This window comes from Poeciliopsis prolifica, unplaced genomic scaffold, assembly GCF_027474105.1.
Source record: "Poeciliopsis prolifica strain line A6 unplaced genomic scaffold, Auburn_PproV2 SCAFFOLD008, whole genome shotgun sequence".
In the NCBI taxonomy this organism is placed as follows: Eukaryota; Metazoa; Chordata; class Actinopteri; order Cyprinodontiformes; family Poeciliidae; genus Poeciliopsis; species Poeciliopsis prolifica.
In genome coordinates, this window is record NW_026562383.1 from 10674642 (window position 1) to 10746352 (window position 71711).

Consider the following 71711-nt stretch of genomic DNA (forward strand, 5'->3'; position numbering starts at 1 on the left):
AGACTTTTTTCTTTAAAATAAGATGTGTTTTTATATAAATCTTATCTAATTAAATAAGGCTCCTGTCATTTCACCTCTGTGCTTTTTGACCTGTTTAATTTTACTATTTTTCTTTTCAAGTGCTCAGTTGTTCACTCTTTCACTGTTTGGCAGCTTTGATAACGTATTACACAACTTTTTTTTAGGTACAAAATGGAGCTCTCTTTTGAAGAATGTCCAGTTCCTGATATAACTTAAGTTACACCCAACAGTGCAACTTTTTGGGCTGCCTCGTCAATGACGTTTTACACAAACTATGTTAAATCGTTGGAATAAAATGTCACAGTTTTCAGCAAGAGAGTACAGTAAGAACTCAGTCAAATAAAATACTTTGTGGAGTGTTGGACCTTTGAAGACTTTTTTTTTATCTCAAAAGTTTATGAAATACATAACTACAATAAAAAAACTAAGTGGATACCTCTTGGGTACAACAAACAATACAAGTAGAATGAAACTGCACTGCGTAGGTATGTAAAGATACCAGAGCCAAATAATTCCATTTGCCATCGGTAGTATCAGTTCTTCTGACATGAACGTCGCCTTGGACAGGAACTGCCGTCTGCACACGAGAATGCAAAGAGAGATTGAAATTTGTAACTTTTCTTAGCAAACGTTTCTCAGTAGACTCAAAGGAAACTGTGATCACCATTGTTTATTTCAGTCTCGATTTGACCTTTCTGTTTAGTACATAGCCTATGCAAATTTTTTTACATGTAGTAAAAATTGGCTATGTGGCGCTCCTCACCACAGTGAAGGAAAATCAAACAAATGAGCAATTCTCGACACAATTAGTCCATTTTCATAAAGCACACAGTCATTTATTGACAATCTCAAAATTCACCAAGAAGGCGCGACAAGCCCTTGAATTTCACGCCTTTAAATATCCCATTTCAAAAGTCCACTTCAAACTCCGAGGATCACATTACGTTAGAGGTGAGGGAACTGAGGGCGCTCGCTTCTGTTTCTGCTCCATACTTCAGCATGCACATCAACCAAGTCAATATAATAGAGATCAGAGCCAGGACGCTGGCGACGAACAGACAAACGGGGCCGACCGGCGACGCTACGTGGTTGAAATTGTGCACGAAAATGAGGCCCAGAAATAAAAGCAGCACCATGGAGAGGAAGGAGAAGATGGCGCACACGCAGCTCGTGGTAAAGGCGACGTCCTTGCAGGTCTCACAGCGTTCCTCTGCGGCTGAAGACCCGGACGGACCTGTCTGTTGCTCTTCCGCGTTTGAGGAGCTCTGACGCTGATGCTCTCCAAGCGGAAGAGCCTCGCACAGCGCCCTGTTGTTCGGGAGGTTTTCAACCTGATACTCCCGAACCGGAGTCCGATGGCGACACACGGGACAGCCGACCCTCCATCCTCGACCCTCCCGCGAGTGCAGAGTTTCGAGGCACTCCAGGCAGAAGGTGTGGGAGCAGCTCAACTCTTTGGGAACGCGACGGTCCAAGTCGTAGTGGTTGTAGCAGATTTTGCACTCGTATTCTTCTTGTTCGTTAGACTGAGCAAAAGCAGAGCCGCTTTGTCCGTGGACGTCGTCCGCCATGTTCTCCCATGTTGCACAGCTTCACTTGACCACACAGGTTAATAACAGGGAGGCTTAAATCTAACCGTGAAACAACTACCGGAATAGACAAAAATAAAAAGAGAGAGAGAGAGAACAAAGAGCTAAACAACAGAGGTGTTCAGATTGATTTTCTGATCCGTTGTCATCTGGTTGGTGTCACAACGAGCGTCATGTGATCTTCGCGCCCTATTAAACCGTGTAATTAAAATTGGGCACCTGCTCCAACAGTCAGAACCACTGTCAGATGTGACGCTTTGGGTTTCAGCACCACAGTCGTCGGACAGCGCCCAGCGGCGGTGACATCTTCACCAGCGACCACAACGACTTTCAACAGCATTCACGCTTCTCGTGTTTTAACAACAAAAGTTGAAAGAATGTGTGTTCCAGATCAAAGTAGCACGTTATTGTGAAGAGAAAGTGAAACGTTACACGTTTCCATTTCTTATTAGATAATCCTGATGACCCTTGGTAAACTCGAGCAAAACCAACTGCCTGAAGAACTGTAGCAGATGCAATCCACTTGTGTGTAATTTCATGTCTACATAAATGTAGTTTTTTTTTTTGAAAAGCCCTTCTTTGAGAGCATAATTGAACAAACTGCATCATGAAATGGAGTAAAAACGAAAGGAGTATGGTGTAAATGCAAACCGAGGCATGCCCATACACTGACAGGACAGACAAGGAGAGTCTTGATAGACTCCACTTATCTACCTGTATAATTGCTTGTTGTGTACTGTAAAAAAGAAAAAAAACATAAATAAATGAAAAACATTCAATATGCTGGTCATGTGAGACCAAAACCTGAAGTTGAAGGAGAACCACATTGATGACGGGATCATGAGATGGAAATTATTTACTAAGACAGAAACAGTTATTCACCTTCCAGCAGGACTTTGACTCTTAAGCATAAAGCCAGCTACTAGCTCACAGCAAAGGCTGTTTATCATGCTCTGACATTATCATGTCAGTCTGTTATCATGCTCTGACATGATAACAGACATTATCATGTCAGAGCATGATAATCCTTTAAAATCCCACTTCAAACAAACTTTCTGTGTAATGTTTGTAAAAGCTTTTAACTAAGATATTATGGTTTCTACTTTTTCCCTGTTTCCTTACACCCTGTTCCAAATTATTATGCAAATTGGATCTAAGTGTCATAAAGATTAAAGCTTTTGTTGTGCTATTAAATTTATAGATGGTATTGTGTGTCATGGCCCTTTGAATCACTATAATTAATTTCAGAGAGCTGGTTGATTAGTTGGTCTGGTGGCTCAATTAAAGGAAATCTACTTCAGAAGGATGTTCCACATTATTAAGCAGGCCACAGGTTTCAAGCAATATGGGAAAGAGAGGATCACTGCTGATGAAAATCATCAGATAGTGTAGTGCTGTATGACAAGGTATGAAAACATCAAATATTTAACGAAAACTGAAACGTTATCGTACTCTGAAGAGATTTGTGGCTGATTCAGAACAAAGATGGGTTTGTGCAGATAAAGGCATAATGAGGAAGGTTTCTGTTCGACAAATTCATGGGATTAAGAGAGAAGCTGTTAAAATGCCCTTACAAAGCAGCAAACAGTTATTTAAAGCTGCTGGTGCCTCAAACCTCCAGGTGGAGGATCCTCCAGAGGCTTGCAGTGCATGAACTGACTATTGGGCCCCTAACCAGAGCTCACAAGCAGAAATGGTCACACTGGGTCCAGCCGTACATGAAGATTCATTTTCAAACTTGTTCACTGATGACTGCTGTGCAACCCTGGATGGTCCAGATGGATGGCTGTGATGTCAGCAAGGAGGTGGTGGAGTCATTTTCTGGCCTGAAATCATGGGGAGAGAATCATTGGTCGGCCCCTTCAGAGTCCATGAAGGACTCAGCAAAGTAAATGGACTTTCTGACTGATCACTTCTTTCATGGTTCAAAAAGAAGAGCTGTACCTTCAGGAGCAAAATCATCTTCATGCATGACAATGCACCATCTCATGCTGCAAGGAATACCACTGGATCACTGGCTGCTTTGGGCATAAAAGTGGAGAAACTCATGGTGAGGTCACCATCCTTCTCTGACCTCAACCCCACTGAGAAACTGTGGAGTTTCCTCAAGCAAAAGATCTGAGGATGGAACACAGTTCATATCAAGACAGCAGCTCTGAGAAGGTATTCTGACTTCCTGCAAAGAAATTCAAGCAGAAACTATCTACAAACTCATAAGTTCAATGGATGCAAGAATTATGCAGGTGATGTCAAAGAAAGGGTCCTAGGTTAACATGTAACTGGGTCTGCAAAAAATGTTTTGGATTTAAATAGCTTTTGATTTTAGGACATGTGACCACTTCATGCTGCACATTCAAAGAATGACCGTTTGCAGTTCTTTATAATCTATAACATGTTTAGAAAATCTGTTGTGCATAATAATTTGGATCAGAGTATTTTGAGTTTTTCATTTTTGAAAAATAAAAACTGTTCTCATGGGAAGCTTTGTTCAGTAAAATTTGATTTATACTGTAACAGTTCATTACTTGAAAATTATACTGACCATTATTTGAACTGACCATTTAAGAAAATATGAGAAAATATCACTTGCATAATTTGGAACACAGTGTAGTCTTCATTATGTTCTTTATTTCTTGATGTTCTCTTACAAACCTTTGAGACCTTCACAGAACAATTGTATTTATACCAAATTTAAATTATGCACATGTGTGTATGCATACCATACACACATAATAATTAAAAACATTATTTTAAACTTCATGGGTTTGTGTTGGGCTGCAACATAACATGCCAACAAAATGAAGGAGATAAAGTTCAGGAGTGCATTTTTCTGCATAGCATTTCACAAGCCCCCTCCTTCCTACACAGAGTATGTAATGGAAAAATATCTACAAGCTTTAAAAATAAAAGACAACCATGAGAAAGAGAATCTTGCAATGCAGAGAGTTTGAAATATAATTCTAGAAATAAATTCCCAGCGCAGATTCCATTTCAACCAAATTACACCGCTTACATTCAAGTAATTTACTGAATTACTTCCAGGTAAGATTTTTTCTTTCTTTCTAGGTTTAGGGTAGATTACTTTTTAATAATGTTATATTGAATTAGTCGATGTGTGCTGTGAGTATTTGTTCCACTTTTCATCTTTACAAATTCAGATTGATTGTATAAAAAAGTAATTAGTACAACATTTGAAATAAATGAAAATAAGATGATATAAAAGCTGCAATAAAAGTTAAGAAGTATGACAGATTTTTTTTTTAGATCGGAATAAAGGAAAAAGTTCTGAACAAAACACATCATTATGCATGAAACCTTCTAACGATAGATAGATAGATAGATAGATAGATAGATAGATAGATAGATAGATAGATAGATAGATAGATAGATAGATAGATAGATAGATAGATAGATAGATAGATAGATAGATAGATAGATAGATAGATAGATAGATAGATAGATAGATAGATAGAAAGTGCCCTCTTCTGGCCGAATTTAAATGTGCATGTAAAGTGAAGAATTCTGTATTTCCATTGTGAGGGATTGGGGGATTTTATGCTTTATCTAAAACTGACCAGAAATTAGGAGCTGTTGATTTTTTTTCATGGAAAGGAATTAATGATGTTTGAACAAAATTGGTACGACACAAGATGTGGCAGTCATAAGGACATGTTTAAAGTCAATTGTGTACTTAGTTTATTAAATTTATTAAATTTATCTATTAAAACGTAAATAAGTTTTGCATGGCCATGTCAGCTCTCTATGGTCAGATCTTTTGCCCTTAATGTTATCCTCATGAGAGCAGCTTTACAGGAACAGGTGAAAATATAAGGTTCTTCTGAGCTCTGCGACACAGATATCCAACAGTTAATGTAACTTTTTAATTTATACATGCTACATTATTTTCTGTGAAATGAAATGCTGTATATAATTTAAAGTTGTTATGTCAGATAAAATTGGAAATATGTGTAAAAATGAATAAATTCAGATTTTAACACTATAAATGTTCCAAGATTTTTAAGCATCTGTAAACTTCACACAAATACTGTAAATAGTTCATTTCACTCAGATTTCCCTTTATGGAAAGTTCATAGTGTCTAAAATAGCACTTTTTTATATTTGCAATTTGTAAAGATTTATGGGATTTTGTTATTTCTATTTTAAGTCCAAATTGATACAGCATTCTCCAGTTTTCTGTAGATCTTTTTGATAGTTCCGCATGTATCTGATAAGCACGGTGTTCTGTTGCTACACACTTTATCACTAGGCAAAATAATAAGCCTCATAAGTCACTAAATTTGTCTTGGGTCATTAATACAAATGCACCAAGTTTGCTTTTTTTTGTGTGAAGAGGCAGAAAACCCACTTCTCTGCTATCACAACATCCAGTAATGTGACTGAAATAGACAGAAGACAAAGGCGTGGAGTAATTCCAGTTAGATAAGAATCTCACAGGAGGTGTGACTGCATGTTCGTCATGAGACCATGAACTATTAGCTCGACGGTTTTCAGTCGGCGTTTGCTGGACTGTTAATTTAAGCCTGCATGCCCTTTGGCTGTTGCTTCAACAAATGCTCTGATTATCTGTTTTGGCTCACCTGGGTTCACCTTCTCAAGCCTTTGTCATGATAACTCCATTAAGTCTGAACTCCCACTGATAGGTTTTGGCACCAGTTATATTTGATAAGATCAAACACATAAAAAAAAAAAAACAGCAATTCTTTTGATAGTGCCTTGTAAGTGGAACCTTAGTATGAGAACGGATTTCCCTATTTCAAACCTGTGACCTTCCTGAGATGTTTATCTTCATTGATGACTTGATCCTTCAGCTAATGTATATTTTTCTGCCATTATACTCTCTTACAAAGTGGAGTACAATTAGGCTGTTTCTGAGCAGCTGTACTTTAAAACATGTATGTGGACAAAATTAAATTAGCTGCCCTTTTTTAAATTTATGTCATTCCTGAACTCCATTTTAATCATCACTACTCAGTCATTTAAATACAATCTTCAGCAAAATTTATTTATTTTTAGAAATAGAAATGAATTACAAACCTTTTATTTTCCGTGCTGTAAAATCTTAGGCTAAATTAGCATAACCTTTAAATTTAAAATGTGTGGTTCATAATTCTTGCATATCATACTGCAATTTGTTTCTTGATTGACAAATATTTAAATCTTACAAAAAATGATCAGTTCTGTCCTATTTAAGAAAAGAATATAGGTATTATAGAAACTGGATTCCACGAACTTTTCATAATTTGATACAGCAGATTAAGCAGTTTTTTCCAACGTTTCTGCTTTAGTTTTAATGACACGTGAGATTTGACACATCGTCAGACATATAAAGAATAATAATCTAATCAAAGAAAAAAAAGACAAAAAATACAAAAGCTTGCAGTACTTGTCTATTACCCAAATCCTGAACCAATATTTAATATTTCAGAATAGAAACTTCAGTAATGATGTACTATCACTCCTTACACAGCAGTGGCTTTTTCATTTTCAGGGCCAATAAAGGTTAAGTGCATACTGTTTTACAACCAGCTGCCATTTTCACAAACTGAGAGCTACCTCAAACAAAAGTTGCTGCTTTCAGAAGTAAATGTATTTTAGCAGCAGCTTGATCAGGACCCACACTTGTCTCGCAACCAGTCAGCAGAATGATAGCGAGGTAAAAACAACTCTAAAGCCTAATGTAAGGGGAGATCAACAAATAGTGACAACTTGGCGTCATCAACTCTCCACATTAGCCATAAGATGCTACCTACATACCAAATAGTTATTTGAGAAATACCCGATATAAGCTTTGTCTATCCTATCACAAATGTAAACATGTGGACTTGGTTAAACTATTATGAGACCTTTACTGCAATGTTTTTGCTTTGACCAGATGAGGATAATGTTGTGGGCTGGATCTCTTTACAAAGCATAATTAAATATCAGGCAACATCTTCATAAAATGTTGGTGTACACCCCTAAAAAAATTTAATTGGTCATAATCCAGCGATTCGATGCGTTAATGATCAGAAACACGTGGCCATAACAACAAAGAAACTGTTCACCAGACACAATATCAACCCAATAAATCAACGATCAATTTTAAAAGTATGGTGAGCTGAAGAGAAGAGAGCATAAAACAGGACCTTGTTAGAGTGCTTGCAATTTAGTTCTGCAGTATTCAAAACATATGGCCAAATCAACATGGTAATGGTTCAAATGACACAAAATCAATTTTTCCATGACCATCTCAGTTCCCAGATCCCAAACCTATGGGATGACCTCAGATAACAGATCATAAGAGGCAACACAGAACTGGACGATCTTTCCTCTTTGCACAATGTCTCCTGAAACATACAGAGCAGGAGAAGACCAGCTATCCTTCTGCCAAAATATAGCAATGCAAAACTAATGACAGCCTGGGTACCAGTAATTGTGTCACAGATGTTAATAAAAGATTTATCTCAAAGTCTGTATTAAATAAATACATTCAAATAAAAATTGGCTTTTTCAAAAATGTTTTTTTTTTATTTTTAGTTTCTGATGTTATCCCGTCTTGAATGAAAATCTGATGAGAAAATGCAAAGTTAGGAGTACAGCCAACAGAAAACGTTTTTTCCAATGACTGAGAGAAAATAGACTAACATTTCATTTAATGGAGACATGGAGAAATACTGTGCGTTATGGATTTGACTGATTTAGAAATATAGCCTCAGGACCCTTGAGTTGCTACTTGTACACACTGCAACATGCTATTTCTCTTCAGAAGCTTTTTTTTTTTGGGCTTGTTTCTGACGTAGCTTGTCCACCAGCCCTGCACATTTCTGACCCAGCTCCCCCCTCTAATTGATTTGGCACGGTAGATCCAATATCCTTTTCATGATAGTCAAACTTTACTATGATAACTCTCTATGGCCCCCATTCTTGCTTTTATAGAGGTATAATGTTTCTACGTCTTTTTTTTTGTGTCCACGCCATCAGTTTTTACTGCCCAGTGTCTTGGGAGTTAAAGTGCATTGAGAGAGAATATGGATTAAAATACCATTTTAAAACCTATGTGCCACAAAAGGAGTGATGTTTACTTATTTTACATTACATCTCCATAAAATCACTCCCTTGAAGTGTTTGTTGGTCTGTTTGAAGGAAAAGTTCTGATTGCAACAAACGTGTTTGGTTGAATATTGTAAGGTATACAAGTTGTGCTTGTTTATTCATAATGATCAAACCACTCATGGGATGCAGAGTAAGGGAATGCAAAAATGAGACAAAGCTTTTCCTTGAGGGACAAAACAACGAAACAAACAACAACAAAAAAAAGCGTCGGTCTATTAAACACGCCTAATTATTGCAATTATCACATCTCTACGAGTTTCAGGAAAGTCAAGTGATCCCTCATGTGGTTCGGCGTGTCAGCAGTGCGACATTTTGCACGGATGTGCTCCACGGCCGTGAGGGCCAACCGCGGCACTGCTGCAGCGCCCTTTGTGAAATCAGCGCGACCGCTGCGAGAGACCACGCGGAGCTTTTCTGACGTGGACTGAGGTGGAACTCGTGGAAGGAGAGCGGATCCTCTTCTCCACGCTTCAGCTCAGCGGTGTCCGCACCTCGTAGTTCTGCAGTCACCTCCATGTGTGGAAGTTTTAGTTTGCGCTCATCAGGTGGTTTCCCTTTGGACGACGGGAACAGAGGATTTGTCGTTGTTTTCGGAGCTCAATTTTACTTTTCAGTGTCGTGTTGGACATGCTCATATTGTAGATGTTTGATTAAAAAAAATAAAAAATAATAAATAAATAAATAAATAAATAAAACGTCACGGCGAACAATGGTTTTCCTGTGCAAACAGGTGAATCCACTGCAATTAAATAGCTATACACAAGTTGATTTAAATGAAAGAGAGATATCTATCTATCTATCTATCTATCTATCTATCTATCTATCTATCTATCTATCTATCTATCTATCTATCTATCTATCTATCTATCTATCTATCTATCTATCTATCTATCTATCTATCTATCTATCTATCTATCTATCTATCTATCTATCTATCTATCTATCTTCTCAACTTAAATTATACAGATATTGCAGCACGCTGTATATTACAATGGTATTGATGTCTATTATCTTGTTTTGTGGATTCAGCAATTTTTCACAAAAATGTGTTAATAAACAAATACATACGTACATAAGTTCATCAATTAAGTTACAAAGTTTTGTAAATTTCTGCTTAAACGTACGACAAGTTAGACCGATGGCTATTTTCTGTGTAGTATTCTGGAAGATTGTCATTTTAATGTCTTTTTCCTGCATATGGAAAATGAAACACATAATATGTAGATGTAAGTGTACATGCAGTTCTATTAATAATCAGCATGGATGAGATGTTTTTGAAAACTTTGTTTTTTTGTTTAAAACTCGTAAATATCATATTGCATGTTTTGTGGTCAGCTATATATATATATATATATATATATATATATATATATATATATATATATATATATATATATATATATATATATATAAATTTATATATATATATATATATATATATATTTATATATATATATAATATATATATATATATATATATATATATATATATATATATATATATATATATATATATATATATATATATATATATATATATATATATATATATATATATATATATATATATATATATATATATTTCCTCACTAATACTGGTGGGATTACATTTTTCTTGTTCCTTAACAAGTATGTGACTAATGAGGATTGGTAACCGGTTAACATATGTAGCAAGACACTAATGTGCATATGTTTGCATATCAGAGTTCAGAACTAATGATGTCTCTGCTTTGGAATGGAGTGTCCCATTTGTCAGCTGAATGTTTCACTCACCACCTGAGTTAAGTGTCAAGGCATGGTGTTGGAGGCATGGGGAGAGGGGGGGGGGGGGGATACTCCACCTAAATTTATCGTCAGTGGCTGGAAGCTCACACATATAAACACGTTCGCTTCATTGAAAACATTTACTGTTTGTGAAAAGTTTAAAGCAAAGACTCCCGTGACAAGTTGACCTCATGAGGTCAATTCAACCACAACTTCAGCCTCTCCTGTCCAATCACAGAGCTCCTCCTACTTCCTAATGTCCGGGTCCCGAGCCAATCATTGCGCCCAGCTGAGAGCCAGAGGGGATAGCGTCCACAGATAAAAATCTTTGACCATCATCCGTCCTCTCAGAGCATCTTTCTTATCCTCCGAGGAACCCGCCCGAAACCCGGAGTGTGGATCCCAAACCCTCCCCGTTAGGATAACATTAGGCAACATCTTTGCGGCCCGGGTTCACTTTTCTTCCCCAACTGTGGCAACCTGTTACTCAGGAATCCAGACGACGGCGAAGGGTAAATGAAGCACAGCTGACAAAAGGTAATTGCTGGATTAAAAGAATAAAAGAAAAGAAAAAAGGCGCATCGCAGAAAGGCTCATCCAGGTGACAGAGATCGGAGGGAACATGACGGCGCTGGCAGGAGGTTTACCGAGGATGATGAGACCGACTCCTCACCAGAACTACCCGCGTGGAGGATACTCTTTGGAAGGTAAGGAGCCACTAGTTGCTGGTGGACATGACGAAAAAAGACAAAAAAGACAAAAAACAAATAAACAAACAAACAAACAAACAAAAAACAACAACAAACAAATAAAAAACTCGGAGCAGAAACTTTTGCAAACTTTGTCAAACTCTATTTGTTGAAATATTTACTCTTGAAAACTTACTATGTTAGATTAAAAAAAAATAATAATAATCCTAAACCAAAAAATAAAAAATAAAAATAAATAAATAAAAAATGAACAGTGACACATTTTTGAGAAAATGTAAGTATTTCAAAATATAACTGACATTTGTTACGCAATTTACAACTAATTTAATTTTGGGTGTCTCTGTTTCCAGAGGGATGTGATGCGAGTAGACTTTTCTTAGTAAGGCAGAAATTAAGAACAATTTTTCTAAGTAGAAATTGTGATTTTTTTTTCTTTTTTCTTTACATTTTAAGCATGCAGTCTTGCGATTTTTAAAATATTACCATAGATCATTTTGAAATGACCGTCAGCATTGTTGGATGATAAATTATGCGTCATTTGGAAACGGACAGTACCCGGCTCAATAAAAGCGCTCCCTGTCCAGTTTCCACTCCGTTAGGACAGGGTCGGGTCAACCAGCTCGGAGGAGTCTTCATAAACGGCAGACCTCTCCCCAACCACATCCGCCACAAAATCGTAGAGATGGCCCACCACGGAGTCCGGCCGTGCGTCATCTCCCGGCAGCTGAGGGTGTCCCACGGCTGCGTCTCCAAAATCCTGTGCCGGTACCAGGAGACGGGCTCGATCAGGCCGGGAGCGATCGGAGGCAGCAAACCAAAGGTATGGCGCAGATGATCGCACAGCTGTGTTTTCTATCCAATGGAAAGAGCGGGTTCATAAGAATTTAGTTTCCATGCTCCTGAGCTCTCTCAACTTTCTGAGATGTTCAGAAACTACCAGCAGGAGTTAAGCGCAGTCGCTGCAGCTTTTTCACGAAGGTAAAAAAAAAAGAAGTTTAGCAATTCGTTTTTTATCATGTCCTCTTTGTGATATATATTTATATTTTTTATATATTTTCCCCAAACAGATTGATATTTGGTGTTGTCAAAATATGGACCAACAAAGTCTGTTTAAAATGTTTTTTTTTTTCTCTCAAAGCAAAAGAGCGAAAAAGTTTATATTTATATCTTATATCAGCATTATGTAATTTGCTTAAGCGTGATCTGCCGTCCTTTCATATTTGTAACAATCATACACATATCAATGGTGTGTCAACTTCTGTGGGTATAAACTAGAAACTTGTTGCTGTAAATTTCTTGCATTTTGTGACTTTTGCGTTTTCTCCCGAGCCGCGGCTCAACGCTTTATTTCATTAACACGACTTGTCCTGGTTGCCTCCACAAAGCAAAGCGCCTCCCCAGAAGTGGACAAGAAGATCGAGGAGTACAAGAGAGAAAATCCCGGCATGTTCAGCTGGGAAATCAGAGACAAACTACTGAAAGATGGAATCTGCGACAGGAACAACGTCCCCTCAGGTACAGAACTAACAACAAACAAACAATAATAATAATAATAATAATAATAATAATAATAATAATAATAATAATAATAATAATAATAATAATAATAAACGCTGACATTTTGTTTGAACTTATTGTGGGTATTTTGGGCAGTATTCATTTGGTCTCTGTTTGTCAGTGAGCGCCATCAGCCGCATCATGCGTTCTAAATTTGGCGGCGTTGGCGAGGACGAGGAGGAGGACGACGAGATGGTGAAGAGGACGCTGGAGGAGAGCGAGCCCCGGACAAAACACAGCATCGATGGCATCCTGGGAGACAGATGTAAGTCCGACATTTTACAATCATCCAAACCACTGAGAGCAAAACAGAATACTGTGAAAATCTGGTTTCAATAATAATAATAATAATAATAATAATAATAATAATAATAATAATAATAATATATTGTTTTCTTATTCATAGTTTTTACGCTTCTATTTGAAAGTGTAACGTTTAAAGTTTGAAGCAGTTTACGCATACACTGCCCTAAAAAAGTAATAATAATAATAATGAAAAAGAAACTATACAGACCAGCTTAAAAAAAAATCAAACATTTGTTTAGCTGCCAAGCCTGAGAACGTTTTTTTTCTCTTAATCGGACATTTAAGGATGAACTTCACTGAACAAAGCGCGGAGAGTCCATTGAATCTCACACCTCAGTTTGACGCGCACAAAAGCCAAACTCCGGCAAGCAGCGCAGTGTCGTACAAAAAAAAAAAAAAAGCATTTTTTTTAAATAATGAGGAGAGAAAAGAGAGAGGGAGAAAGAAGATACGCTGATAAATAGGGGGTGAGAGGAGACATTATGAACTTGCAATGAGCGATGAATTATTCAGGGAGCCAGTGCGCCATGATTGCACAAAGAACTGCCCCACTTTGGAGCCTTCTCTCACTGTTAACAGTTGTTTTTTTTGTTTTCTTTTTAAGAAGCCAGGCCTTTAGACAAACACCTGTTGATTCATAACCTGTTGGAGACTCAGCAGGTTTGTTAAAAAGGAAACCAGGCACAAAACATGCAATAGTTAATTATTAATTAACTTGCGCTTGAGACGACGTTGCACATATTTCCACTTTAATATGTGCAAGTAATCAAAGAAGATTTACTTTGATCATAACTATGCAGGGAGAACTAGCGGAATGGACCACAAGCATATTGACTGACAATCGTTTTTTACGTAGCTTACAATTTTTTTAAATATCTCTTTATTTTATCACTCTTATTGTTTTGTGTGTGTGTTTTGTTTTGCGCAGTACCATTGAGGCCTCCAACAAGTGAGCACAGGGAAACTGTTCTCCTCACTAGATTAAGTCCAAACCCTTTTATTTCTCTGCACTTTCATCTCAGACTGAAGTCCGCCCCTTTTTCCTTTTGGCCCTGGGCGCCCACATTTAGTACGGGGGACACTTCCCACCCCTTCTATAGCCCGTAGCCGTGGCCGGACAAATCCACTGACTTGGTAAAAACTCGAGTTGATTATTTTGAATAAAATAATAGAGTAATCAAAGTTAGAGTGTCTAGTTTTAGTCGATGAGCATTGAGCTTTATGTCAGAAAAAAAAGTTTAGTTGTGTATTTTTTTGTGTGTATTTAATCTTTTTTATTATACTTTTTAAAAGAAAAACTATACTCAGTAACATCCTGAATACAACCTCTACTTTAATCCAGATCAGCCCTATTTTATTGTTGTGTCTCTCTATGGAAAGCAGTAGTTGTTTTTTCTTTTTTATAGCACTTCATTAGAATGTGAAAAGGGTGATTGGGGACCAAGAGAGGGTCTTCTGGCCAAATATTGATTAAGTAGGTGTTTGCAGAGGCCATTGTTGTGGTGGGGAGAGGCCTGTTGCTCTCTGCCCCTTTCTCCTCTACTACTATTGTTGGCCTTCCATTAAGTGCTAAGATCAAAGCTGACTCATTTAGATTTATTTGTCTGGGAAAAAGAGAGCTAAGGTTTGTGGGATAAAGTACACTGTGGCATCAGAAAGTTTAGCAAACTGCATTGTTGTTGCAGTAATGTGGACAATTATTTTGGTTTTAGTGTTTGCATTAAAATGTTTGCACAATGAATGAACAGCTATTCCTTCTCAGAATTTAAGGACTTATTTTCTGTTTATCTGTTCACTGAAGAATGTTTTCATTTTCTTTTTATTCTCTAATTATGAATCAGTGTCAAAATCACTGTTCCTCCTGCTAGTGTTCTTGATTTAATTGATTGTATCCTCCATTTATTAGTGTTAGCACATTAGCCTTTAGCCTCATTTAGCTAATTAAAGTAACCAAAGTCATGAAAGACAGCCACTCTTGCAAGATCTTTTATGACAGGACGGATGGGAGGGAGGGTGAAAGACAGAAAGAAGAAGGAGGGTGAAAAAAAAAGAAAGCTCAGAAATACAAACAGTCAAAGGGATAACTTTTCTTTAAAAGGGAGTCCTGCAGAGCCAGAGTGAATGAGCCCAGTTCTTTCAAATGTGCCATGGTGAACGCAGTCAACATGTAATAATTGGTCTCATTGAGGTGCATTCCAACAATCTGCTGCCATTCTCCTGCCTCCATTGTGCCGGGGCAGGCAAATAGCCAGAGGGACAGGAGGAATCAAGTGCTGACAAAACATGAAAGATTTAGCTGCTTTTGTCACAGGAGCTGAGTGGGACTTTGTTTGTGTAAATAAACTGGGTCTATATAGGCTCCCTGGGATCTTGGCATGGGTTTAGGATGAGGGATATTATTTGAAAGTGAGAAGGACTGGAGAGTTAATATCCGCGCTGTAGCGTATGTCTCGTTTTGGAGCTATTGTATGTGTAAGTTTTTAGTTCAAAAACCAGGAGAGAAGAAGTATGAAAAGATTTCCACTTCTATACCATCTTCAAAGGTTTGTGGCTTAAACATTGTAAAAAAAACTCCCCAGATGATACGCCTTCTAAAAGCTCAAAGTTGTTTTTAAAGTAGTGTGACAATATCCTTAAGCTGTAATCATCGAGGTATATTCAGATTTTTTTTTTTTTTAGTTTATGTGACTGAGGGCCCAAACTCAGCCAGAGGAATGTCTGCTGCAGCCACATTTCCGTTTTCCTCTGAGGGCTGGATAGTGCAGAAATTTATATGAGGGCTTTATTGTCCTTTTTCCTGTATTAATAGTGTTTATATTGCTTGTTTATTGTGCTGGACTTCTGGGGAAAACAAAGTGTAGTTCAGAAAGCCAGACAGATGGGTATTAGCACAAAAATGGAGAAAATTCTGCTCACTTACATTATCGATTTGTAAAATCACTTGTTTCTGTAATCATAGCTTATTATGACATGTTTTAGGGCATTTTCATATCATCTAGACATTTGTTTTGGCAAATTTTTTTTGCAAAATACCCCAAATATATGTAAAAATAAATTCTTTAAAATTCTGGTTGCAGGTTAAGTGTTATCATGCTTGAAGGCAAACATCTTTTGCGTTCTTTATCAGACTATTGAAGAGTTTTCTGAAGGACTTTTGTGCATTTAGCTTCATCAGTCTTCTTATCATCTCTGATCAGCTTCCCTGCCCCTGTTGATGAAGAGCAATCCACAGAATAATGCTGCCACTACCATGTGTGTCACCATGAGGATGGTATATTTTCTGTCATGTGCACTGTTAGTTTTCCTCAACTCTTACTATGTCCGCTCTGGAAACAAAAATGTTAATTTTACTCTTCTAATTTTTCACATGTCTTCTGGTAGACTGCAATCTTCCACAAAGGCCAGATTTGTGGAGTGTGTAAATTATAGTTAGTTGTCTTGTCAACAAATTTTTCCCTTCCTAGCTTTGGATCTCTGCAGCTCCTCCTGAAATTTTCTGGTTTGGTGTTTGACCTTTATGGTAATGTTTCTTTCTTTTACAACACAAGTGGACTATATATGCTAAATAGTTCAAATGATTAAATTGGATTTTCAACAAAACTTTCAGAGTAAAGAAGCTGAATGCAAACACATTCTCTACTTTTTTATTTTTTTTGTTGAAAACTGAAAAACCATGACTTTCTTCCACTTCATAATTATATGCTACATTATGTCTAAGGTTATGTGAGGTTACAAAATGTGAAAGGGAACAAATACTAAAAGCACTGACGGCGACGAGACGGCCTTCTTAAATATAAGCAGTCAGAACTTTCTTCTTCTGCGTTGGCATGATTCTCAAGACTCTCTTTCTTCAGAAAGAAAGAAAAAATCCACACTGGCTGATCTGCAACTGAATACAGACTCTATGCTTCATTAAAGCCTCTTTCTCTGTTAGCGCCCACATTGTGATCCCTCCAATATTAATTCAAAGGACAATTAATGAATGCGGGCCAACTTTGAAGTAATGGGCTGGGGTCCTGCCCCAAACCGGCCCCTTGGTGCTGATGTACTCCTCGCATTCTCCCCAAATAACCCCAGAGACACTGCAAAGTGACTGAAAGGAGAAGTAGCAAGCAATAGAAGGTCAAGAAGAGGAGCCCCAACAGAAAAAAGAACTCTCTATTTCCTCCAAGTATTAGCCAAGCAAAACTCTGTGATGGGGAGGATAAAGGGGTGTGAGGAGAAAAGGGTCGAGGGCATGGGGACTTTGCAAAGAGGGGCACAATGGGATGGTTAATTGAGTAAAACCAGACAGTGTTGTCAATCACTTAACTTTGTTTAGGCTCAGGTTTTGTGGACCTCTTTCGTCTTGGACATTGCACATTATGGACATGCCAGCAGAACCCTGTTTCTGATTGATTGATGGCATTTTCCCCTAAGTTTGGTGTGTTAGAGCTCTGCGTTTGCACCATTTGAAAATAGTAATAATAATACTAAAAAAAAAGAACAAGAAAAAAAACATACTCTGAGTTTATGGTGAAAGTATGTTTGTTTTTTCTCTGAATGCTCTTGAAGTTAGTCTGAAGAGCCAGCGCGAGGCTGCTTTCGCTGCAGTGCTGTGTAGTTGTGTGAAAAGGTCAGGGGCCAACTTAGGGTCACTTGACTGTTACAACTATCAGGCCCCAGGAACTGGAGGTTAGGATAATATTTAGAAAAGATCTGAGCTCAAAAAACTGTGTAAGGATTTCAAAGCAATGGTCTTGTGCTGCCCTTTTAAATGCCTTAAAACACCTAGATTTTTTTTTAAACAAAAGCTTATTTTCTTGAAAGAAGCTGCTTGGTTTGATTGTTGTCTTTGCTCGTTAGTCTCCGTTGAGCTGGAACGTGCAGTGGACGAGCCTTTTTAGCTTGTGGCCCAGTGTGGGCTTCGCAAGTCGCTTTGTCTCCACATGGAGGGTGGAAATGCCACCGTGAAAATGTCACCAAACTGCACCGCAGTGGAACGGAATAATAACCATCACACACTGGGTGCAAATAATAGCCACTCAGTGCCATTCGTGGCTTCTTGTCACTGCTGTGGTGTTAGACAGAGATACATCCTTCAGCTTCATATCGCCAACTCCTTCTTTGTCCGTTAAGTGCCAACCTCCTGCGCGCTTTCGCTTAATTTTGTTTTGTGTCCATCACATCATCATCTCACTCTCCTTTTATTTCTGTAACACCCCCCCACACCCTCTTTCCCAGGCAGCTGCAGGTTCCTAGGGGCTCTTTAGCAAGTCAAGTGAGCAGCCCACTCACTCCCATTTTTTCTCTTAAACTGTTAACCCCAGCTGAGTCCATAAGCTGTCAGTTTACCATTCTTTCCCCCTCCTCACCCCCCACACCTCACTCAGTGCATCTGCTCACTTTGGCTCTACGCGGCACGCAGCTATTTTATTCAGTGGCCCACTCACACCACACTCCCTGTCCTGAAAGAGCCAGATCTACTTCCCTGGGCAAATAGCGAGTTCATTTGTCTCTTATGCCCTTTGTTTTGCATTGCGAACACATGTCACCAGCTCAATTACCTTCTCTATTAAAAGCCCCAGGAGGATGGGCCAGCCAGCCCCTACTAAGACAAGGCCATAAACTGCCCCATATGTTTTGGTTTCTCTTTCCATATGTGATTTCTCATTTCTTATGCTTTGTCACACTTTCCATTTCTTTTATTTACATTCTTGAACCACGGATGGGAATTTCTCTGCACACATGAGCAAAGATGTTGCTGTGCATAGCTCAGCATGTCTACTTATATTAGTGTATCCTAAAGCGTAAGAGAGGGTGGGAGAAGGGTGGATATCTGCCAAGATGAGACTGAACAGTAAACAAGGTCAGCCTTTATTCTGACGGCAGGAATCCTTTCTGTTTTTTCTTTTTTTTTGGGGGGGGGAGATTTTTTTATTTGCATCTTAGAAGCACTCCTCCTACCACTGAAGCTAATGAAACCTGGAAGTTCACCAGATTGACATCATTTTTATCTGTTTTTGGAACATTTTTTAAGTTAAGAAATCTTTTTGATTTGATTCACAGTGAATGGGACATTTTTCAGTCACCTGTTAAACTCAGTTCTACTTCCTAAATATATTTCATTTTTTACTGGTTAATTGACATTACTCAGTGTTCATGTCTTATAGAATTTCTTTGCAGGTCTACACTTAGAGGAACTGACTTTTTTTTATAACTCGTTCCAGTCAAACTTTGTCTTTCTTACTTTATTTATTATGAGAAGGATACACATTGAATTGCTCACTCAAACTTTATTTATAGTACTTTTCAGACAGACAGGTATAACCCACTACAAATGAGTTACACCTGTCTAAATAAACAAACAAAATACAAAAAAATTGAGAAATTTAATTTGCTATATTGATTGAATATTATCATGTAGTGAAGACACATCAGAACTGTCAGGGGAACAGCCAGTACTGCTCCCTAAATGTCAGACTTTCTCTGGCTGGGCTCTATCAGACATTCAGCTTTAAAAAAAATAAATAAAATAAAAAACCCTCGCCTTACGATACAATTGAACAGATAATGATTTACTTTGGTAAAAATAAATGCAGTAACAAAACGATCAGAAAAGTATCAATAATTGTAAATGCAATATAGTCCAAAAAGATTGGATAAAATGTGGTGCAAATGTAAAATTAGAAAAATCCAGATAAAATAATAAAATATCAATGCATTCTAAATGACTAAATGTCAACTATAAATTTCTCTAAGTAGGTTGACTTTTAGTTTGCAGTTGAAATAATTAACACTCTCCTCTACTATTATATTTTCAGTAAAGTTTTCCTATATAGAAGTGTCATATATGGAAAAGAACTCCTCACTGACACTAACAGAGGAGCTTTTCCACAAGACCCGAACATGAGTGCATGAGTGATAAAAGCAACAATTTTTTTCCCCTGATATGAAGCGGTCTTTGCCCAAACTTGAAGTTGCTCTAAAACTTTCTGCCTTTGAAAGAACTGTCCGAAATCTTCAGCTTTGCACTGACCGAGCTGATGAAAGCTATGCGGCATTAATGAATACCTAAAATACAGTCAAAAATGTATCAACTGGTCTCGGGTAAAAATGTAATATAAAATAAATAACTATGTGTTATCTGGGTTGCTATGGAAATGAATGTGACTTCTTTTACATTAATAAGTGGCAACATGTAAAGATAAAAATAGTGCAGCTTAACAAATAATGTTCTAAATGAGATACGAGTTAAACTATGTATGAAGATTAATTACCAACCAATGTAAAATGAAATATTCCCATTCTTTGGGTTACTGTATTCCAAGTATTAGCTGCTGTGTCAGAGAAAGCTAAGTGTCCGCTTATGCTGTGCGGGATCTAAAGCATTTCCTCTGGGTACAGACAGGGACAGGCCCCTTGTTGCTTTATCTGTTGCATAGAATTTGATTTAGGAATTTAAGTAACAACGCCGATACTTTCCCATTATATGCCCAGTATTATCTCCTGTCATTGTTGTGTGGAATGTGTGGGACCAAGTCTGATTCAGCATCAGCTTGGCTTAAATCATTCCAAGACAGACGTAGAACAGTGTTTGACAGTGCCTTAGATGTGGATGTATAGCAATGGGTGAATCCAGGAAGAGACGAGTGATGTGAATGGCTGAGGTGAAAAAGACAGGTCCTATTTTTTTTTAAACAATCACTGCCTCCCCCTCATTTGCCATAGCTGTGCACCCTCCTCCCTCAACCCCAGCATCTTCTTCAGGTGCTTTCAGCTTTCCTTCTCCTCTCCATGTCAACCCCTTTGACTTCCCATCCCCCAGCTTTGTGCCCCTCAGGCCGTGGAAGGAGGGAATATAGGGGTGCTCCCCTGCTGTGCCCCTCCACAGCTCCAATGGCCCTTCTCTGGACCCTTTTGTGCCCCCTTTTTTCTCCTCCTACTCCTCATTCCCCTACTCCAGCCCCCAATTTACCCTTCAGCCCCCCAGGTCCCCTGCTGTGCAGGTGACAGGCCCCTGAATGAGGGCCCGGGCGTCCCTGATGGCTCCTACAGATGGAGCGTGGTAATCGGTCCAATAGAGCCCTGCCACAGGCTTTTCCCCACTGGGATACAAAGGCCTGGCCACATCACTCCCCAAAAATAAAGGAAAAAAGTGGGTGAAGAAGAAGACAGAAAAAGACAAAAGAGCAAGCATAGGATGACAAAAGCATCACTGTCATTTGGCATTACGGAAGAGTCAAAGATGGAGTGTTGTCTCTAGAGTTACAAATAAAAACAGGAAGGGAAAAAGAGGAAATGGTAAAAAATAAAAAGGGCTGTGGGGGTAACCCTATAGTAAATAGAGAGAGCCAATGGATAACTGTTACCTTCAAAGTTCTCTAAGCTTTCCTTCACTAAACAGCATGGAAATATATTTTCTAAATGACAAAAATTGGCTAAATAAAGCAGCTTGCTTGAGTCTCTGTTAGCTTGGCACCTCAATTTGTTTTAGATCTAATAATGAGCTTGTCTCAGAGTTAGGATTGTGTTTTTTTTTTTTTTTTTTTGCCATCAGGCCTTTGCGTAACGGCATTCCCAGAGGCCAAATCTGTGTGTAATGCCTGGTCAGACACACACTGGCAACCAGTGCAAAGACTTCCTGCCTTCCTTGCAGAGGCTCCAGAGCCAAGGGGAGATCACTGTCCCTCGCTCTCAGCCCCCCCTTTAGTGTCTGACTTGGCACTTTTATAATTAAAGCCTATGAATCTAGAGGAATAAGAAAGAGGCTGAGACAGACCAGCCTTTCCCTTGCATGCACCTGTCTTTTTACTTTTGAGCATTTTATGTCTTCACAGTTTATTGCATCAAAAATGTGGAGGGATCCCTCATGATGATTTTCTCACTGGGGTTGATTTAGGAGTGCATTACAACTCAAGATCTACTGAGTGACAATTAGCAATCCAGAGTCAGCAGATGTGTGTTTTTAATGGAAAAAATGATTGGAATGGAAAAATGACGGATAAGATTGTTGGTGATTGTCAACTAAAAGGCTATTATGCAAATTTTAAGGGATTTATAGTTTTTTTTTTTTAAATAAATGAGAACCTCCACACAAATTTAGATATTTAAATTTCTGATATTGTTTGTAAAGTTCACTGTTCTTCTTCTTCTGCCCTTCCCCTGTCAGCTGAGTCAGTTTCTCTTGAACTGAACAAGCAGATTAAGAAGCACCTGCAACGGGCTGCCTTTCCTGTGCTGCTGAATATCAGCCTAACGCACAGCATGGCTAAGACTAGAAGAGACACAGTGTCCCAGGCGACTGATGCCCCAGAGGGATCTTGTCCGCTTTAATCCATGTTCAAGCAGGCTTTTGCTTTTGATCCCCCGGGAACTACTGAGGAGTTTAAGAAATCAGGAGAACACAATCTAGAGTGGCTCTGTGCGATGTGCTGTGAAGCAGCTGCTATGCTGTGTGAAACTATTAAATTTACATCAGAAGAAGTAGACACAGTCAAACTCGAAAACCAAAATCTATGAAACATCAGTTGTGAAGGATGAATTATTTTATATCAAGGGAGCAATCTGTATCACAAATTGAAAGAAAGAGATTTTGTATATTTCTCATTATTACGATTTTTTAACCAGTTTATCAGGTTTGAAATGATTTCATTTTATATATGAATACATCATTTATTTATATCACAATAAGATCTACTCCCAAATGTATTATTTAATCAAATCAAACAAAAAAAATGTTAACATTTAAGCAACATTACTTCTGTAAATTAATTTAACAAAAAAAATAATATTTTCCAAATGTGAAATAGTATTATTTCAACTGATAAATGCTTTTAAACTCAGAAACAAACTCAAACTCATAAAGTTAGTCATAATTCTGTGTTGCTAAATCGGCAATATATGGTTATTCATTGCAAACTGACAGATATACTTCATTAGACAATATGTCTTTTGAGTTGAGCCGTTCCGGATCACAAAAACTTCAAGGGCCATGATATCAGCAGCATGGAAATAAGTATTTTATTAAACTGCAATGGCTTTGCCTTTGTGTGCATGTTGTTGATATTATAAATTAATTGAAAACGTTTTTTTTTTTTTTTATTCCAGCGAGCCACTCGGACGAGGCTTCAGACGTGGACTCTGAGCCGGGCCTGCCGTTAAAGAGGAAGCAGCGCCGCAGTCGGACGACCTTCACAGCAGAGCAGCTGGAGGAACTGGAGAGGGCCTTTGAACGTACGCACTACCCAGACATCTACACGCGGGAGGAGCTGGCTCAGAGGGCCAAACTGACAGAAGCTCGAGTTCAGGTTAGAAACACGAGCATGCATGCAAGTCTCAATCTTGACAGCACAGTGATCTGTCACTCCCTCCGAGACACATGGGTGTTAAGTTGTTTTGGGAAGTTGCTACACATTCTTTACAACCATTAGCCATGTGTTCCATCCCCAAAACAACCCCAGACCTCCCTTATTGCTCCACATGGAGACACTCACAGCCGACTATATACAAAGACATCTTTCTATTTTTGTCAATATTTTGCCAAAAGGGGGCTATGTAAAACTCTGCAAATAGATTCTCAATATAGATAGCTTCTCAATATAGCTCTTAATAGCCATAACAGCCCTCTGGCAATGTATGAACTCTGTGACGTTAAGTAGCTTACAAAGATGTGGTTTCACTGCGCTCTACAGATGTTAAGATCACTATCAGCATAGGTCCCTGCAAAGGAACAGAGAGTCCTTGCACAGAAACATTTTCAGTGACCCGAAATAATTCTAACTGTTCCTACTACAAAAACATTTAAAATAAAATAAATAAATAATAGCCTGACATACAGTAGTGCAATATTGTGAACTGGAAGGAAATATATTTTTTATGTAACATTGTTTTATTAATAAAAATCGGTAAAGTGTGTATTCAACCTTTTGAGTAAATACTTTTGCTGCAAGGGGCTTCTACCATTCTGGGGCTTCTAGAAACATATTTTTGCTGTTCTTCTAAAGCTCAGAAAGTCTGGATTAAGAATGTCTATGTAATGGCAGATTTTAAGTTTCTTACCTAATTTAGGACAGAACTTTGAGTGGCCCAGTCTAACAATTGTTTCATGCTTTGATCTTAATCGCTCTGTTGTAGTTCTGGTTGTGTAATCAGGGTAATGAAACTCCACTGCAGCCTTAAGCTTTTTCTAGCCTCAAACTGGTTTCTATTATTTTTATGCATTTAACTTTATGCATAATCCAATAAACTTTCACCAGCGTTCCTGTTTCTACTTAACGGAAGTCTTCCCACACCCTGATGTTGCCACCAACATGTTTCATAGTGGGGATGGTGTGTGACGGGTGATGCGCGTGATAGTTTTGGGCTAAAATGTTTAACTTTTGCACCATTCGACTAGAGTACCTTCTTCCACATTGGTGTTGTGTCCCATATATGCATTATGGCAAACCAGGCCTGCTCACAGATTTTTTTCTTGGCCCTCTTCCACAAACGCCAGATTTGTAGACGGCATGACAAATATAGTTCCCCTGTCAACAGATCCTTTCATCTGTCAAATGGAGCTCTCACAGAGTTACTATGGGGGTGTTGCTTCTCTGATTAAGGATTTCCTTACCCGTCACTACAATTTTAGATGGTTGGTGAAACAATGCTTCATGTCATGATCAGTGCTTAGAATATTATTTTTTTACCTAACCCTGGTTTAAACTTTTCCATAATTTAATTCACGTTGGTGACGATTTTCTAACAAAAAAAATTCTTTCACGTTCAATTGTACTTTTCTTTCAGGTGTGGTTCAGCAACAGAAGAGCTCGGTGGAGGAAACAAGCAGGAGCTAATCAGCTAATGGCTTTTAATCACCTCATACCAGGTGGTTTCCCTCCGTCAGCCATGCCAGGCCTGCAGCCTTATCAGCTGTCAGACAGTCCCTACCCTCCAACCTCCATAGCCCAAGGTGGGCCTAGTTAAACACACATTTGTCTTAATGCTTAAACTGTTGCAAGACTATGAATAAATAAAATGTCAGCAGCATAACAACTCCCTGTTTTATTCTCATCAGTCTCTGAACAGCCGAGTACAGTCCACCGGCCTCAGCCTCTGCCGCCCACCTCTGTTCACCAGAGCTCGCTCAGCTCATCCGCTTCCCAAGAAGGAGGCTCAGGATACTGCCTTTCCTCTGGAAGACACAACTTCTCAGGATACTCGGACAGCTTTGTACCCCCGACAGGACATGGCAACACTGTAAATCCCAGCATCAGCAATGCCATCTCTCCACAGGTCAGTGACGTCAAATATAATTGAATTAAAATAATAATTTGTCTCATCATTATTTGGCAAAACACAATATAGTTACTTGGATGTTTTGGTGTGAACTTAAAGAAATTATCATTGAATATTTTTAAAAAACATAAAGAGCTTACTAGAACATACTGGACATTATTAACACCAGTTGAGCGTTTTAACAATTTGTGGCGTGTCTGATGGTTTGCCTGATGGCAGCATTTAAATGCTTTGTACCTGTAGAGACTTTGAATCCTAGATTCTGATCAAAGGGTTGGGACATTCGAATATCCTTCTTAGCTCCTCTCACGATCCTCTCCAGAGGCCTCTGGTCTGCCATGTTCCAGCTGGAGACTAATGCTGAGCTGGAGTCTGTGAACATGCCTTCAACCACAACTCTGTCAACTCTTAAGCCCCTTCTGAATCATTCTTTAGTTACAAGATCTACGGCAATCTTTATGGCGTGCAATAAAGGGAAAATCCAACATAGAGTGGGAGGTTGATGACATCAAGTGGTTAAACACCTGTGACTGTTATCAATGACAAGGGATAACACAAGATTACGTAACAACCATGCAAAGTAAAAGTTTTAAAGGATACACTGAATCTGGTGCATATTGTTCAAGATGGTGCACAACAATGTTTCTTGTATTTTACCATTTGCAAGAGGACTCTGACACAGTGCTCAACTTGAATATGTATTTTACTCATGCCTGTTTGGTTTCGAAATCCTAGCTGCATATTTTGAAAACACACAAATTCAGCCGACCGAGTTGTGTGATGTGGGGATCTGTGGCTTTCTGTTTATTGCAGAGCTCTTACCTGGAAGATATAATAGTCCATGGGTCCTCCTCTAATATGTATATATAAGTGTGCTCACATACATATGTTTCTGTGGAGCAAGCTCTCAACAATCTGGTGATTCTCAAACATCACAGCATATTTAGCACATCAGTAAACGGAAGGCTTCATGAAGTGTACCTTATGGCAAAAATAATAAAGCACACAGACACATGCTTCTCTGCGTGACCTATGCAGCAGGTGTCACTGTCGCAACAATGATAAATCCTTGTCAGGATGAGGAACTCTGTAGCTGTTCATTTTTTTTGTTTATCTCGACAAATAGTTTGATGAATTTAAAATGTGGCAAATGTCCATCACCGGAGAGGCGGAAAGGCAGCAGACACGGGGAAGGATGTATGGATGTCAGACGATGACACAAATCAAAACTGAAAAGACAATTATGGTTGATTACACAGTCATCAGTGTCTATCAGTGGCACCCTATGAGTCCAAGAGATGGACTAACAGGCGGAAAACGAGCTTTTAGCTGGCACAAAGGGTGGTCAGCCCTTGTGCTTTGCATGTTGGGTACCAATTCCCATGAGAGAGGATCTCCATATCCTGTTATTCACAGATAAAAAAACAAATAGAGGAAAAAATGGGAGGCAGGTTTGTTGCTTTTTGTTATTGATGCCTCTGAAAGCCTCTTTTGAAACTGAAAGTATAATTAACTACTTTCATGTGCAAGTTCCAGTTATATTTTTTCCCTTTAATGTCTTACCACATGAACTGATAAAATGTTACCTGTTTTTAATGAAAACCGAGTTAGAGTGACACAAAGCAAAATGCAAGTGCAAATTTGTGTAAACTGGTAGTCTTAATAAACTTTAAACTGTACTTCAGATAATGATTTTAGCCAAGCAAAGCTGGTCTGCAAGGTGGATGCTTTCTCCCGTCAGTGGACGTGGTAGGAGTTCAAATACTTGCAGGGTCAAAGAGTGATATGAGCTCCAACAAAAAGACCAAAGGTGCCCAGTCTCTGTGCATGGTTTCAGCATTAACCTTTCCAAGCAGCTTACGTAGAATGGAAATCTCATCTGTCAAATTGCACCACTTTCCTTTAAGGTTTTTCTCAGTCTGGGAATGCAATCACGTAGCGTTCCAGTGTCCTAATTGATTGGAATGAAGTAATCTAGCTATTCATAACAAAGTGTGTAATTTATGCAAATGAATCACTTTGTTGGCTAATTTGTTTTAATTTGTGTATTCATTGCAGCTGTTTGAGTGTATATTGCAAATCAGTTTTCTCTATTTCGTATGATGATTTAATTAATTTTCAGATTTTAACTTAATAAGAGAGAGGAAAGGAGAAATACATTCATTGACATTGACAGTAAAGGACCTCTTTGCACTTGGAAAAAGTTTACAACTTTAGTTTTTCTACGATTGCCTCAGCTTTAAGGATTTATATGCCCAATCCTTGTAGAAATTACATCTCCTGTGTTATCTGAACTCCAGATTTGTCTCTAAAAGCTACCTATTATTCTGTATACATGAGCGAATTCCACTAACTCCAGATATGGTCACAGTACTGCATAGTCCTGCTGTAGAGAAGGTTTGCTTTAGATCAGAGATATTCTCATCTGAGCAGTTAGCTCTGCAAACTGAGCAAACAAACAGAGTGATGGCTTTCTCCATCTCTGGCGTCGCAGCTCTGATCTGGTGCATACCTTAGCAATCCTTTCTCACCAAGGAAGCAAGCAACCAGGATTTGCACCCCCTGGGACCTAATCCCCGGAACAACCTCAAAACAGACAGACCATCGGGGAACTGCTGCTGTTTCATTTGCTCAAACTCTGGACACAACAGGGCACTATTAGTACCTTAAATCATCTTAGATATCAATTGGCATTGCCTTGTCCAAAAATAAAAGTATCAAAGTTTGGAAAATGATGAGTTTGAAACCTTGTTATTCATTGATTATTAACCTGCAGGCCAAAAAATGGATGTCTAATAGTTATTTAGATAAATTGTGTTCTATGGGATATATTTTATTTTTACTTGTATAGTTCATATATTGAAGCCAAACAAGTTAACCTTTGTCTGTGGACATGTACATTTTCTGATAAACTGGAAGTGATCTGGAAAAGTTCACGTTTTCTCATTGTTTGCTATCATCTGCCAAACAAAGGCTACTTGGATTTTAGTTCTGGCTTTTGCTGTGTTTTGTCCAAAATGGACTTCTACACAACTTTGCTTCTCACGCAAAGCCTTATGCAGCTGTGCACGATGGATCAGTGATACCCCAGCAGACCTGACATCAGACAAAAAAAAAATAAATCCCACATGAACATACACAGGCTCGCTGCTGAGGCATGACTCCACATAAAGGTAGCTCTGACATAAAAACACACCTTATTTCTGCTTCTCGTGTAACCTTTGGTCTCCTTTATGAGAACATGGTCATTTTGAAGATAGAGGCAAAAAGGTAATGTGATACAAGCATTTTTTCATGTATGCATACAAAGGAGATTTGCTTTCTGTAAGTTCAGGCTACAAGATATTGCCTCATGCAGTTTATTAAATTCTTATGGCAGCTTTGGGACAAATTTAGAGTGAATCTCTTTTATTTTGTTTAAATTTTAAGATATACAGCGACATAAGTATTCATTCTCTTTTTATCAGGCCAAAACAACAAATTTTAGTGCATTTTATTGAGGAAAATGACAGATGGTTTGAAGGCGTTTCAGAGAGAAACAATTGCAACGTGTCTCAGGCATTTCTATTCAACCCCACTGTCGATATAATTTCATTATTTTCAAAATAGCTGAAGCTCATTCAAAATGAACAGCACTTCTCTAGTCTTGCCACAGATTCTCAGTTAGATTTAGGTTTGGACCAACTAGCCTATTTGAATATTTGTATATGCTTTAATCTAAGACTTTTCATTATAACTCAGGTTGTAAATTTAATGCTATTGTCTAGCTGGAAGGTGAACCTTTACCCCAAGTTTGCACTTGGGGTAAAGTTGGAGCTGCTAAAGTCCAGCTTTATCAATTCAGTTGAAAGATAGTATTCCCACAGCATGATGCTAAATGTTTAATTTTTGTGAACTCTAACTTAGAACAGATATTAGTGAAGTATAGCAGTGTTTAAGCTTGACTTTTTATGGATTTATGGGTTTATATAAATGAAGTGGTCCTTTTTGCTACTTTTTATGAAAGGAAGAATGACAGAGTGCATAACAAATAGTTGCCCTGGGAGCTCTGCATAGTCTAATTAGTACTCTGCTTTTCGAAATCTGCCAGTTCAGGTGGATGGTTATGTCTGACTAGTTTTGAGTGATACCCTTTTTTTTTTTTGTCTTAAATTGATTTTCAATGCTTATGATGTTTTATAAACCCTAACTTCTGAACAATCTAACACCTGACCCGTCTCCTTGGTTTCTTGGTCTTCATGGCACACAACATTTCTGAGTGCTTTGTAGAAAACCAGGACTTATACTGAAAACAAACAATTTGTGCTAATATGTCACATAAAATACAGCAAAGTTTGGGGTTGTAATGTGACAAAATGATGAAAAGTTCAATGGGGGGTGAATATTTGTGCAAGGCACTGCATGCTGTTCTTTCATATACTTCATGACAAAACATTGGTGAGGAAAAAGATGCAACTGGTGTTAGTTTTAGAATCAATTAATCAAATGTATTTGTATAGCACATTTCAGCAACAAAGCTTTATCTCATAGAAAAAACAGTGAAGAAAAATGTCTACCAAGTTTTGAAATATAGCTGTCAATAGCAGCATAGAGTTTTCATGAGTGAAAACTGAACAAAAATGATCAGCATTGTCCGTATGTAATGCTGAATACTAGAAAACCTCAACGATGTCGCTTTCAGTTGAATTGACATGCGTTCTAATGATTCGGTCTCTCTGTATCTCCTTGTAGGTGATGGGCTTGCTGAACCCGAGTGGAGTGCCGCATCAGTCCCAGAGTGACTTTGCCCTCTCCCCTCTCACAGGAGGCCTTGAGCCTAACGGAGCCATTTCTGCGAGCTGTCATGGCTCTCAGCGCTTGGAGGCCCTTCCAAGCCTGAGCAGCATGCCCACCCTACCAAGTACACAGTCTTACTGCCCACCTTCTTACGCCTCCCCAGCCTATGCTGTCGACCACCACCCAAGCTACCAGTATGGACAGTATGGACAGAGCAAGGTAGTGCACCTTTGTTTTTATTGTAGAAACAGTTTCATTCATACTGGTTGTTATTGTGAGGACACATCATTCTGCAATGCCATCTGTTGGCTGTTGATTTAGCCAGAATTTTCAAACTCGTAGTTAATTACAAAGACCCCTCTGATTAGGGAGCGTCTCAAATCTCCATGTGCTGCACTGGAATTAGATTGGGGTTTGGGGATCGCTAGTGGCCGGGTTACTTCAGTTTATATTATCATCATTATGGTGGCCCAGTCGCTGTCTCAGTACACTCGTTTTTACTAACTGTTCTTTCATGACCCTGTGTGATGAGCTTGCCCATCAAATCCACAGAGCAGCTCACCAAGCCATGTAATGACCTCTGTGTAACAAGGATAGCTGCCCAAATAAAAGAAGCCACATTCCCAAAGTATGTTTGACAGGAGGGAGGGGGGATTGTGTGTGTTAGAGGCCTGATGTGAGGTACACCACCACATGTTGACCGGCCCGTCAGTGCCAACATCTTGATGTCATTAATTTAGTCAGGGACCTGGGAGAAAACCACATGTTTTAGGCGGGGGTGGGGGGTTGTTCTCGTGAAATGTGTACGGGTCTGTACGTGAGCACAGGTATGTATGTATGAAGGCATGGTGAGAGGGCTCTTTAGCAGTGGGGGCGATTACAGCCCCTGGCAGCCGAGGATTAGAACCATGTGTCCCTATGGAGGTCAGATTTGGAATTGTTATTGATCAGTAAAGCAGTGCCAGAGATCCAGGCTAAAACTTGGTCAACCCCACTGTCTTCTGGATTGCTTTCTGGTCTTTTAACCAGAGAAAAACTATAATTCTCGCCTGCTGCAAAATACATTTAAACTTTTTGATTACATGGAAATTTTGTTGTTGAAATGCTTTTTTTCTTATTTTTTCTCACTTTAATAGGTGCCTTTTATTATATGAAGCCCCAACATGGCCTATACAGGAAGTTCATATGGATTCGCTGGCATTCCTACCCGGAGAGAGACGCCATCCTCTGCATTTGCCAACTTCTCCAGCCCTAGGGACAGCAAGACCGGCAGTGTGGGAGGTGGAGGGGTTTATTTGGTTTGACTTCAGCAAGAAGCAGAGATACTTTAGATGGTTGTGTAGTGATGGAAACAAAGAAATTTCACTGTAATAATTAAAGACTGTAGGCAATACCCCACCCCACAACCTCATGCCCATCATGGCAAGCTGAAAGGACCAAGAACAGGGTTTTTTTTCTATTTTTTTCTGAAAAAAATAGGAAGCTTTGTGTATGAACAGAACGTTCAAGACTTCGTATTTGGATCCTACAGTGAGGTGGGGATATAATGTGGACTTTTCCAGCCCCTGGTGCCTCTGTGGTCGTTTTGTGGTTGAAGGTTAGACAGGTTGGTGATAGTGTGCTCAGCTGTAATACTTATCTCAGAATGTCTTCATGACAAAGTCTTACTGTATATTGACGAGACTCATGCATATGTAGTTCGACATAAACATGTGGCTGCATTTGGAAATCCAGCAAGAAAGCATGAACTGAAGCTAAGTGGTGTCAGTGCAACCCAAAGAAAGTGCAATACATTCATACCTCATGTGCTGTAACAGAACACAGATTGAGGATCTCCAGTTATATTCTTGATTAGCTATCTCCTTTTTGGTGGTATTAAATTTTGGGTGAGTGCATTTATCAGTCAGGGGAACTTATCAAGCAATGGATAAAAGTCAATGTAGTCATACAGTCTTTTGCCAAAAAATATATTAAAAGATTCTACCGGTGAGTACAATATTCATCTTGACTGTTAATTTTTGTTGTCGCTTTGCATGTGTTAGTTTTTTTCAGGATCTTATCAATTTGTAGGTGCCCTCCTTATTTATTAAATGTTGCTCAATTGTGTTTTTTGTTTTTACTGTAATTCTTCTACAACTGCTCCACTGTGCTAAAGTCTTCCAAACAGTTCATTATTCCCTTTCTTTTGTATGATTTTTTAAAAAAAAATTACAGTTGTGTGATTTTTTTTTGTTGTTGTTGTTGCAAGACGTTTTGTGTAAAGCATAGCACTATTTCTATTTATAATAAACAACGTGCAAAATACAGATGCTTTACATTTGGAATATTTTCATTTGTTTGTGGGATTTAAACAAAAAAATGTATAGTTAATTTCTAAAATTAGAAACCAGCAATTCTGTAAAATTTATTTTTGTAGTGCTGTCTAATTTACAATTCTTCATCTCTTAAAAAAAGCTATATTATAAAAGCTTTATTACAAGCTTTATTATACAAAGGAACTGAAAAGTTTATGTTCCTGATAAAACACCAGGATTTCACAAAGTACAAGAAGTAAAAGTTAGACCATACATTACATGATCACATTTTAAATGAATATGGTTTGAATAAATTACCTTTGAGTTCTTTTTTATCAGAAATAACGTGACATGTGTCTTCATATTCACTTAGAAAACAAACACATCCTTAAAAGTGATAACAAAGAAACAAAACTGTAATTTTGTTTGTGCTCTTCTAACTTTTGTACAAAGACAATTTGATGGCTTTACCCCAACAATTGCAAATAGACAAATGAAAGGTTCTACTGCAACACCTGAACCATATTTTAGGCAATTTATAATCCCAATAATTTAATTCAGTTGTACACCAGAGAGGACTGAATGAAAAAATGGAAATGTAAGGCTTTTAAGCAGAGTGTTGCTTTAAAGGTTTGAACGTTTGTGCAGTTTGGGTAAGTGCAGCATTTTTATTTTTACTTTTATTTTTATTTCACTTATAATTTCTCAGTTAAATTGTGCAAGCTGTGTGTCATATCAGAACTGAAAAAGACTTGAAAGTTTTTTTTATGCTACTCTGTTAAGCCACTATACCAGTCTTTTTATAAGAAAAAAAAAATGAAATGATGTGAAACGTAGATGAACCAAAAATATTATATTTTACCAATAATGTGAGATTTTTCTTTGTAAAAACATATTTCAGGTTTCATGTGTTGTCTGTTTTACTTCCTTCAGTTCAGACATGTTTTGTATTTGTCATTAATGGGTTTAGATGGATTACAGAATTGACTGGAATTGACCAATTAATAGCACATTTAATACCCCAAGGAAAGATATTTTGCAATATAAGTTTATTTACATTCTCAATCAAGTATTTTATATTTTCAAACTGAAAGATTACATTTTTATCAAATGTGCACCTACTTATGTATTTTACTCAAACATGCAAGAGACTTTATAACAAGTACTTAGAATATTTAATATAGCTTGTATTGTATTTTTTAGAAATATTGACAGTTCTTCTGCCTATTAAAAATTTTACTCTGAAAATATTAAAATATGCATAAAAAAATTAATTGTTGTCATTACAGCAGATAAAAAATGCCCAAAAATAATTTAACATCTTTAAGACATGTTTACACCTATAGTTTTCATGGTAAAATGTCTAGAATTTGTTTTATTTGAGCCCGAATTTGCCTCAGGTTAGCCACATGCAATTTTAAGAATTATCATCTGTTGCATTTTAATTAAATTAGACAAGACAAGCTAATTAAAACAAAACAAAACAAACAAAAAAAAAAAACAGCTCGACACAGAGGGACCCCTGTTGGATTTCCCGTCGTATTTTGTAAGAATGGTTCTGTGTCTTGGAGGTACTTTGGTCTCGTGATTTTCTGTTTCACTCACACTCTCCAGCACTAAATCATAAATATATCCTCTTTCATAAACACTCCTTTCGAACAAATTCCTGCTCCCCGGTGGCTCCTTCACACCCCGTAATGACTAAAGCAGAGCGGCTGTAAATTATATAAGGTCGACAGCCCTCAGACACACTGGGACATCAGTCACTGACATGGCTGCACAGAGCTCAGACGGCTTTGGGCTCCAACCGCCAAACAGAGATGAAAAACACTGCTCACCCAGTGGGTAGAGTCCCCAGAAGGTTAAACAAATCGCAAGCGCATTTTTATCATTCCCCGCTGTTTTTTCTCTCGCTTTCCTTCCGAGTTTCAGGAATTAGGTGTGCAGCTGTTGGTGTCATTTATGAGACAGCCCTAAAACAAGCATAAATATGTGTTTAAATGTGTGTGTGTGTTTGTTATGTTTCTTGTTTGTTTGTTTGTTTGTTTTGTTTGTTTTTTTGCATTTCAGCTTCTTTGCCTGCATTTATTTAAAACCAGTTTGCCGGTTGACCAAGATGAGATCAAAGTGATATTAAACTTCACTATATTTTTTATAACTCTGAGAAAGGTTTTATTTCTTTCTTTTACAACTGCTCTGAACTTGTAAGAGTAAAAAAAAAAAAAAAAAAAAAAAGAAAGCCAAAGGGGTTGCTTTGGAACAAAGTGTCAGTCAAGCAGCTACACACTGGAGACAACTTAACCTCTGACCCCAACACTCTTTGAAATGAGTAGACTACTTGACCGGAGCTGACAACAATCCAAGCGTCTCTGCAGCTTCCAACCCCCAAATTAAAAGTGAAAGGAAGAAGGACAAAGACAATGGGCTGAAAAAATATTAAGATTTCAGTTAAAAATATCAAAGCAAAGATATTTACACTCAGTTTCCTGTCATCAAATATCCTGACTAGTTTTAGTTTTTGCCTTACCAAACAAAATAGTTTTCTGTGTGCGCTTCAGCCATGTTGTGCATGCAACAGGGCAGGAAAAAGGGGAGCTTTATCTGAGAAATGCCACCTTATCAAGCCACTTAAAGAGTGGGTGGCTCACAACATGCCTTTCCTAAAGTGGTGTGTGCCTCCCTCCTGTGCACCAGTGCCATTTGCTGCCCATTTTCAGTTGTCCATGTTTATTTCCCCACACATTTTTCAGTTTTATTTGACTTCTAGTTAATTTTTTTTTTTTTAATTTAAGCATGAAGAGCATGAACCGGACCCACTTTCTTGCTCTCTTTAGCCGATGCAAGCAAATGCTGGAGGACACAAGCCTCGCCGTCCATGATGTGGAAATGAACAGAACTTTTTCCAACACCACCGTGAGTCCTCTTTCTCACACTAATCCAGCGTTCTCCACTTCCAGGGAGACTTACGACAATGCTTACTTCTACATACTTTTTGTAATGATCTTTTACTCCTTCCTCGCCATGACACTTTTCAAGTGCTTCATAGGTAGTGATGAAGAGAAAACAGATCCCTATGAAGAGTTTATAGGAACTAGGCGCCCGTCAACACAAACATTCAACGCAGGCCACATGGCTGAGAAGTTTTACTTTGAAGAGGAGAGCAGCCTGTGAGCCACAGGCTTTCTGAAGAAAAGCGGAGGAGGGGTACGGGTGCATATGGGGAATGTTTTGACAGTCACCAAGCCAGAAAAACGTCAGACAAGACCTGCTAGTGATTTTACGAAACTCTCAGTAACTTCATTTTCCCCTTTCCTCCCGGTACCCCTCCTTTCGCCAACTGACAATCAGAAAACTCACGCAAGTACGGCTAGTCGGCGGACATGAGGGGAGACTTACGCGCCTCTGATCATCTGAGAGAAGGATGGAAACATGCAAAAGTGTGGGTCAATGGCGGGCCGGAATCTCCTCCTGTGAGGCCCAATCAGGATCAATAACACCGGGGCCCACAACGTACACACACTGCAGGGAACAAGGAATTACGAACTCTCTCCATGAATGTGTGCATGTGTGTGTGCGTGTGTATGTGTGTTTTATAGAATTAGAAAATGTAAAAAGTGTAAATGTTAATCTGCTTTATAACTTTTTTCCTGAATATGTACAGTACATTCCTAAAGTGTCGAACCCTCTTAAACTTTAACATTTTATTGCATGACAACCTAAAATTTCTATTTATTTTATTGGCAATTTACATAATAGACCAAACAAATCAGCAAATAACAGTAAAGAGGAACGTAAATGACGTATAGCTCTTCATTTTATTTTACATAAAGATCTTAAAACTGTAGCGGCTATAAATGTTCAGCCATCGATTCAATACAGTACTTTGCAGAACCACCAGTACCCAAACAATTACAACTGCAAGTCTATTGTGTGCAGAGTGAAATGTTATTTTTCTTATTCACATCTCTGGCAGTATGTGTAAACCTGTCCTGCTGAAACCTAAACTGCTGTGATAATCTCAAGTCTTTTGCAGCCTCTTCAAAGATTTTTCAGCATTCACCACCATCAAGAACTCCATTCATCCTGACCAGTTTTCTGTTCTGTTCAGGCTAATGCACCCACTTAAGTTTCCACCACATATGATATTTTGTATGTTAGCCAAAAGTTATGTTTTTATTTTTTCCTGAATTTCTGTTTAGTTTAAATTACAGGTAGAATCTTTTTCCTAAGACGCTGACCTTTGAAGCCAAATGTCTAATTGTATGTAAGGGTATTAGAATAAAAGGGATTCGATATGTGTGCATACTGCATTTTCATATATGAAAAAAAAACTAAGCGCTTTTTTTTTACACTTCAAAATTATGCAGTACTTTTTGTATGTGTATCAGATAAATTACATTGACATAATACCCGTTGTTTATTAGTATAGTGTCACTAGATGAGAAGGAGCTGCTTGGGTCTGTACTCTTTCGCAATGCACTGTAAGATAAAGACGCATTATTCATTCAAGAAAAAAATAAATGGTCCAAATTAGGCTTTAAAAATTATTTCATATCATTCTGACAATAAACATTGATCTTATAGCATTTTGTGCTACTTCTAACCAAAGTGCAGTTGATTATTCCAAGACACGTTGACATCTCAGGCCTACATTGGCTCTGCAGTAGTCACAATTGAGGGACATTCCTTTGTCATTATATTGTAATTGATCTGCAGTTTATGCACAGTTACAGATCGTTTCAACCTCAAAGTGACCCCTTCAGAGCCAACTTTACAAAGCTTTGGTGAAATGCGAACCCAGGACTCCCTCTGCAGAATTAACTTCAGTTGACTGGTGGGTTGCTGTGGGGAGAATTTCTTGAGAGAACACGCGCTTCTTATTTGTGGCATAAATTTCAAAAGTTACCAGAAGAAGAGAAAAGGAGGATACTTCAGATGAGCAGTCAGCTGGACACGCAGGTATTGCTATAAATCTCTCAGATGCACAAAACTTTGGTGCGATTTGTACAATTAAATCTCCTGGTGGGGTCAAAGGTGGACCTGGGCGGACAATGCCGCTCTAATTTGAACTATCCGCTCCTGCCGATCCCTAAGGCTGAGTGGGCCTGTTTTCACTTCACCCTTCATAATTAAATTTTTGCCTCGTCCTCCTCCTGTGAGGAGCAGGGGTCAGCATGTGTTTGTACAGGCTCACGCCCCTGGAAAACTAGCTCTCTTTTTGGACAAATATTTCCTAGTACTCCAAATGCTAACACTTTTCATTCTCTTTTCACAAATGGTTCATGTAGAACTGGATTTAAAGCATTTAATGTTAATGTTGTATCAGCCAGCTGAAGAGAATTTAGCATAATAAGGCAAACGTGAAAATTGCAATAGATGTTGAATTCTTTTCAATGTTTTCAATTGTTCACGTACAATAAATGAAATATTAAATATCAGTGCTTTATTAAATATAGGTTATCTTTCAACATAACTATGCTAATTGTTATTTTGGATGTCTCAATAAAACTGCGTTTTATATCACAAATTAACAGGTTTGTTTATTCTTCCTGTGCTTATAGTAATGCTGTCTAAACCAAAGATATGCTGCCATCTGCTGGTCAAAATATAACACTGCTGACGTTTGAATGGGCGGGTTTTGGAGACTGTTAATGCAATACTATTGGTCAGTAACTTTCTTGTCCTAAAGCTAAATACACCAACAAAAAGTTATCCTGCAGCAGGTGATACTGTACTCCCAGTGAACTTTGACATCACTGCATACGAACTAAAGAGCTCATGATATACTTGGTGTTCTAATTCTGGTCATTAAATTGAAAATTAAATTTACATTGCAGGAAGATAGATCCAAATCAGCAACATGATCCACACATTCTCAAAAGCATGAGTGATGATGCACAGATATATTTATAGATGTTGCACAGATATATTTACAAAAGGAGAGAAATGAAGTAAAAACAAATGTAACTTAGCTTTGTTTTATAATTAACTTATTTTTGTTGATAGCAACTTTTTTTTAAAATTTGTAGTACAAACGACATTTATAATACAATGTCTAAAGATTATTGCCAGTTAACGTTACCTGGAGCAGCTCCCTCTATTTCAGTGTATCCCAGTCATACACACTGCCTCACATATCTACAACATATATAGATTCATCACAAGAAGACTGAAAAAAATCACCTGCATAGAAAAAGATAAACACACCAATTTCTGACAAAGTGGAAATTTCCATTCTTTTTCAATATATACTTGCTGTCATGAAGAAACCACCCAATGCCTCCCATTGTTTTAGAGACTTAAAAAAAAAAGGTACACTGTTTTTGAATTCAGCTTTTTTACAGAGTAAATCTTAATTGTTTTGGGGCTCAGAGAAATTCACAGCAGAATTAATTTGTTGTTTTTGCCAATAGGATGAAAATTTGAAGGAAACACATGGCTACTTAGCATTTCTGCCACATAGACCCACTCCATGCCAGTAATGAGCTATGATTCTTTGGGTTTGGGCCAAATGCTCACCTGTATCTGGCCCACAGCCAGCAGAGATAACTTTTGTTGTCAAGGGAAATGCCAAGAGAGAATAATTCTCTTTGCTGTAATGCAGTCACAACCTTTCTCCAGATTTCACCTTGCGGACGGATTCTTTGGCAGCAAACAGAGAACAGGACATAAGAATAACTAAATTTTGAAGTCAACAGACGCATTTTCTTACTTTAAAGATGACATCCACCAGAAAGATACAAGTGAAAACACATCAGGACTACTTATATGATCAGAGGCGTTCATGTCTCCAGAACTACATTTCCAGAACACGTTTATGACACATGGCATGCCTCCAGAATGAAAACTGGGGCTTGGACAGTCCCAGGCTGCAGTTCAACAGTTGTAATGATGCTATATGATGGTGAACTGTTAGCTGATCTGTTTGCTGAGCAGTGGTGTGATAAAATGCATCTTGTTAATGCATCACCTAAAATAAAATAACATTTATATATTTCCTACAAGATTAATCAGACAAATGTTCACTTTTGTCTGCACACATTCCCAGGCAAACTTGTTGGCAATCAATCCTGAGGTTATTGCTCAGCAATGTGAATGGACAGTCTTTCTTAGCACCACAAGGTTGCTCATCAGGTTTGGGGACAATTTTTTGAAACTAGGAGGGTTGCTTTCCGTTTCCTCATTCTTTATTTGTTTTTGTTTTAAATCACTAGAAATCTCAGAATCCACACTTTTGGTATCTGTTAATAAGTCAAAATGCACCAGGGGAAACTTGCTCCTGCTTTTGTTGTCGTCCCACTTTATGCCTTTGTGTTTGACAACATCAACTATCAGTGCATGTATGTATGTATGGAGAAAGGATGAGAAACTTCTACAAAGTTTCGCTCCTAATTTTTTTTGCCATATACGTAAAAATCTTGTCTCAACTGTGAATCAGTGCCATTTTCCTTCAACAGTTTATTGTAGAATGTGTTTATCTGGGTTTACAGAACAATAATATTCTTTACCAGTTGTTGTAGAGAAAAAAAGAGCTTAGAATCTGTCGAAAAAATTACAATAATGATTGGTACCAATAAAAGACAAAAATTTTAACTCCAGAATGTTGGCTTCACCACCCACTCTGTCATCTTCACCCACTCCGTCAACTGCATCACTTTGGTTTCATATAGTTGAATACAATGTGCTTGATACTCAGAGAGCAATTTTTACAGGTTGATTGAAGAAGGGTGTTGGATAAATACTGCAGGAAAGGAGAAACTTGTTAATCATTAGCAAATAACTTTGTGATCCTGACAATGTGTGATGCAAATTAAAAGGGAATTTATACTTACAGTAAGCAAAGCCTGACGAGTCCCATTATTGTTATTGCTACCTTGGGTTAACAGAGAGACTTTTAGGTGAAGTGTCATAGATTGGAAATCTGAAACAAAGTAATAGGATAAGTAAACTCTGCATTTTGACTTTTCTTATCCAAACTCACGCTACTCGGCTGCACTTCATTTTTACTACCATTCAAACAAAATATCAACTCAACGAAATAAAGCAGCTTTACATGAAAATATTAATCCTTTGATACCTGGAACAATTTAATTGTTGATAATTAAAATATCATGTCTAGCATAGGGCTGCAAGTAACGATTGTTTTAGTAATCAAGTACTCTTACTATTAATAGGCTAAAAATTGTACATTCTTCAGATTTTCAACTTAACCACGAGAAGTTGAAAATAGGTCTCTTGAGTTGTGGGTAGAACATATCATTAAGGTTTTATATTAAGATTCTTAATATCTTACTTAAATGCAAAAATCATATATTTATATGTATATATATATCTTTTACAATTTTAGCTTAATTACTGCTCTGAGTGTGTTGCTCTTTCAGCAAATAACAGTTTATTTATTAGTATGCTCCAGTTAATGATTAATCCATTCCTAAATTAGTTGATTGTTATCTCAGTAATCGATTCATCGTGATTAATCGTGTCAGCTCTACTCCGGTGAACTCAATTCTAACTTAGGTTTTGTCATGAAGTAACATTTTAGCCGTTCAGGCTGCATTGTCTCTGACTGTCAGGTTAACCAGTGAACACATTGGTTAACCTGTAAATGTGGAAGTTGATGTGTTGTAGTCAGCAGACCTTTCAGAGGCTTGTGACTCAGCGGTCTCAGTCAGCGGTGGAGAAAGAGTGCTGCTATTGGTTGAATTGAAGACGGTAGAGAAAAAAAATGTCACATTATAACTGTGTGACTTTCATGTTAATACACTCAAAGTATGTTTTTGTAATTGACAGAAGAAATTTTTGATATTTCATAAAGGCACTTTCACAATATTACATAGTATCCAGAAGACAGATTTTCACTGCACATTTAGTTCAAATGATGAAGTCATGGCACCTTTAAGTGTTAGACTTGACGGTTATATTAATTTTCTTAACCTTAAAGGTTAATTGGTGTTGAGCAGCTTGTAAGGTTACCTGAAAATCTCCTGTTGGGATAAAATATCTACTGCTGTCAAGAAAAGTAAGATGAGAGACTACAGTATTTTAAATTTTACAGGCAACTGCATTGTAAAATCTATTTTAATGTAGTGTGCTATTTTAGTTGTGATTACTGTCTGTCATGCAAATCATATGTTTGTTTATCGTATGTTTACTAGGACTCATTTCCTCCATCTTGACCCACGTGTTTAATTAATTTAATCAGTCTCAAACTATTGAGTTTAGGCTCCATTGTAAAGAATTATGTTTTCCCTTACTTTATTGTGTTTACTCTTACTTACAGTTCATGCAGGTCGAGTTAAAGTCAGAGCAGCAGTCCCTAAAGTTCACACAGGCCTGATCACAGTAACATGTCTTCCTAAAACAGCCATTATTCTGACCCGCACAGCACAGTATTGGTGGATCTGAGCAGCCTGGACCAACTAGAGAAAGCACAGATTTTTCAGATGAAACTCAACATGATTTATTTATACTTTTTTTTAATCTTTAAAATACTCAATTTAAAGTGGAAAATAATTTAACTGTCTGGCAGACACTGATACATGGCTTATAAGGGTTACAAACATAATGAGAGCAATGAAAGCAGATGCAGAGCAGTAAATTAAAGGAGTGAAACTGCTTGTGTTTGTGTTACCTGTTGCGTTGGCAGTTGTGACTGTTGTTTCTGCTGGAAAATTGCAAAGCACAAGTCAGATGAATTTTTAAAGAAAGAAAACTCCAAGACAAACAGCTCAGTTAGCCAGCAGTTGGAGTCCACTGACAATTGATGAGCTCTAGGAATGAAAACATTGCTTACCTGTTGTAGTGGCAGTGGCATTTCTAACAGTTGTTTCAGCTGTAATTTGCAAAGCACAAGTCAAATGAATTATAAAAGATATAAAACTCTAAGATCAAATAACTCGGTTAAGTAGCAGTTGGAATGCACTGAAAATGGATGCACTAAACCTAGGAAACAGTGATTGTGTTACCTGGTGCATTAGTATTCGTAACAGTTGTGTTAGCTGGAAAATTGTGAAGCACAAGTAAAATAAATTAAAAAAACAAAACAAAAAACGGTTAAGTGGATTTCAATTAGCCAGCTAATTGGAATCCACGGAATGCAGTGAATGAAACTAGTGGCTGTTTTACCTGTTGCGTTGACATTTGTAACAGTTGTTTCAGCTGGTGAACAGTAAAGCACAAGTTAAATACCCAAATAAGAAAACACACACTACGTCACTAGCAGTTCTGGGTTTCCTCTGCTTTTTTTTTTCTTAGCTGCAAAACTATAATCTAATTGGTTTCTACAATCTTCAGATTGAGATTTTTATTTGGATCATTTCGCTTGGCATGTTTGTCCCCCTAAAATCATGTTTAGAAAATTTACTTAGCAACTAGTTACAAAAAAAATGCTTTCACATACATTTAAACATTTGGGACTCTGCCAAATAAGGTTACTTCCTTCATTGACGTGAGCTACAAAACAAGTTAAGCAGTAAGATTTCCCTGAATGACTTGACAGCCCAAAAGAAAAAAAACAACAAAAAATACCAATGAAATCTGACTAAAGATCTGGTCAAGTGTGTTTAATGTCCAACTGACAATTTTTTCTCCCGCAAACATTTTTAATTTGTGTGATTTCATCACATTTCCAGTTAGACCTCCAAATCAATCTTTTTCTCAACCTCTGTGATTTAATCAGATACTAACCAGATTTATCTCCCATAAAAAGAGCTCCTGTTGCAGTCTCTCATTCATTAAGAAGTAGTTATCAGTTTGATTATATAGTATATTGTTTATTTTGCTCATTACTTAACTGGGCTTGCTTATTTTTGTAACTGGTTTTGTTTATTAGAATATTGTAATTTCATGCACAATAGTTTTTTGTTTTTTTTTTTATAAATAAGCTATTGTAAAGCAATACATTTATGTGCTTTAAAATGTTTGCCATGAAAGTCAGAGAGAAATCAATGTCTCCTTTTCTCAAAGGGTCATAATTCCTCAGGTTAAATTAAATGTAAAGAGGTGGGTCGATCTGGAATTTCAGTGCGACCAGATGAGCTATTAAAAAGTAATTTAAAGCAGCTATCGTTAAGTAAGGTACCATTTGAAAGTATTTAAACATCTAAGCCTACATTTTAGTAGAAAAGGACTGATAATGAATGTGATAGTGTTGTAACAATTACCTGTTGCATTCGTTACCGTTTCAGCTGAGAAATGACAAGGCACAGGTTCATCAAATTAAACTGAAATATTATAAATAAAAAGTCCTAATGTGCTGTGATGCTTAGAACTTCAAAATAGATTTAAAACGTTCCACCCCATATATAGATACAGAATTGTACCAGTAAAATTGTAGGAAATAGGCAGAGAAGTTTCTGGACACATTTCACAAGGTCAACAAAGAGTAGTGGAAAATGTCAAATATGTTAATGAAATTACCTGAAGGACTGGTATTTCTGTATGTCGTCTGAGCTGGAAAAGACACAAAAGCAAAATGTTAATTTTCAGAAATTAATTTCAACAAAAGTTATCAAACCCTTTGTTTTCAGATTGTTCATTGAAGTGAGTATCTGCAATGTAGCTTGTCCTCATGTGGTACATCTATGGAGCTGTTGTGTATTTTTCAAGGTAATATTTCAAAGTTGTTAACCCTCTGATGCATAAATGGGTCATTTTTGACCCAGGGAGGTCATCTTTTAGCAATATCTTTGTAATGAAAAGTTCTCATTTCGTATTGCTCAAAAAATGTTACTAATCTCATGCAATTCAATTTTTTAATTTATCTAACACATTTAAAGAAATAACATGTTTAATATTACCACCCCATTCTTCCATGACAGGGTCCAAAATTACCTGTATTATCATTTTCTATGGAATTTAATGGGAATCTTTCTTACCAGCTGTGACTGTCAAGAACAGTTTTTTGTGAACCATACATACTGAGTTCTAAGTCTCAACCCTGTATAATATTTTGCAAAGCAAGAACTTTTACATCTTTTTTACCTCACAAATGTGTAGTTTAAAAAAAAAATAGAGCTGTGACAGCATTATCACAAATCAACTTGGCCTTCTTTGAAGTTAGCCAACACAAGCCAACATTACTGCCTATACTTTATTGTGCATGTGTGTCATTTTGTGTGTCTGACACTCTGGATGAGAAAACCCGAAGAGAAAATGTATTCAATGACATGCCAAACCTGTTTATCAATGTGTTCAAGATTCTATTATCGCAATATATATATATATATATATATATATATATATATAAAAAAAAAAGATAGCTATATTAAGTGGAAAAATGAATGCACTCTGCCTTTTTTCAGCTCATTAAACAAAAAAAAAAGTCTTAAGACCAAATTTTTGTTGCCATTAAAGTCATGGCAAGAAGCCATTTCTGCATCAAATGTTTAAACCTTTTGATAGATTACTTTGAACTTTAAGAGTTACAGGAAATCTTGATTCAAGAGGATTTCAGAAGCTAGTAGAATGTCATTTTCAACTCACCATTACAGGAATATAGCGCCCCAAAGACAAGAAAAAAGTAAAGCAGGAGCAAAGCCATTTCTCTGTGAACAAGTCTGAAGGTTCGACTAACTAAATGTGCCGTTAGCGAACAAGCATGCCAACATTCTAGTTGTACAGGTTCAGCAAAGGAAAAAAAATAGTTTAACAGCACAGACAAGTCATCATTTCCTCTGAATTTATTAGACTGAAATGTCAGAAGGCAGGGCATTGCATTTGAAATACACTTTACATTTTCTTACTTATGAATCTTGCATTTAGATTCAAATTGCATTTATTCATTTGAGTATTTTAACAGATGATCATGAGATTACGTTGCAGAGAAACATCGATTCAAAGGAAACTGGAACATGCATAGCAAAGCCAGTCTGAAAGTTTTAAGGCACAGTGCCACGCTACCTCCAAGGATTTTACAAAGTTAGAGATGAAACATGAAAATGTAGACTTAGGTATACACTCTCCAGCTTTCACCAAACTCTTGTGTATTCTTAGCAATAGCTCCATCTGGCTTCACTTTGTCGTTTGTCTTTCGGCCGTCAAAGTTTCCACACAAGCCTTCCACTCTCCTTTTATAAAGGAATGGCAGAATGATATCTACAGAACAAAGAGGTCTGCATCAGAAAACAGAATTAAGATGTGTCTCACCCAATGGGTTAAGGATTCATTACCAGCTTTACAGTGTCCACTGAATTCCACAGACAGACCAAAATCTGTCTTTAGGTAGATACGAGAAGAATGCATTTGGATCTTAAGGCCAGGAGCTGCTGAACCTGGAGCTTCAATTCTTTTTCCATCCACCTGTAAGGAGGAGAAAAAAAAAAAAAAAAAACAAGTCATGAAAAACCAGAAATATCAAAATATCCATACAGCATTATTTTCCTACTGGTAGACTAGGAATTTGTCTACCAGCAAGTTACTTACAAACACTTTCTTCTTGTGCTTAAGCTCTACAGTGTGATTGTAGACTTTAATTTTAAGCTCCTGCAATCTTTGTTTGTGCTCTTCTTCCTCCTCCTCCTCTCCACTGATTTCACTTCTCCCAGTTTCCTCACTGCTGTCAGTGCATGCATTTGTCCCCTCTATATAGATTTCTGGGAGATTCTTTGGCAGATTTTTGGTTCTCACCAGCACATACATGTTTGTCCCCCTAAAATCATGTTTCAGTTTATCAAATGTTTTGTACTGTGGGTCTCCTTGGACGATGCATTCACCACCAAAGTACTGCAACATACCTGTAGACTTGCAATAATATTTGCCACGAAAATTAGTAACATTGACAATACTTTGAGAGTTAAGGAATTTTCTTGCCATACCTGTAGACTTGCAATAATATTTGCCAGTTTCGAATTGAAGGCACACAGCATCATCTTCACACCCATCTTCGTCTTTGCAGTCGATCTTTCCCTCTCCGTCATCTTCTTCACACTCACATTTCTGCCTGCAGTGACTAGTGTACCATACTTCATTGAACTAGAAAATAACACAATCTTAGAGCTATATACATAGTTATGGAGGCAAATTTAGTGACATTTGAAGTTACTCACCTGGTGAGTTTCACCATTCCTATCAATGCAGCCACATTTCTGTACAGGCACACAAACACTCCCTTTTTGTACAAAGCCATCATCACATACACATCCTGATGCACAAGAAATCTCAGAACTGCAGTGTGGTGGGCCAGCCAGGTTTTTGCATGTAGGGCTGCATGCAGGAATGCAAGTGGTGTAGTGACTGTTCTCTGCACAAGAGGGTGCTGAAAGACATTTGACAACTTTCAGTCAGACTCTGAGCATAAACAATTAGATATTCATGGAAAGATGCAAGTAATTTACTTGAAAAATGTGGTGTTCCTGGTAGTGGAACAGTTTGATGGGGTCTCATTGTAGGATTAGTGGAAACATTAGGCCTTAATGTTGATACTTGTGATTCACTTGTGGGTGGGATTTCAGGCGTTTGTGATGTAGTTGAATTTGGAGGGTGTAAACTGGTCTCTGAAGCAGGTGTTGGGTTGGTTGGAGCTGGAAAGTTAGGCCCAACACTGGCATTGCCTTGTTCAGTTGAAGGATGTGGCACCCCTGTGGGTACATGCTGGGGTTCAGTCTCATTGGTGGGTGCTGCGTCAGTCGCAGGTGGAACCTGGGGGCCAGCAGTAACATTGCCTTGTGCAGTCGTTAGATGTGGCCCACCTGTGGATGCAGGTTGTGGCTTTGTCTCATTGGAGGGTGCTGCATTGGTTGTAGCTTGAATCTGGGGCCCAGTAGCATTGACTTGTTCAATTGTAGGATGTGGCCCACCTGTGGGCACAGGCTGGGGTTCAGTCTCATTGGAGGGTGCTTGGTTGGTTGTAGCTGGAACATGGGGCCCAGCAGTAGCATTGCCTTGTGCAGTTGGGGAATGAGGCCCACCTGTGGGCACAGGCTGGGGTTCAGTCTCATTGGAGGGTGCTTGGCTGTTTGGAGCTGGTACCTGGGGCCCAGTAGCATTGCCTTGTGCAGTTGTGGGATGTGGTGCAGTCTCATTGGTGGGTGCTGCATTGGTTGTAGCAGGAACCTGGGACCCAGCAGTAGCATTGCCTTGTGCAGTTGGGGAAGGTGATGCAGTCTCATTGGTGGGTGCTGCATCGGTCACAGCTGTAACCTGGGGCCCAGCAGTAGCATTGCCTTGTGCAGTTGTTGGATGTGGCCTACCTGTGGGCACAGGCTCGGGTTCAGTCTCATTGGAGGGTGCTTGGTTGGTTGTAGCTGGAACCTGGGTCCCAGCAGTAGCATTACCTTGTGCAGTTGTAGAATGTGGCCCACCTGTGGGCACAGGCTCGGGTTCAGTCTCATTGGAGGGTGCTTGGTTGGTTGGAGCTGGAACCTGGGTCCCAGCAGTAGCATTGCCTTGTGCAGTTGTTGGATGTGGCCTACCTGTGGGCACAGGCTTGGGTTCAGTCTCATTAGAGGGTGCTTGGTTGGTTGTAGCTGGAACCTGGGTCCCAGCAGTAGCATTACCTTGTGCAGTTGTTGGATGTGGCCTACCTGTGGGCACAGGCTCGGGTTCAGTCTCATTGGAGGGTGCTTGGTTGGTTGGAGCTGGAACCTGGGGCCCAGCAGTAGCTTTGCCTTGTGCAGTTGTGGGATGTGATGCAGTCTCATTGGTGGGTGCTTCATCAGTCGCAGCTGGAACCTGGGGCCCAGCAGTAGCATTGCCTTGTGCAGTTGTTGGATGTGGCCTACCTGTGGGCACAGGCTTGGGTTCAGTCTCATTGGAGGGTGCTTGGTTGGTTGTAGCTGGAACCTGGGGCCCAGCAGTAGCATTGCCTTGTGCAGTTTTAGAATGTGGCCCACCTGTGGGCACTGGCTGGGGTACAGTCTCATTGGAGGGTACTTTGTTGGTTGGAGCTGGATCCTGGGGCCCAGCAGTAGCATTGTTTTGTGTAGTAGTATGCAGTCCAGTCTCATTGGAGGATGCTGGAACCTCAAGGGCATTTGTTGTCATCCACTTTACTGGTGCCACAGTTGCTGGGGTGACCAAATCTGCAACAATGAGTTAATTTTAGTCCTTTTAGAGAACTCTAAGAGCTAAACAATACAAGATTACCTTGGCAGCCTCCTCGATAAAGTTTTATATCATCCAAAGCTACACCAGATTCAGTGGTTCCTCTTTGTCCCTCCAAAATGATCTGAATCAAAACCACAGAATTAAGGCATGTTCCATTGTCACTTAAAACTACAATGTACTTTAATATTTGGGAAAATATGAGAGCCCCCACCTGAAATGTCCCATTTCCCACAAAGTCCACCTGAGCAAGATGCCACACATTTCCTTGGTCATTTCTTCTTCTCCATAAGACAGTAGTCTGTTTGCCTTGAAGCAGGTATACATGAAGACCCATTGTTTCAGAGCCAGACATATGATACCAGAATGTTAGACATTGTGGGCCAGTGTCTGAACACTCTCTGCCAATAAGACGAGCAGTGTGGCCTGGTGATGCCATGCTTGCGTCAATGTGGAGATAGTGGCCATCTGGACAGGGAGATAACCAAAGGTATAGATTTTCTAATTCTTGAGAATTAGAAACCAAGACTCAAGATGTAGCTCAGTTTTGCTAAAATCAGTTGAATACCTCCTGTGGTGTGATCTGAGAGAGGACCAATGATCAGTGTAGAGTTGAAACCATTACGTCTTTCCCAGTCAAACACATCAGTGTGCATCTGACTCCATTGGCAAAAATCTTTTTCAAAGTCACAATCAAGATGGCATACTGAAATGAAAAGTTAGCAATTTGTTGAGTTAATTCTTCCAGGCAGTAGTTTTAAGAAAAGAAAACATGGCTTTACCTGGGTGTCTGGCTTGATCAGGAGTTTTGGGTGCATTTTCCATATTGATGGTCATTAGTTTAATTGTAGAAGGCATAACATTCATTGTTGGCACCTCGGCTGTGCCATTCAGCATGGGGGTTCCAGATCTGTTGTGGTAGGCGAAGTGACACTCAGAGGTGTTGTAACATTTCCTATTGTAGGTTCTGGAACCATCATGGTGGGTGAATTGACACTTGGGCTAGATGCCATTTCAAATTCAGGTTTAACAGGAATAACTGTAGCAATGCCACTCAGATCTGTAGGATGAGAAAAGGTTAGCTTTTGTTTTCTTGGGGGTCGGGGGAGGAATAAATAAAAGCTTACCTGAACATCTTCCGTGGTGCAGTGTAATATCATCTATGGCCACATCTGATTGATCGTTGGAACCCCTCCGTCCCTCTAAGATAATCTGCATGGTGAAGTTAGATTTGTAAGTGTCCACAATAATTTTGAATCAGCTAGATATTCTACATTTGGATACATCACCTGAAACTCTAGAGTTGTGTTTAGATCAACTTGGGCCAAGTGCCACATATTGCCATGGTTGTTACTCTTCTGCCAGACTGCCTTAGCTACTTTGTTCTCAAGAAGGTAAATACGGAGGCCCATTGTGTCTGCCGACCCATACATATGGTACCAGAACTGCAGACACTGAGGACCAGTGTTTGAACACTGGGAGCTGATGAGACGAGCTGTGTCACCATAGGTTGCATTTGTGGACTCAATATAGATGTAGTGGCCATCTAGTCAAAAGGAAATTTATATATTTTCATACAATTTCTCAGAGTAAAGCAGTGTTCTCGCCCTGCAATCTTCAAGGGCCAGTGTCCTGCCACATTTAGCTGCATCCCTTGTCCTCAACACCAAATCAATGGCTACACTGCCTCAATAGCATGCTGTCAAGCTTGATTGAGCACTACTGAGGAGCCAAGTGTGCTGAAGCAGAAAGACAGCCAAAAGTTGCAGGACCAGCCTTTGAGGACTGGAGTTCGAGATCAGAGTTAGAAAATAACCATTACCACCAGTGTGGTCGCTAGAGGGACCAGTCATCTCAGTAGGGGTGGAGCCATTGTTCCTTTCCCAATCAAATGCGTCAGTGATCATCTGCTGCCAAGTGCATAAGCCATTCTGGAAGCTACAGTCAAAGTTGCAGACTATAGAGACATTTTGGAATGAGTATTAAAAGGCAACTATTCCACTTCCTGAAACATCAAGTCTGAGTTTTACATTTCATCATGTGCTAGATATGGCAATTCAATCATCAAGTTGCAAGTAACTTCTAAAGAGAACTTCATGTGGACATACTTTGGTGTGATGAGGGTACTTCTGTAGTTGTGAAAGTTAGTGCAGTTCCTGATACATTGTGGAAGGCATCTAAGTCATAAAAAAGTAAATCATAATTCATATACATCACTTAATATAATTGGTGTATGCATGTTCAATAGGCAGTATTCACCTGAGCATGACCCAGAAGTGATAGCAATGTCATCTATAGCCAGGTCTGACTGAGCAGTGGAGCCTCGAATTCCCTCAATTATTAACTGAAAGAAAGTTATCACAGTTCTTTCCAAGACAATAGAATTAGCATCTTTGAGGTATATGAAAAAAATAACCATACCTTGAATGGACCAGATATTTTCAGGTCAGCTTTTCCCAACTGCCACTCAGGTCCTTTGTTGTCCACAATACCCCATACCTTTGTAGCCTTATTGCCTTGGAGTTGATAGACATTCAGAACCACACTGGTGGCTGAACCAAGCATGTGGTACCAGAAGTGGAAGCAGATTGGGCCATCAAGCTGGCATGACTGGCTCAACAGTCGAGCAGAATCACCATGGGTTACATCATCTCCCTCAAGGTACATGTAAAAACCATCTAGAAGCATCACATTAGTCATCGATACTGAAATTGAGTGGGGGAAAATAAATAAATTAAATAAACACCCTACCTCCTGTGGAGTGGTCCTGGTTTGGTCCTGTCAAATTTGATGGTGTAGATCCAGAATGTCTTGTCCAATCAAAACTGTCTTGAATGAGCTGTTCCCATCCACACATACTTGTGTCAAAGCTGCAGTTAAGGGGACAGGCTACAAAAAATAAAAATAAAAATAAATAAGCCATTTGACAAGCCAAATAAGAGTTTTGGCCAAGAAGTGCCATTGTATATCTTACAATTGATGTTTGGAGATATAGTGGCTGGATTTGTTGGAACTACAGTTGAGAAATCTGAAAATTAATGGGAGCAAGCATTAATCTTTTAGCCAGTTTATGTCAAGGTGCTTTACATCGAAGTATTGGATAAAGGGTCAAATATTCACCACATGTTGTGCCAGTTTGCCAGCTAGAGAGTTCCACTCCTTCAAGTTGGCATGCTGCGGCATACGATTTCAGGGATTCGCAAAAAGTGGGCTGATCACCACTTGTGGCACAATAGTCATATACGCAACTGCTAAAGTAGATGCTTGGGTGAACATATTCATGGCAGGCCTCAAAGGCCCCATGAAACACCATGGAGCATTCCTCATTGGCCACAGTCCCATCGTTGTCACATTCTCTAGGATCATTTGGATGGGCTATGCATCTAAAAAACAATTTGGAGTGATCATCTGTACCCAGTAAATTACACAAGATCAAAGTTCCCATATTTAAATTTAACATCTACTTCTCACCAATAGAAAGTGAAATTGTATGCTTAGTTTCAACTATGTTAGTGCAACATTTAAATTTTACCCCAGCTACAGGGTAACTCAGAACATGCAGATATACTTTGTTTTACTTTTAGAGCACCTCAAATTCCCTTTGTGCTGCTGTCATGAACACCAACATGTTCATGACAGCAAGGACTACAAACCTGACATATCATTTAGTAATGTACAAGAACACCCAGGTACATTTAACACAACTGATACAACTTTCTAGCATCAACTGGCCCTCCAGATAATATTCTACATCAACTTACTCTTCATTGGTATCACTTCTCCAGCTGTCACCAAATTCAAATGATTCAGAGGCAATATGGCCTCCCGGCATCATGAAGTCATCCTCCTGATATCCAGAGTAGGTGCCACAAAGACCACAGAGTTCATATTTGTAACGTTCATCCACTTGCAAGAACAATCTGCTGTGTCTGTCCAGCCATAATTTCAAGCCAAAGGTAGTCTCCAGAATGATGTAATCCTTCTTCACATAGATCCACACTGAGCCATATGACCCATTGGTTGAATAAGGAAGTCTGACAGAGACTCCATGGACCTGAAGAAAACAGCATTTGCAGCATAAAAGAGATGGAGACAAAAATGGTCTTTCATTCTAGTTACCTCACAAGTGAATCATTTCATTAAAGTTGGAGGCTTTAAAATTTTAAGATAGTAAAATTTGAAATAGACTTATGTCCTTATGTAAATCATTGCTATAGTTGAGGACAATGAAAACCAATGCCCTTCCCACCTCCAGTTTAATTTGGCTTGCATCATCATATCTACTTACATCAACTTGACCGCTCTGATTCAAGGTGAGGTCCAGTCCATCAAGCTTAAGAACCACAGCTTCAAGTTTAGCTCTAGTAAAATTGTGTCCAGCAGGGTGGATGTTGAAGCCAATTACAGTGAACTGCACTGTGCTGTGCCTGCCACATGTTGTAGTGAGAGTGTAAGCACAGCCGCCTTGAAAGTTGTAAGCCTGTTTGTCAAAGGTAATATAATGTGGATCGCCATACACACTACAAGTGGCAGGTTTGAATGGGAAGCAGCCTTTGATGCCATTTTTTTCTTTACAAACTTCATCACTTGCACATGTCATTGCAGTGCATTGCATGGTATCATTACCAATGCACTGGCACTGTTGCACACAGTCTCCTTCCACAGTCATTCCCCCTCTCTGTCAAGAAAAAACAAGTTTAAGTAAAATGAAACTTAAAAAAAAAAAGGAAAAAAAAATATCCAGTTACCTCATAGTGTTTTCCATTATACCAGCACCCACAATGCTCTGCTGGGACACACTTATCCCCGCTGAGCTTGAACCCAGGGTTGCACTCGCATCTTTCCTCACAGCTACCACATAAACCTGCTTGATCTAGACTGGAGCACACCTCTGGACAGCCATCAGCACATGAATTATAATGGCTGTTCTCACCACACTCTAGCGCTGAAAGAGAACATAATATGAGATCCAGCCACAAGTCAAAGTTAAAGATGATCAATGTGACCTACAGCAGAAAGTAGCATTCCTCCATGTTGGTATGGCAATTCCAGCCTCTTGGCAGACATCTGCATAGGTTTTCAACACTTTACATAGTACTTTTTGATCACCATGAGTAGAACATAAGCCAAGTAAACAAGCATGGAAATAGCTTTCAGCACCTATATCTGCCAGACAGGACACAAAGGGCCCAGAAAGAGAACGAAGGAGTCCACAGTGATTCTCACTGCTATAATGAGCCTCATCCTGTGGGCTACACTGTTGTGGTACTTGAATGGCTTCACAGGAGGAGACATTTCCCCCAGTTTGCCAACTCTTAGCCAAAGCTGTGGCACTTTCAGCTTTTGTGCCATCAGGCTTGAGAAAGTCATCTCCTGGGAGCTGATTGAAGTTGCCACACAAGCCACAAACTCTATCAGAATATTGAAATGGAATTCTGAGCTGAAGAGCCCCTGTATTGTCGAAGGACACAGTCACTCCAAAACTGCTTTCCACTACTATAGCAGCCGCGTTGCTCTCAATACGGATTGTACCATTGTTCAGGTTTAGGGGAATCTTTCGCCAGATGCCATTAACCTGAGGGGAGAAATAAAATAAATTCCATCTATAAGTCAGGATCATGCAACATTTTACATAGAAGTTTCAAGCTTTGGATACTGCTGCAAATCTTTAGAAGTGCTGAGTTTCATAGAGCTCTGACCAGTTAAATGCAGAGTCAGGAATATTCTGAGCACATTATGATACAGCTTTAGACTTTCTTCCAATGAAGGTTTACAACATATTCAATTTGAGTAAGTCCAGTGTCAAGCTGGTGCATTACATAAGTTACAGCCATACACTTACAATTTCAACATACTCTACTCCATTCTTGTTAAACACACAAGTGATCATTTTATCACATTTAAAAATAAAAAAAAGATAAACATGCCAGTGACACTTTGACAGTTTGTGAATAAGGCTGTCATGAACAAAAGTCTTCATGAATATTTGACTGTCATAAACTGTCATTCAGTAAATTATGACACTTTTAATACAAAGTTGACATTATTCAAAATGTTTTTGCAATATTAACCATTACTGATTAAACCCATGTAGCTTTATGTTATAAAAACTAAAGTTAAAGACTTACTCATGTTAATGACTGGTGTCATGACAGTCTTATTCACAACCTGTCAAGTAAAATGTTACCAAATGTCTACATTTAGACGCTCATTAAATGTTGTAACAGTTAACTTTAAACAGTTACTTTGAGGAAACTTACCACAACCCAGTGGGTCTGACTCTTTAGCAAGGATACCCTCACATTTCCCAGGTTTACATTGATTTGCTGTATGGTAGTCTGCAACACATTGCTGGTTTGCTTGTTGACTACCTCAACTGTGAATTTTGGCAGAGCTTCAGATGCCGAGTACGTTTTGGCCAGTACATATGTGCAGGGGGAAGTGAAGCGGAACAATGCACCATCAAAGGTGCGACAATCTGTGCTGCTGTGAATAGTACATATGCCCGAAGGGGAAAAGTTTCTGGGTTCATCTCGTTGAGGATCACATATTTGGCCCTTAGGGCAATGAGAGAGAAAGCAGAACAGCTGACCAACTGAGCATAGGCACTGTGTGGAGTCCCCAGTCCACAGGTCAGTATTTGGGTCACACTGGTTTCCTGCAAGGGTAAGATTATGGTCAGGAAACAAAAAAAAAACAAAAAAAAAAAAAAAAAAAAATCATGGCTCAGAGCTTCACATTTGTAAGGGTAAGCAGCACTTACTACATGATCCATTTCTTATGCCAATCTCTTTTAATGTAGTCTGGTCTACAGACAATGGATAGACAGCTTCAAATATGACCTATTAGACAAATTAATTTGTTACTAAAACAGAATTTCAACTGTAGGACAATTCAGCACAGATAATATAAAGGCTTTCACCTGAGTGCCTGGTTCGGTGAGGTTCAGGGGCACAGAGACTTGTCTCCATGCATGTCTGGGGAGAGGAGGAGAAATCCAGATTTCCACTTGCCTTAACCCACTTGTCAGCAAAGCACGTAATGTAGCGCCACTAGAACCACCTGAAGCCAGATGCCAGAACTCCAAGCAGGCCTTGTCAGTAACAGTTAGTGGATGGCTTGCCAGGATTTTCACTGTATTATTGCCTGGATAGGGAGATAAAAATGTAAAACCCATTTTAAGAGAAATGCTCAAACACTAGATAACAGTACTGCAACTGAATTTTTATTTAGATGTGTAATTATGCACCATTTCAAAAAGAGCCAACAGTCTTTAGGTTAGCACATGATTTTGAGCATTATTTGATCTCAAAGGAAGAAAATAATTATTGCCTTCAACTAAATTAGTCAGCCTCTCTACCACATGTTATCTTTAGTACCTGTTTGGCTGCTTGTCCAGTCACAAGTCAGATTCTCATGTTGGCTGTAGAAACACCGGTCAACATAATCTAGAGATTAAAAAAAATAAAAACAATGCATTATACTAAAGAGGTGTCTGCTCTGACTTTCCAGACATCATTTCCATTGTTCACAATTCTCAGTGATGTGGTACCTGAGGTGTCCTTCCACCCTGGTAATTTTATCAAGGACAAATCATTCTCAGCTCTAAAAAACAAAAAGGTAGTCCAAGATTATCTTTATAAAGACAGTATTTATTAAAAAAAAAAAAAAAAAAAAAAAAAAAAAGATCCTTACTTGCATATTGAGTCCAAATGAGCCAAAAAGATTAGCACCAATGTGATCAATAAATCTGTGTTGAGTTTTCCCAGCATGGGTGAACCGACAACAGCTTTTCAGCTGTGACCAACTCAAACTCTTCAATAAGTCAGAGGTTTAGAGAGTAGTAGCCTTCCTGTAGAGACAAACAAGCCAACAACCACCAGTATGAAGTTAGAAGCTCAAACTCTGAAAGAACTGGGAGTCAAAAGGTATATATTATCCCCTACAACCAGTTAACTTAGTGGGAGGAGAAACAAGCAGCCTGGGTTTGGCATGTGAGTGCTCTAAAAAGGTCATGACAGCCAACCAACAGTTTCAGTAAATGGTGACAGATGAGGCAAGGTTTGGGACTTCCAGGTCATAAAAAGCACTGAACCAAAGCAAGCTCCACTAAAAACCAGGTTAAAAATAAAAGGCTAGTAGACTGACTGTTTCATTAACTTGTGAAAAGTGAAGCATTAGTCATGGGAAGGTTAATGAAATGACCATAATATGGATCAGTCCTAGTGAAAAGTATAAACAAATGAGTTTTACTTTTCAGTTAAAAGTACTGAGCTCAAGTTTTTGTTTGAAATAAAAAAAAAAAAAAAAAAAAAAGGTATAAAACTCACCCCTACGGACTCAGTCACCCTGCTCTGTAGGTCTTGGTTTCAATGCCCCAGAACAGGTGATTTAAATAGTGGCTCATCAGTAAGCCTTTGAGGAACAAAGACACCCAGTTAACGCAGATCATCTATTTGAATCAGGTGCTCTGGAGGAAAGACAGCTTAATGTCCAAGACCATCATTGAGAAATCCTGATCTAAACTGTATGGCAAATATTTTCTGTACATGGATAATAATGCCAGTTAAACACATACCTACTAAAATAAAAATAAATTAATCAATTTGAGGGTTTTTTGTTTATGTGTACATATTCTCACAATTCTTTTAATACAAGTAATATAGATGTGGTACTCTTTTGAAACATTCTCAGCTGATATTTCTGCATGTTATAAAATAATGAAGTTCCCATTCTGGTATGTACTAAGGCTGTCATTTTATCTTTTATTTAATTGCAAAGAATATGCTAAAAAACAAACTACCAACTTGTACAGAGAATATATTGTGACCTGATGATATAGGTTGGGTTTGCAGAGGTAAATGTTTAGTATATATGTCAGTCAAGTAGCCTGACAGGACTACATGTAAGGACGAGAAATGAAAAAAAGATGCACTGTGCGTGGGAAGTGCTATCTGGACCATTTATTGTTAAATACTCGAGGCAGCGTGTGTAAACACAGAACTTCCCCCTACATAGTGTTCCCAAAAATAGTTGTCTTTATTAGTGACCTACGAGTACTAAAAACTACTCATCCGGAGCATTTATGGTGTACAATAAATGTTGCAGAGCTGCACTGAATGACGTATACTGACCTAAAAAGTCTGCAGTAATTTTTGCTGCATGCTGTTTTAGAGCCCTTTATATTTGTGGGGTCTTTATAAAATCTCATTATGTGCAAATGCAAAAAGGAATCAATATATTAAGACTTAGCTGTAATTTTGACCTTTAATTGAATTTAACTGGATAACCCGACAACAATGCAGAGCTACCTGATAAGTCAGCAACAGCAGATAATATTCATTTAATATCTGGGTGGGTTCAATTTTGTCATTGCTTCAAAATGGGAGTTGCCTGTATCCTGAAGCCTATCTCCAAGTCTATCTCCAAGTCAAACACAGTTGGGTCTTACACAACTTCATTATGTAAGGTTAATGAAGTTAAATGTTGACTGCAGACATATTCATTTCAATGTTATCTGAGAGCGTCTCTGATTTGGAACCTTTCTGTCTCAGCCAGAGGAACAAAACAGCAGTGATATACTCCATAGTAACCTTATCAGTGTTACCTAATAATCATAATGAGTGTTGAAATATGACATTTTGAGAACACTGCCAAACCACATACCTATAAATCCATAAAGCTGTATTTGTCACTGTTTCCCCCACCCCCTGCAAACAGGCTCAATTAATAATAAACCTTGTCCACAGGAAGCAGGAGATGAAGCAACAAGGGTCCAGGAGCATGTACAAAATAATATGCTGTGGAATATTCCAAGGGTCACTTAAAGCAGATACCCTGATCCATGACAGACAGTTAATGAACCTCTGCTTGCTATTTATATCTACATAGACCACAGTGTTCACAAATAGTACACCATAGCTAAGAGGAGACAAAAAACATGCTAGATCTGTCAGATATTTACAAAACTCAGCAGTGATTGCTATGCTACTGTGTCTTTTTTTTAAATTGAGAATATGTGTTTCATTTTAAAAAAGCAAGAACTGAAAAAAAAATTCAGGGGCAGATTTCAGGAAGATAATGAAGATGAACATTAAAAAAATATAATAATTCATGAAGTTCAGGTGGAGTTGGAGTTCTCTATTTTGAATTTATTACGATACAAAATTATTGTGGTTGAGTGGTGGTTATGAAGATTTTGAGCTCCCTTGAGTTAAGAGGTCAGCAGTAATAAGTAAACAATCCATTAGCTGTTGAATGGCAGCATAACTTTCCTCTTCTCAGATTTTCCATCTCTGTAAGTTTAAGGTTATCCATCTCTTTATGTTTCTACAACTATTTTTACATGTTTTTCTTTAGTTTATCATTTCTTAGTGTCCCAGTTGGTAGTTTCCCACATGTCGGTTGTAATTGTAATAATGCAAAAATTGAGTAAACCTCTCATGCAACCAAACAAGGACACACAGGACATCAGAAGCACTAAAGGAGTGACTAAATCATAAGATGTATTTTTGCATCCTAAACCTGTCTTCAAAAAAAGCAGCCCTTGCATGTTCCAATGAGAACATCTATTGACACAAGCAAACAAACAAATGAGCTAGTTCACATGAGACAAAGTACAGCTCTAAATTAACCTCTTAACAGCTTGATATGCAGTCAAGCACTGAACATCCATGGCCATTTTTCTAGTGTCAAATAGTCTTCAGCTCAGCGTAAAACATCAAAAACTTATTTAACAATGTACTGCAAGGATTTACAGTTTCTCACAGCTGCTTTGGTTCATTACTCAGATCACAACTGAAAATTTTTAAGCTACTTATTTAATCTTCAAATGATTGTGTCAGTAATAAAAAAAGAAACAAAGATATGAATAGTATCTCTGGAGCATGTCTAAAGAGCCACTGGTCCAGAAGCCTCTTGACAGGAAAGCTATTCATCTTGTATTTCACAAATTGTGCTAAAATGGTAGCGCAGCAGAAACAAATGTGTCCTGTTTTGCCACAAACTATATTTGAGGCTGTGTAGAAAACATGAATATTTTTCTTTTGTCATTGTAAACATGAAACAAAATCTCAAGCTTCTCACAGAGTTCAATCCATCAACTAAAAATGGAAACAGCAAGTCTTCCAATAAATGGCTTTTCATAATGGTAGGCTGAGCAAGAAGAGCAGTAGTCAGCGATGTAGCCTATGAGAAGCATTAGTTATACTCCCTAAATCATCATCATAAAGTAACAATTGTTTTTATTTCCACTCTGATAGCCTTTATTTGACAGTAGTCAGACAGGAAATCAGGTGTGAGAGAGGGGGAGGACATGTGGCAAAGGTGAATGGACTGGCAATCGGATCGCTGCGCCATCGCCACGCCCTCTGTATATCATCCTGAACACATCACACCTGCCATGAAACACTGTGGTGGCAGTCATGCTGCAGGTTTGCTTTTCTTTTTAAATATTTAGGTTTTGTTGGCTGTAGTGGCCTTTCTTTGAAAGTCACCAGACAGGAGAGTAGGTTGGGAGAGATGGGGAAAACATGTGGCGGAATCTCAAACATGTGACGGCCTTGTCAAGGACTAATGCCCTCTATATGCTTTACCCCTGCGACACCACATCACCTAGGGATGCTTTTTGTAATGCATAATAAAATAAAATGTATGACAATAAAATACAGAAGTTTGTACTTGAAATGTGACAAACTGTTTGAAAGGCATTTTATTACAGATCCGTTCATTCCTTGGAAAAAAGTTTTTTTAGTGCTGCTTCACAAAGACTTGAGAATCTCCTTGGCCCTTTTTGTCAGAGTTCAGACTTACCCAACCTATTCTTAAGGTCACCTCGGCCAGAGAAGAAATCAATCCTCAAAGTAGTGTTCAGTCTACAAATAGGTCACTCAATGCCGTTTAAAAAACTATTTTCAGTTCTTGAAGAATTCCTCAGCTGTAGCACCAAGGTCAAATTTGGAGATGATTAGAGGATGGAACATCTTGTGGAAATTATATGACATCTACTCATACTTTTATCAACTCCCCATTATAATCTCATTCCACAGACTCAAACCTGTACCAAATAGGACTAAGGACTCTGTAAACAGGTTAGAGATCTATTTAGATACATATTTATCTATGTTGAAAGCATTATTTTATGTGATGGAGTGGATGCTCTGCTGATGTCAAGTTTCACATCTCAAGAATGTGTTTGTGAAATTGGAGGAGGAGAAAGGAGGTGCTTGCTAGGGACCTATTTTTCTCAGAATCACCAGTGTATGGAATGTGAAGCAAGGCACTCAAGGTTTACCGCAAGGTTATGCAAAATAAGTATATAAGGACTAATTAGGTTTCAATACGCAGCGGCTCTTTAATATTCATTATTCATCTTCAGTTGACTTGGCAGAACATTTATTCATTTCACAGGGAGGGCTCAAACTTGTTAACATTTCACCCCCAAGCTTTGAAATTGAACAGATGTTTAAGAAGCAATAAAGCAACAAATAACCTGTCTCAGTCCAACCATATTTCCAATGAATGCAGCCAATTTACCTTTTTATTTTTTTATGTTTTTTACTTCACTACTGTGTCACCTCTCTGTTTTTCTGTGTCTTTTCTGTTTACATGAGGTATGGGCCAAGCTTTCCTTCCATTTGATTCTGTCCCACTGTCACGCTTTGTGGAGAAGTTTCTGTTCGATTGAGCTGGTGTTTCTCGCAGTGTGGTTCTTCCCTTTGCAAACAGAGGCTGACTTCTCCTTGTGCTGTGTGGTTACTAAACAGGTTGTTTAATGAATACAGGTGCTGCGGTTCTGCTCTGACTGTCAGGGTGACACGATCAATCCTGATGGCAGGCTGCGTTTAATTGTCTTCTGTCAGCACTCAGGGGAGACAGAGGAGAAAAGAAAGAAAAACACTTCATGTCGACCACACATTCCCCCACTTTATTAGGGTGTTTTCTAAGTTTTTCTGCATCAATTTTATTACCAAAAACATTGTTTCATTTTAAATCAATGCTTTTAAAAACCATAGAGGTGTATTATCAATTTATTGTTTTAATTGTGCATGTAAGACAAGACAAAAAGACAAACTGATTCAGCCGATTTAATATAAGATCCCCTATTTTTTTTGTTTGCTTTATGCTATATTTTTAAGGACTGTTAAAGCATCAAAAGTGTTTTGTAATTAATTTCTTCCACCAGAAGATGGCAGTGTACCTCCTTTACAAATCCAATTGAAAGGGAGCCACAGAACAACAGCACAGTTGTTTTGAATCTGCAAAGATTCAGATTGCTGTATCTTAGAACTTATTTTGCTCTTGCTAAACAAGTACTACAATTTCATATTTATCATATATTTAAGGGAAGCTAAAAAGCACACATGAATGACAAGAAATTGTTGGAAAATATAATGTCAGAACATTTAATTTTCTGAATGCTTAAATATGTCTTGTAGCCGCAAGTTTGACACCCAAAACAAATGGAATTAAGTCATTAAATATATGAGAAGTGAACTTCTCCTTACAATTGTAAAGTAATGTAATTTCCATCTGATAAATGTTTATTTCCTTACTGTTATTTAAGATATATTTTTCACTGTGTAGCCCAACACACAGCAGGCAATGGTGCTGCACCATTGCCTGCTGCAGCACCACAATGCTGCAACAGGCAATGGTCTAGTGTCCTATCTCCCCTCAATTAACTTCAAACTGCTTTCTATTACACGCTACAATGAAACACGCAATTTCATTACCTCACACAAGCCAATCAGAATCACTAATTGTTTTTTCTTCAGTATCCCTTCATTTCCTGAGTAGCAGGTGATATTCCATGGTTATAACAATAGAAAGAGGATGTACAGTAGATTAAAAAAAGGAGAAAGGAGTCAGAGAGCTTACTGGTCATCTGGTGTGACCACTGTTATGATTTGTATCCTGAAATTTTAAGTCTTTTGTTGTTGTTGGGTATTTTTTTGCACACGTACGTCAATAACTTCTTAAAGCTGAACAGAACTGTGACTAAACTTAACTGCTGAGCGAGACGTTATGTCCCAATAATAGGAAGTCGAGCAAATCACATTTTCTCAGTAGACTACAGCATCTCACTTGATTCATATGTTGACCTGGGGAAAATTTCATATCAAGTGTCTCTCAGGACTTTGGTCTTCTGGCCTTTGAGTATAGAAATGCACACCAAACTTTTTAGAAAATGTATTCTTGTTCTGAAAGGATATTTTTTATTTTAATGCTTTACTCTGTATTTGCCTATAATATGTGATAAAATGAAGTGAAATCTGTGGGGTTACTGCAGTAAAATATAAAATATTCAAGAGGCATGGCTGCTTTTTAGAAGAACAATGTGTTTTAGCATGTACTCATGAAATAACTTTTTTCTGTTGTATTTAATACAAAACTTTAAAATTAACCGGACTAAAACCTGCAAAAGTGTATTTCTTCTGTCTTTTCGTTTTAAATCTTCTCAGTTGCATTGCATTGATTATTCTGTGTTGCTTTATTTTCATACCCTTTTCTGTCATTTTACAAGTCTTCCCTCATGTTTTCCATATCCAAACTGAATTAAATCAGAAGGATCCAGTTAGACAGGGTCTCCAGTCTCAAGCTGGAATCGTTTTGGTTGTGCTATGCAAGATTTGATTCGCTTACCCAACCAGCCGAGACCCTCTTGTGATGAGGTGCTGGTCTCCAGCAGGGCTGTAGAAATCACATGGACACTGTATGCACCTTAGCTGAGGTACACAAGGAAATAAAAAACAAAAATGCATAAACTACAGAGAGACATATGGACAGCAAGAGCGAGGGGAGCAGAGATAAGGAGAGGGAAGTCTTAGATGTTCAAGCAGGAGAGTTCCCGGCCCTAAATCCTGTTCAGTCAAGCATGGAAGAACAATCAAAGCTTACAAAAACACACCTACACACACATGCTCACACACTTTTTGTATAGTTTCTGAGTTGTTTCATCCTCCAACTTACTGTTTTTCTTGCTAAATGATTCCGTGTTGTCCATAATGGTCAGCCCATGTGAATTAAACAACAGCAACCTCTTTTCAATCAAGGTGAAAGAAAAACAGTGAAAGGAAGAAACCTTTTATTCTAATTACTGAGCAATCTGCATACATTTAAAGAGCGACATAGTAGCCCAAGGCGGGCCCTTCGTTCTCTGACGTGAGGAATAAAAGTGTTTTTCTCCTTCTATGTGAAGGGACCAGGCACAGCAGCACCCTGGCAAACTCTCATTATGCTGTGAAGATCCGGCTTCGCCTGCAGCGCCCAACCTATGCCCCTTTTTCGCTCAACCTAGCTGAAACAGATAACAGAGCAGCTGCAGCCAGGTAGAACGGGCCACATTTGAATGTCAACCGTTGAATATCAGAAGCTACAAACGGTGCGGCAGCATCAGTCGTACAGACACACATTATCTCAACACGGAGCAGCTCTGATAAGACGAATAAAAGCCAGTGGAATTTCAATCATGATATTAGGGATTAGACTTTAGCAGCTGAATGGCATTAATTTTAACTTGCCTAACACATGCCTGAATGCGAATTGAACACATGAGAGATGCATAAAGAACAGTCATGGTTGGTGGTATGTTTTAATAATCGATGCGGCGCTTTATTTATGCAAATACTAGCTAATTTGTAATTATATGAGTGGGTACATGTTAGATATCTTTTTAATGCATTCCCTCATTGTATAACTACTAACAGCCCCCATCCATAGCTGCTGATAGTAATGAGGAAATCACAAGCAGGGATTCCTCAATAAAATGCGAGATTATGAATGATGCTTCAGACATTTCAGGTATCCTACAGTAAATAACTGTTAGACTTAATCATCGCTGAGTTGGTGCTGGAACGGCAATCAAAAAAGAAAAAGCAATAAACCTTTCAGTAGTGAAAGAAATGGTAGTCAGTTTGATTACAGCTGATGCTGTGTGTTTGCATCAAGTCTACTGTGTATAGTATGATCAAGACGGTCTAATTGTTTTCTTCAATGGTCTGTTGAAGAATGCAAGCTCAAAGAGCAACATTAACATAGAGTTGTTACCAGAAGTTTACATACACTTTACAAAACAATTTTTTTTTCTCATTTTCAAATTTCAGGTTAATAAAGATCAATCAATCAAATTTTATTTGTATAGCTCATTTCAGCAATGACGTGTTTTACATCTCAAAAACACAAAAAACACAAAGTCATCCAACATAGATGACCAACATTATTACTATTGGCTACATTTGTGAACAATTACAAAAGCTTTTTTTTTTTTTTAGAAAGTTTCCAGTAAACTGTTCCAGTTTATGGGAAACAGTATCTTTCCACAAACTTCTCACAATGATTTGCTTGTAATTTGGCCATTCCTCCCAACAAAACTGTGACTAAAGTTTTTAGGATGCATTGCTTATGGACTTCATTCCTGCTTGATTTTTTTGCAAACTTGCCTCAATATTTTCTCATAATGGTCTTTTTTGTTTTGCTATGAAACAGAGCACAGTCAACTTAACATAAGTTCACACAGATTCACTTAATAAAGTTCTTCTCTGTCTAAATTTAAACACACACAACACAGTGTTGTTCACCTTCTCCCTCAAAATGCAATGATGATCATTATGACAAAAGGTTTCAATTTGACATTCTATGGGCTGTTGGATTTTGCTCCAAAATATGAGCATTAGCAAACTCTGATTTGGCTTTTTATATTACGTTTGGAGTAATGATTTCTTCCTCCCTGACAGGATTTTCAGCACATTTCAACTCACATTATGTTTCACTGTGGCAATGATGTGCCACCAGTGTTTCCACACTCAAGATCCCTACTTTAGAAAGGTGAAGGTCTACTGAAAGTTCTGCCAGAGCATCCCTATGAAAAATAACAACTTCAAGAGATAAAACTTTGCTTTCAAATAAAGTTGCTCAGCTTCAGCTCACTGAAGCTCACCATCTTTATCGTGACTATAGCCACCAGTAGCATGTAGATTTGATCTATGAAAGGTAAAGCTAGCCAACTCATAAGTAGAAGGAGGTATTTTAAGATCCATTCCTTTCTTCTTACATAACAAGAAAGAATGCATAGGGTGAAGTACCATAGGGGACAGAAAAATCATTTTATTTACATTTGTAAATAAAATGATTGAAACTACATGAAAGCATTTATGAGAAAAAGGAAAAAAAAATATACATTTAAAAAATATTTTAAAAGCAGTAAAATATATATTACAGGCTTAAATATATAATTTGTTGGAACTGAGCTGAAAAATAAATATGAAGGTTAAAAAATTTATAAAATAAGAAGTAAAGTTTTTTTAAGTAATTGGGGCATTTAAAGTATTGATTTTTTAAATTTTTTATTCGGACATTTTTATATTTCTGATTTTATTTTTATTGATGTCAGGTTTGGTCCACCATAGGACATAGAGATGGACATAAGTTTGTCCTTTTCTCCAGAAGCCGCAGGGTGATAAAAGGCATGTTCACCTCGTCGATAAACAATCTGAGCACCACAAAAGAACAATGGCCACAATGTTTTTGTTCATGCTCCTTACACGTTCTCCTTAAAGTGTTGCAAGCAATATCTCTTAGAATTGTCATCACTTGACTACCATGGCCAGTTTGTGGACTCTGTCCATGTTCAATACAAGGTGATGAGTAAGAATGAGGCTATTTAGTAAATCGCAGAGAAACACACTTTTCCCTCCTTTTTTCTTACAGTCTTTCTTTAAGTGTTAGCAAAGACAGGGATAAAACTGTCAACTCTTCTTATAAATAACTACATATGTGTGTGAGAGAGTGTGCAGGTAGGGGTAAATAAAATGTTGATAGTCAGCACACCTTGATTGTGTTGACAATAACTGCAGTTCCAAACATGATTTTGCAAAACTTGAACCCAAAATAAAATGGACGTGTCTTAAGTCTCACTTCCTTTGACAACTGGTCAAGTGTGGATTTAGTCAAATTTAATATTCCTCCTTCTTGACCCAGTAAAATACCTATGTGTGTTCAACCTATGACTTTTAATCTACCTATGTCATGGCATTAACTTTTTTTTTTAACTTCCACAGCTTTTTTGATGTAGTGAAAAGATGTACACCAAATTCCACACATGGATTTATTAAAAACAAAAACAGTATAATATGCATATCGCTCCAAACTAATCTTCTTTAATTCTAGTATTTCACACCAGCTGGCGTTAAACTAGTTCAAACAGGACAGTGGCTACAGCTTCAATTGTTGTTGCTTCTTCTATCACTCCCAACACCTGTTCTTCCGAGAGACATGCTATGGTCATTCCACTCCAAAAGTCAACACATTTAGTCCTGGTTCTGCTTATGATTGCAATGTTCAGTCTTTGCTTGTACAGTCATGTAAATCATGGACCAATTCACAAATGTAGTCTGTTGTCAATCAAATTGCAATACTAGCTGGCTTGGCCCAACTTGTAACACCCCTAAAGTGGGTACAAAAAAAAAAAAGAGGATCTGCTGTTTTTCAATCTGGCCAGGCCTCACTGTGGATGAACAGGTTAAAGCCATGACTGTGGAGAAAGACCTGTCTGAGATTTTTTAATTCATAAAAGATTAAGAGCTTGTTTGGATTGTTTGTGATTCTCCTACATTAAAATAGATTGATGAGGTAACTCAGAAAATATTTCAGCAAATTAAAAATTGGTGCCAGGTTTGGTCGTCATCATAATAACAACTTTATTTTGCTTTTACATCTTGTGCAATGTAAAGATGAAATACACTATATAGAACCAGTTTGATTAACGTTAGTAAGCTAGTGGCAGTGTCTAAATATGCCATTTCTGTATTGGGATGTAACATATATATGCATATATATATATATAGAAAGTGTATTGCTGTCATGCAGGAACATATTTTTTTTAGCATTGTCATGCTATAACATGATAACTATATTGTATAAAAGTGATCATTTCATACTTCCAGAAAGTGGTGGTAAGGAGGCAAGTTTTGCCTCAGTATGTTAGTTTTTATACTGGAACAAATAGTGAAAATGACTTGGCCCAAGCATTTATCCACATCCAGAATCGGAAGTTGCAATCAGAAGCCATCTTCAGCTTTGTTGGCCACTTTGTTAGAAAAATTTTATCCTTCTACCTTCTGGAAGGACAAAATTCTCACATTTATACAATATAAGTATCACTTTTTGCACAATATAATGATCATGTTGTTACAATTATTTCATTTATACAATATAATCATCACTTTCATGCAATGCGATATATTATCATGTTTGAACAATATAAGCATCAGATTTGTACAATATAATTATCATGTTGTAACGTGACAGAGTTTGAAAATGTACTTTTGTTCCTGACAGCAATATGATTCTGTAAAACATAGCTGTCCTATAATATTTATGCTCGCACAACTGGGGTGGCACGATGCCAGTTCATGTTCGAGCTCTGGGGAACAGAGGCTTAAGTTGAAGTTAGAATGTTCCTGAAGTATCATCGAGCAAATGATTTGTAATATAAGCATAAAATCCATGAAAAATAATGAAACCTCCCAAGATTTTATTAGACCATTAAAGCAGTACATGCACCATATGTTGTCCAGATCATTCACCAAATTACTGACATGGAGAAGTAATGAATTACGCTACCGGCCATGTCTTGTAATACTAATTTAATTTAGAGAGGCTATTGTTGTGGGATAAAAGGAACACACAGAGGAGCACTTAACTCAAAATGAGAAGCTTTTTGATAATAAGAGTGATGGAATACTTTGGCAATAGACCCATTTCTCTGTCGGGATCTCAAAAATATCAAATCACAACAAGAAGAACAGAAGGATTCTTGAAGTAAGAGGCAATCATGCATTTACAACAATTACAAAAATAATGATTTTTTTTAGCAATTATCGCAGACCTATTTCATATTTAGCTCTTACATGAGACACCGTCCTTTAATTTTGTGAAATGTCTATTTTTTAAATAGTTTTTAGCTCTGACTTACTTCTAACTAAATAAAACATTACTATTTATTTTGTTAGTCACCTAGGGTAAGATGAATGTACATTAAAATGAGAAGTAAGAGCTGTGCATTTATTAGTAGTATTCCAAAAAGGTCCTTTGTTTAAATATTTAAAATAACAAAGATCCAGTATAAGGTGCACAAAAATGGCAGTAGAATATCTTTTTTAAATGATCTAAAATTTCTCCAAAAAACGTTAACCTTGATGGTTCCTGAGTGTATTGATTTGTGTCATTTATGGTGCATGGATTATTTTATTTAACAGACTCACGGTCCACAAGACACACAACAACACAACACATAAAAACAATTTAAAAAAGTAAAAAATGAAATAGATCTCATAAACGACTTGCATACCAATGTTCCCTCAGAGCCGACTGGTATCTCAGTGCACTGACAGGGAGATGTTGTCAATCAAATTGCAATACTTTTTATTATTAGTTTTTCCTGACAGGTCTGTTTTTATAAGTAACTTTCATGTTAACCTTCCTAAATAGTTTCAGTTGTGAAACAACAGAAAGTATTTTTCTATTCTGTCAAGATATTTTACTCCTTGCTCATCAGGCTTTGTCATGCAAGTACATGTATAGTTTCAAAGTTTATTCTTTAACATTGATGACTAGTTTTTCCCTTTTGATCATTCCTGTCATGTTCTTGTACCTGTGTTTTGGTTGTCTTAGTGTTTATTTTCTAAGGCTGTTGTCAAGCCTGTTTTTCCTTTTGGTTTCAGTTCCTCAGATCATCTACTTGTCCCAGGAATCAAGCCCATTGAACCCACCTGTGTTTCCCCATCTTAGCTATGCCACTCACCTGTCTCACTATCTATTTAGGTTCCTGCTTTTCCTTTGTTCTCTGTTCCCTTTTACTCAGCTCACGTCTGTTCCATGTTCTAGTCAAGTCTGATTAAATGTGTGTTTTTTTTAGAGAAACTAAATCTTTCTATTGTCACACATCACCAGTCATCAGCAATTTGGCTCTCTAGGACATATCTTGACAGTAACAGTCAAACCACAAGTAATATTTTGCACAACTTTTATTTGGTATATCTCGATTAATAATGGGTTCTTCTTTGTGCAATGTTTCAGTTTTTCTAGATAATTTATCTGTTAAATTTAGAAAAAAAATGTGTTGATGCACTGTTTTGTGCATTGTGTTCTTCAAACCTCAATGGCTTTGTGATAAATCATTATTGCCCACCAGACATCTGCCTGTATTACAGCTGGATCAGACTAATGAACTGGACTGAAACACAGTCATAATTAACGTTTAGATGCAAAATTCTCATCTTCAATGGAGAAAAAGCCATACTCTTGATGTAGAAAATGTTTGTGTATCAGTTGAGGGCAATTCAAAAAGCTGAAACCCAATGTTAGAGAGCAGCAAGTGTTGGCCAGAAGGAAATGTAAGAAAAAAAAGAGGTAAAATGTCAGGTATTCGGCACATCCAGAAAAAAAAAAGACTTTTAATTTGAATTGTGATTACACAATTCAAATTAAAAGTCATTGTGTCATTTTGTCCATGCGACACATGGACTGTTCACACGTAAAGAGTTCTACTAAAATGCAGGGCTTATATCACTGTACAAACTCTTAAATACTTATGGTTTTAATACATGAAAAGGTCAATCCAAAAGCAAATTTACATAAAATTAACTTCAGATGTTGGCAACAATCCAAGTTATCCACACATGCTAAGAAATAAAAGAAAATCTCTCCATAAATAAAGTTATGGAATTGACCCAAGATATGGGCTACATGGGCAGTTGCCCAGGGTGGCATCGGAAAGGGTGGCACACTCGTGAAAAAGAAAATATATTTTATTTTTCTGTCAGTTGTCCTCTGAACATATTTCCTATTTGTGAAATGGAGTAGGTTTTCCTTAGTTGCTATTGAGTACTAGCAGAGTACACTACCTGCTTTTTGCAACAACAAAAAATCAGATAATTGCTTTTTAATTGGTTAGGATTTGGTGGGAGGATCTTGACCACAGTGTACATGTTTATATTTCAAGTTTACTAGGTTAGACAAGGGGTTAATTGTGATTAATCACAGTGTCGAAATGTGATCAATCTGATAAAAATTTGTAATTGATTGGCAGCAGTAATCATGTATCTAAATTTTATGCCCATCTAAACCTCCATTCTTATGTTTAAAAATTCACTAAAGGCTTATGGCTTAGGAGGGATGGAATTTCTAAACTTTTATGAACATTGAATGATACAGATTACAATATATCTTAAAATGGATTTCAATAAAATTTGTATCTCAGATATGTTATTTGTCAACCCTTTAATTAGGCAGCAAAGCTGTTTTGAAAGCATCAATTTAACAACATTTCTGTCAGCCTGGTGGGAATATCATTTAATGAATAGGTTTTCAATTCTCCAATGCCGACACATCTTTGGAACAAGTACAGCAACCTGCAAAAGAAGAATGCTTTTAACTTTTATAACATGGAGCAGTAAGGGGATGTGTCAATGAAAGTACATATTTGATACACAAGATAAGCTTTTTCATAAGAATTAATAAAGTTTGTTTTGTGTTCCATTTGCAAAAATCAGAAAATTAAAATGTTCATTGAGTAACTGCAACATCAAATCACCCAAAATTCTGTGTTTTATTTAATTGTGCATTTAATGAGAAGCCCTTGAAGAAAAAAAAAATCCATCTTAATTCCTGGAAAAACAGTCTTGGCAAAGAAAAGTGCGCAAGAAGGTTGTCAATGTTTTACGTCTGTATTGTACACCCAGGATGACATTTAAGAACATACCTCTAGATTATGAGAGATTTTTTTTGTAGCTGGAAGAGCTTGACCCAAAGTTCCCTGAAGTATAATGAAGTGACAATGATGGCATACCTTCACCTTTACTCTCAACATTTTGTAGGAGTATTTCTGATCCATCTGATATTGAAGTTGCCTGAAAATAAAAATAGTTTTTTTCTTCTGTAAACAACTTGTATTCTTTTAGTTGAACAGGAATTGTCTTTTTAACATCTTTTCCTCAGAAGGTAGAGAGCAGAAACAAAACATGGACTTCATCATGATAGTAGATACACATTTACATAAAACTATGAAATTCCGATGTTGAGCTTCTGTCTGTTCAGAATATATACACAAAAAATTCTAATTAGAACAATTATGCAAGTAAAATCTTTCTGCATTGTTTTTGGTTGTTGATTACGTTGATGAACTCATTATACTTTTTTACTGAGCAATTAGTAATATGCTGACAGATCATTTTAACAATCTTAATGAGATAACACTAAGGCACAGCAACAGTCAGTTGAAGTCA

At 37.9% G+C, this 71711-nt stretch overlaps 5 protein-coding genes across 7 annotated transcripts; 1 reads left to right on the plus strand and 4 right to left on the minus strand.

Moving 5' to 3' along the window:
• Nucleotides 1–673: 673 nt before the first annotated feature.
• On the minus strand, nt 674–1771 carry LOC129361581 (RING finger protein 208-like). The gene has a single exon (XM_055032503.1). The coding sequence runs from the start codon at nt 1590–1592 to the stop codon at nt 957–959; it is 636 nt and encodes a 211-aa protein (XP_054888478.1). The 5' UTR covers nt 1593–1771; the 3' UTR covers nt 674–956.
• A 9080-nt stretch (nt 1772–10851) lies between these two features.
• Nucleotides 10852–32409, plus strand: pax3a (paired box 3a). The gene is made up of 9 exons (XM_055033800.1): nt 10852–11194; nt 11782–12017; nt 12583–12712; nt 12876–13019; nt 23150–23349; nt 24827–24992; nt 25098–25315; nt 30050–30313; nt 31231–32409. The coding sequence occupies exons 1-9, from the start codon at nt 11110–11112 to the stop codon at nt 31246–31248; spliced, it is 1461 nt and encodes a 486-aa protein (XP_054889775.1). The 5' UTR covers nt 10852–11109; the 3' UTR covers nt 31249–32409.
• A 7420-nt stretch (nt 32410–39829) lies between these two features.
• On the minus strand, nt 39830–45100 carry LOC129362152 (uncharacterized). 3 transcript variants are annotated; one of them, XM_055033530.1, is made up of 10 exons: nt 44872–45100; nt 43807–43839; nt 43551–43574; nt 42514–42546; nt 42354–42386; nt 42182–42220; nt 42020–42049; nt 41667–41807; nt 40221–40309; nt 39830–40129 (listed from the first exon to the last, which is right to left on the minus strand). In XM_055033530.1, exons 1-10 carry the CDS (start codon nt 45098–45100, stop codon nt 40040–40042), a joined length of 741 nt encoding a protein of 246 aa, XP_054889505.1. In that variant the 3' UTR covers nt 39830–40039. The 3 variants fall into 3 exon arrangements, with proteins under 3 accessions (XP_054889505.1, XP_054889504.1, XP_054889506.1); XM_055033529.1 differs by having other exon boundaries at nt 42020–42052; XM_055033531.1 differs by lacking the exon at nt 39830–40129 and adding an exon at nt 41026–41079 and having other exon boundaries at nt 40222–40309; nt 42020–42052.
• On the minus strand, nt 45054–46096 carry LOC129362153 (zonadhesin-like). Its single transcript, XM_055033532.1, has 3 exons — nt 45811–46096; nt 45558–45687; nt 45054–45483 (listed from the first exon to the last, which is right to left on the minus strand). The coding sequence occupies exons 1-3, from the start codon at nt 46024–46026 to the stop codon at nt 45335–45337; spliced, it is 495 nt and encodes a 164-aa protein (XP_054889507.1). The 5' UTR covers nt 46027–46096; the 3' UTR covers nt 45054–45334.
• On the minus strand, nt 46097–56319 carry LOC129361701 (zonadhesin-like). The gene is given in 28 exon segments (XM_055032721.1): nt 46097–46110; nt 46203–46359; nt 46434–46642; nt 46722–48407; nt 48472–48553; nt 48644–48897; nt 48998–49135; nt 49212–49325; nt 49328–49489; nt 49557–49641; nt 49719–49975; nt 50252–50386; nt 50538–50606; nt 50689–50773; nt 50851–51107; nt 51181–51318; nt 51404–51457; nt 51550–51812; nt 52191–52483; nt 52718–53107; nt 53178–53374; nt 53440–54004; nt 54690–55087; nt 55193–55271; nt 55352–55575; nt 55809–55877; nt 55982–56034; nt 56125–56319. Coding segments are annotated over 28 exon segments (6504 nt in total). The 5' UTR covers nt 56202–56319.
• Between the last annotated feature and the right edge of the window lie 15392 nt (nt 56320–71711).

What these genes read in the sequence shown, in the direction of transcription:
- LOC129362152 (XM_055033529.1), bottom strand. Translation starts at nt 45,100, where the DNA reads ATGCCCTGCCTTCTGACATTTCAGTCTAATAAATTCAGAGGAAATGAT. An exon ending in GGCGCTATATTCCTGTAATG is followed by an intron (nt 43,840 to 44,871) that starts GTGAGTTGAAAA and finishes TGTCTTTTCCAG; the next exon opens with CTCAGACGACATACAGAAAT. An exon ending in CTCGTCAGGCTTTGCTTACT is followed by an intron (nt 40,130 to 40,220) that starts GTAAGTATAAAT and finishes CCTTTCCTGCAG; the next exon opens with TATTTATCCAACACCCTTCT.
- LOC129361581 (XM_055032503.1), bottom strand. Translation starts at nt 1,592, where the DNA reads ATGGCGGACGACGTCCACGGACAAAGCGGCTCTGCTTTTGCTCAGTCT.
- pax3a (XM_055033800.1), top strand. Translation starts at nt 11,110, where the DNA reads ATGACGGCGCTGGCAGGAGGTTTACCGAGGATGATGAGACCGACTCCT. An exon ending in TGGAGGATACTCTTTGGAAG is followed by an intron (nt 11,195 to 11,781) that starts GTAAGGAGCCAC and finishes CTCCCTGTCCAG; the next exon opens with TTTCCACTCCGTTAGGACAG. An exon ending in TGGCATCCTGGGAGACAGAT is followed by an intron (nt 13,020 to 23,149) that starts GTAAGTCCGACA and finishes TTTTTATTCCAG; the next exon opens with CGAGCCACTCGGACGAGGCT.
- LOC129362153 (XM_055033532.1), bottom strand. Translation starts at nt 46,026, where the DNA reads ATGTATGTGCTGGTGAGAACCAAAAATCTGCCAAAGAATCTCCCAGAA. An exon ending in AGCACAAGAAGAAAGTGTTT is followed by an intron (nt 45,688 to 45,810) that starts GTAAGTAACTTG and finishes TCCTCCTTACAG; the next exon opens with GTGGATGGAAAAAGAATTGA. An exon ending in CAGTGGACACTGTAAAGCTG is followed by an intron (nt 45,484 to 45,557) that starts GTAATGAATCCT and finishes TTTGTTCTGTAG; the next exon opens with ATATCATTCTGCCATTCCTT.